Source organism: Bidens hawaiensis, unplaced genomic scaffold (assembly GCF_021521415.1).
Source record: "Bidens hawaiensis isolate Kalapana, Puna unplaced genomic scaffold, B.hawaiensis_p1.1 tig00009070_1, whole genome shotgun sequence".
Taxonomy (NCBI): Eukaryota; Viridiplantae; Streptophyta; class Magnoliopsida; order Asterales; family Asteraceae; genus Bidens; species Bidens hawaiensis.
Genome location: NW_027491665.1, coordinates 313,346 through 384,524, shown reverse-complemented (window position 1 = coordinate 384,524; position 71,179 = coordinate 313,346). Strand labels below are relative to the sequence as shown.

At 38.7% G+C, this 71,179-nt stretch overlaps 6 protein-coding genes and 1 pseudogene across 6 annotated transcripts in view; 3 read left to right on the top strand and 4 right to left on the bottom strand.

The window, feature by feature from the left end:
* LOC143531013 (uncharacterized) overlaps positions 1 to 1,997 on the top strand; it is a 2,836-nt gene extending 839 nt beyond the window's left edge. The window contains exons 2-7 of the mRNA XM_077026413.1: positions 568 to 795; positions 872 to 945; positions 1,061 to 1,220; positions 1,297 to 1,416; positions 1,496 to 1,604; positions 1,725 to 1,997. Coding sequence (XP_076882528.1) covers positions 568 to 795; positions 872 to 945; positions 1,061 to 1,220; positions 1,297 to 1,416; positions 1,496 to 1,604; positions 1,725 to 1,906 — 873 coding nt within the window. The 3' untranslated portion in view covers positions 1,907 to 1,997. The remainder of the gene's footprint in view (positions 1 to 567; positions 796 to 871; positions 946 to 1,060; positions 1,221 to 1,296; positions 1,417 to 1,495; positions 1,605 to 1,724) is intronic.
* Positions 1,998 to 5,120: 3,123 nt separating this feature from the next.
* LOC143531032 (uncharacterized) lies at positions 5,121 to 7,239 on the top strand. The gene is made up of 2 exons (XM_077026424.1): positions 5,121 to 6,147; positions 6,322 to 7,239. The coding sequence occupies exons 1-2, from the start codon at positions 5,122 to 5,124 to the stop codon at positions 7,237 to 7,239; spliced, it is 1,944 nt and encodes a 647-aa protein (XP_076882539.1). The 5' UTR covers position 5,121.
* A 676-nt stretch (positions 7,240 to 7,915) lies between these two features.
* Positions 7,916 to 9,677, bottom strand: LOC143530992 (uncharacterized). The gene is made up of 4 exons (XM_077026395.1): positions 9,277 to 9,677; positions 8,934 to 9,146; positions 8,322 to 8,347; positions 7,916 to 8,249 (listed from the first exon to the last, which is right to left on the bottom strand). The coding sequence occupies exons 1-4, from the start codon at positions 9,601 to 9,603 to the stop codon at positions 8,030 to 8,032; spliced, it is 786 nt and encodes a 261-aa protein (XP_076882510.1). The 5' UTR covers positions 9,604 to 9,677; the 3' UTR covers positions 7,916 to 8,029.
* Positions 9,678 to 13,569: 3,892 nt separating this feature from the next.
* LOC143530991 (E3 SUMO-protein ligase MMS21-like) lies at positions 13,570 to 15,775 on the bottom strand. Its single transcript, XM_077026394.1, has 7 exons — positions 15,673 to 15,775; positions 15,525 to 15,596; positions 14,829 to 14,939; positions 14,638 to 14,745; positions 14,296 to 14,435; positions 14,113 to 14,198; positions 13,570 to 14,031 (listed from the first exon to the last, which is right to left on the bottom strand). The coding sequence occupies exons 1-7, from the start codon at positions 15,766 to 15,768 to the stop codon at positions 13,880 to 13,882; spliced, it is 765 nt and encodes a 254-aa protein (XP_076882509.1). The 5' UTR covers positions 15,769 to 15,775; the 3' UTR covers positions 13,570 to 13,879.
* Positions 15,776 to 20,185: 4,410 nt separating this feature from the next.
* Positions 20,186 to 20,778, bottom strand: LOC143530990 (homeobox-leucine zipper protein ATHB-52 pseudogene; annotated as a pseudogene).
* A 19,029-nt stretch (positions 20,779 to 39,807) lies between these two features.
* LOC143530989 (uncharacterized protein At4g28440-like) lies at positions 39,808 to 41,377 on the top strand. The gene is made up of 2 exons (XM_077026393.1): positions 39,808 to 40,052; positions 41,115 to 41,377. The coding sequence occupies exons 1-2, from the start codon at positions 39,827 to 39,829 to the stop codon at positions 41,300 to 41,302; spliced, it is 414 nt and encodes a 137-aa protein (XP_076882508.1). The 5' UTR covers positions 39,808 to 39,826; the 3' UTR covers positions 41,303 to 41,377.
* Positions 41,378 to 41,644: 267 nt separating this feature from the next.
* On the bottom strand, positions 41,645 to 43,521 carry LOC143530988 (putative aminotransferase TAT2). Its single transcript, XM_077026392.1, has 7 exons — positions 43,283 to 43,521; positions 42,836 to 43,175; positions 42,540 to 42,758; positions 42,405 to 42,464; positions 42,153 to 42,308; positions 41,983 to 42,076; positions 41,645 to 41,901 (listed from the first exon to the last, which is right to left on the bottom strand). The coding sequence occupies exons 1-7, from the start codon at positions 43,519 to 43,521 to the stop codon at positions 41,771 to 41,773; spliced, it is 1,239 nt and encodes a 412-aa protein (XP_076882507.1). The 3' UTR covers positions 41,645 to 41,770.
* Positions 43,522 to 71,179: the final 27,658 nt, after the last annotated feature.

Genomic DNA, 71,179 nt, shown 5'->3' with positions numbered 1-71,179 from the left:
TTTGTGCGATAATTCATAGAACTACGAACATGCATATGGATTGCTGTGAATTTCGATTGATTTCACATGTGAAATTAGGTATTCTGCTCTGGATAGTTGTATAAGTTAGAGGCTTCTGTCAAGAGAGTTTAGTAGGTTAGTAAGGCTGCTTGTTAGATGATGACATTTAATAATAGTGTGGGGACTGGTATTGTAATATCGTACTCTACTTTAGCACATCATTGTAATTTGTAACACCAATCCTTACATTATCACTACAATCTAATTACAATTTACTCTGCTCAACTTAGAAACTGCTTAATTACTACATTTTACATGGTCTGTTTAATCCTTCGTCTCAGAATCCAAATCCTCTTCACAGAGTTTGAGTAACCATATAGTCATATAAGGTTTGTATATAAAGAAGTGTTTTGGTCCTGTACTATAACTATAACTAGAGAATGCAGTTCTTGGTGTAAATTATATCTGTTTGGGTTAGTTCTGTTATGTGTTTGACTTCATTTCTGTTGAGTATTTGCATTTGTATATGGTATTTTTAAGCTATACATATTTCAATATTTTTTTCAGATGCGAGCAGGCTATGGCCGATCTCTATTTGGGTCACTTCTTCCGTTAATATTGGGGCGTGATGTTAGTGGTGAAGTTGCAGCAGTTGGTGCGTCTGTGCAGACTTTTAAGATTGGACAGGAAGTTTTTGGTGCTCTTCATCCAACGGCTGTGAGAGGTACTTATGCTGATTATGCTATTCTTGCAGAAGATCAGCTTACACAAAAGCCAACAGCAATCTCACATGTGGTATGTGCTGTTGTTTTGGACATCATTATATGTATAAAAGTACATATAATTATGTGTAACTTTCTTGATACTGCAGGAAGCAAGTGCAATTCCTTTTGCAGCACTAACAGCATGGCGCGCTCTTAAGTCAACCGCCAGGATAACTAAGGGGTATGTTTATGACACTCATTTAGTTTCAAATAAATAATACTTATATAAATACTTGTTTCAAGTTACATTTTCCATTCAAAATATAATTTCTATTTTATATTTGCAATGTCAACAGGCAGAGGGTGCTAGTGGTGGGTGGAGGTGGAGCTGTAGGTTACTCTGCGGTTCAGCTAGCGGTTGCAGCTGGCTGTGTGGTTTCAGCTACATGTGAAAAGGAAAGCATAGACCGCCTTTTGGCAGCTGGTGCTGAACAGGCACTTGACTACACTTCTGAGGTATAAAATTGCATATTATGGTGGCTGTTTGGATGAGTGTTATAAAATTTATTATTTACTGGTTTATTATGTACAGGATCTTGAAGTAACCTTGAAAGGGCAATATAATGCTGTGTTAGACACGATTGGTATACAGCAGACGGAACGAATGGGAATTAATTTATTAAAAAGAGGTGGACATTATATGACACTGCAGGTACCGTACACCAGATTCTTGAAACTCTTTTTTATTATTGGATTTTAGGATTATGTTATGTGCTCGTTTCTTGATTTAGGGTGAGTCAGCATCTTTAGCTGATAGGTACGGTCTAGCCATTGGTCTTCCAACCGCCACAGCTGTTTTATTGAAGAAACAGTTGCAATATAGATCATCTCATGGAATAGGTAAATCTCATGGTGGTTATCTTATTATGATTATTTCACATCACATAATCACTTTGAAAACACAATGTCAAAACGCCCCTGAAAGTTTATTATTATAATTATTATTATTTATTTTTTCAGAGTATTGGTGGACCTACATGAGGATGGATGCTGAAGGCTTAGCTGAGATTCACAGGCTGACTGAGGTTGGAAAGCTGAAAGTACCTGTTCAAAAGACATTCCCGATAACACAAGTTTGTGAGGCACACGATGCTAAAGATAAGAGGATAATTCCCGGTAAAGTTGTTCTTGAGTTTGATTGATATACTTACGTTTTTGATCAATTTGTTATTTCGGTAATCAGATGCAAAGATGTTTTTGCTCTCTTGTTTTTTTTTTTCTTTTTTTCTAAATTAATGCAATAATATAAGCCTTTTGTTGTAAGAAACCTAGGGTTTGTACTTGTCCTAAGACATACATAGATAAATGCATGATGCTACATAGAGGCATATAGGTGGTCAATAGGTTTTTATGAAAATCACCTAATTAGCCATTTACCCAGATGTGTTATATGTGTATATGTTAGTAAAACCAGGTAAAATGTTGTCATTTCCACTTAAGATACCAAAAAAGCGGACGATATGCTAGTCCTTTTAGTGTATGTATTGAATTTTGTCAGCTAACTACCACGTAAAGGACGCTCGATTACGATACACGGATGAGGTGTTCGATAAGTGAGTGTCGTCCGCATAGCATTTAAGTCGTTATTAATAGTCAAAGTAGATGCATGCTTGTGGGCTCGTGTGTCACATGGCTATAGACATACTTGTAAAGGTACAACATACTGGGTTAAATGGCCATTTTGACAAGTTTCCCTTAGCATTTTGTTTTGTTGGGTTTCTTGTTTACATATGGATTTGTACATCTCACAATCTGGAGAAAAAGAACATAAAAAATTGTATACATTGGTTTCAGTCATCAATGAATTCAACGTAAGTCATTATGGTCACGTTGAGTGATACCGGCTTTATGAATGTACCGTCAATCTACTTGAAATTATTTTTAAAGTAAGAAGATATTTTTTTTGGTTATTATATATTCATAATGCTAGTTTGGTCCTAGCACAAGTAATTTATAAATATTAAAACTTTATGAGCTTCAGGTTTATCTTTATGTTGGTATTGATTTATTGAAGCCAACTTAACGCATGTGACGGGTTATTGTCTTCCTTTTTATTATTTTATGGGTAATTATCCTAGTGAAATCACTAGGGACCAGCGACCCAGACAATTTTTACTCATTATTTGTGAATGTTTCTTTTTCACCCATACCTGTAATCTATCGATACCCACACCCATAGGTAAAACCGCAGGTCAAGTTTTATATGAAAATGAAGTTCTGAACCACATTTGACGCGTGATTTTCTACTGTTGACCCACTCGACTTGCTAGCATGTATATAGTGTTGGTGCCGAAGATGCAAGTTTGAAGAGCGTGGAGGTAAAGACCATAAGCAATGCCCATCCTTGAAGATATGCCCGCTTATGTTGGCTTTTGTGCATGCATATGTTTCAAAATTTTAGAAAGGTGAAACGCGAAAACTTGTTCTAGTCAAGATCGTCCACTAGGAGTTTAGTTGCAAAGTTTCAAAATAGTGAAACAATACAAACAATGGAATAAAGTTCAGAACCTTATACCTTGTTCTTGGTTGATCTTGTGGATGATGTAACTTGAGGTAATCCGCAATGTTCTAATGATTGAAGGTGTTAGCCACATACACGAAACTTTAAGAACCCCTTTTGGTCCGTTTATGTGTGTTGATCGAAACCCACAACCAAGACATACGGTATTGTTGGGCAAATTCAGGGCATCAAATGAAACCCGAAGGACTAATGGGGTGTAGTTAAGTACTTGACTATTGGCCTATTGCTAACGGATTATAAGCATACTTTGTAGAAAAGAACATGAAAACCGAAGCATTGATTATCATTACATCAAGTCTTGAGTCGGGCAAAACAAAACCTTGTAAATGGATTATTTGTTATATAAAAATACATGAAATCTTAATATTGTATTTGGTTTTGTTTAAATCACGTTGGATACCAATGTTCATCTCATGTGACAAATGTTTTGCTTGCATATATTTTTGAGACCAAAAGTATGAAAAATATTTGAAATTTTTGGGTGGTACAAAGTATAATGGCTTACTCGAAAACAAGCTTGTGGATATGCTAATATTGCTTGAGATGATTAGATGTTTATAAATAGCTGTCAATCATTCGATTAGTCATGTGGCTTCTTGGATTCTATATGTTGTCCCCATTCCAAGACTGCCCATGTGACTTCAGCATCCATAGCTTTTGCCCTTTGCTACTCATCTAACAACGACAATGCCACTTAAAATATCACTTTCATATTCCCTTTTTGTCCCTCTTTTAAAAAGATCCTCTCTTTTTAACCCCCAAACTTATTTGTATGCAAAACATATAAAAGTGAAAAAGGTGCATGCAACCCATAACTTAATTAGTCTTAAGAATGATAATTTAATACATGACATGCAAATAAACTTAAAAAAGAAACTGACATTGTTTTGCTAAAACTCAGATTTGTCACATTTTATCATTTCAATTCACAAGTTATGTGTTATACTATTAGAGCATGTTTGGGATTGAATTTGAAAAATGCTTATTATCTTATTGGTTTTTTCAAAAAGCCATTTTGAAAAACTAGGATTTGAGGCTTTTGAAAAACTGTTTTTTAACCATTTTAAAAAACTAAAATAACAAAGATTTTTATTATAAATTGTTTATTGGATTACATCGAAACAGAAGGCAAGCGGACAACAAGCTGCGCCGCTACCCCTTTTTGAATCGCAAAACCCAATCTTTTAAAAACTATATTTGCTGATTTTGGAGTCATAACATTACTATGCATGACCCGCTGAACACGGGTAAGTAGCTCCACAGCTTCAGGCGCGAGGAAACCAAAAGTGTCAAATACATTTTAATTTATTGAATTTTTAAAAACACTAACAGACAATAAACATTTTCAAACTCAATTCCAAACATGCTCTTATCATAACATGAACTGACCGTGTTTCTTTGCACATATTTCATGTTTAATTGAATGATTTATTAAACATTTTTACCCTTAGGAATTAGGATAACAAAATTTTATAATATTACTAATGTCACATGATTAACAACTTACCAACAATTGATAAAACTTATTCACTTGTCCTTTTCTATGATTAACCCAATATTAACCCATGTTACCCACCCCTTTGACAATTATTTTGTCCGACGTGGATATTATATAAAAAGCCAGCTGGCATGAAAAACCACCAAGGGCAATATCGTCATTTCACACCGCCAAAAACACAACCTCCCAATACCAATACTCATCCACTTATGCTTCCCATTAACACCCACTACTCTCTGCAACCAACCCATTCCTCACCCCCCCCCCCCCCACCCAACAACAATGACCACCGGCTAACCACCACAGTTGCATTAAAAGTTCTAACTAAAACCAACCCAATGAAGATCTCATCCAAGTCAATCTTGAGCCCAGGTAGAGCTGGGGTCCGGGACCCACCAACCTCTCTCTCAACCTCACTCAGCCGGAGGCTCAAAAACAGTGGCAGCATCAAAGGCGGCGCGTCGCCGGCGATGTTCCCAACCGCCACCAAGAAAAGAGGAGCTTTTGAGAACCCAGAACCATCTTCACCTAAAGTCACCTGCATTGGTCAAGTTAGGGTTAGAGGCAAGAAGAAACAAGCCAAAAAGCTTCGAACTTTATCAAGAACATCAAGAACACATACCTCCGGTGAGGTTAGTTTCAGAAAACAAGACCACACCCTTAATGGGTTTTCTTCAAAAACTCAAAATGTTAAGGAAAGTTTGAATCTTGGGTCAAAGGGTGGTCAGAATTACAGTCAAAGTCAAAATCAAGATTGTTTGCCAGTGCAGAGGAGTTGGGTTCATTTTCCGGTGACTGTTTGTGAGGCTTTGAGAGCATTTGGATCTGAGTTCAGTTGTTTGATTCCTTGCCGGACTGGGAAAGAAGAGAAACAGGTGGTGGCTGAAGATGGTGACCGGCAAGGTTCTTGTGGGAAGTTGTTTACACGGTGGCTGGTGGCAGTGCAGGATGGAGATGGTGGTGGTGAGAGAGATATTGAGTTGGTTGTGGGGGATGAGGAAGATGAAGATTATGAAGAAGATGAGAGTGTTGTTAGGCAAACAAGGAGACATGTGTTTGAAGATTTGGAGATTATTAATGGGAGGATTGAAGGGCATGTAGATGAAGGAAGAGTGAGTATTTGTGTGCCACCAAAGAATGCTTTGTTGTTGATGAGGTGTAGATCTGACCCTGTGAAAAGTGAAGCTTTGTGTAATAGATCTTGGGAACCAAGTGGTGGGGGAAATGAAGAAGATGAAGAGTTTGTTGATTGCGAAAGTCGAATCGGAAAAGATTTGGAGGAGTGTGAAGCTACTGGTGAAGTTGTGCAGCAGGAAGTTATGGTTTTGGATAAAGATCAAGAAAATGTATCAGAACACAAGGATGTACAACAAGACGATGTCGATCAAGGTCAAGAACTTGATAATGAGCAACAAGATGAAGTCTTTGATAATATGCAACAAGATGAGGCTAATAAAGTTCAAGTCTTTGATAATTTGCCACAAGAGCAAGATGAGGCTAATAAAGTTCAAGTCTTTGATAATGTGAAACTAGATGAGGCTAATAAAGTTCAAGTCTTTGATAATGTGCCACAAGATGAAGCTGATCAAGTTCAAGTCTTTGATAATGTGCCACAAGAAGATGATCAAGAACTTGATATTGTGCAACAAGATGAAGCTGGTCAAGATCAAGAACACGATAATGTGCAACAATATGACGTGGGTCAAGTTCAAGAATTTAATAATGTGCTAAAAGATGAAGTGCAAGAACATGAACAAACAGAAGTAGAAGAAGAAAGTTTCTATCTTGTGTCATTATTTGAAGAAATTGTGGATCAAGATTATGAAATTCAAGAACAGGATGAGGTTCATGAAGAAGATGAAGTTGTAGAAACTGAAGCAGATGAGTCAACAATGGTAACCAAATTTGCTGAGATCTCTGAAACCCATGAAGAACTGGTTAATGAGGTTGAGGGACATAACGATCGAGTTTTTGACAGAGAAAGTGAGGTTAAAGAGAAAAGGGGAAGTGAAGTGTTGCCAGAGTGTTTGTTGATGATGATGCATGAGCCCAAGCTATCAATAAACATATCAAAGGAAACATGGGTTTGCAGTACAGACTTCATCAAACGCAAATCCAATAAGAGGAAACCACCGCCACTGCCGCCTCCGACCAAACCTATCAGTGAAGATGGGTCAAGTGTTGGTACTGCTGCGACTGTTAATGATGGATTTCCAGCAGTGTTGCCGCAACCAGCACGATCATCGTGTTCATTACCTATGGCACCATCAATGGCAACGGTGTTGGAGCAGAAGTTGGCAAGTGCGGTGGGCTATGAACCGTTTGTGCTGACTAGGTGCAAGTCAGAGCCAGTGAAGACGGCGGCATCTAAGCTGCTACTGCTACCGGAGAGTTGTGTTTTGGAAAACCGGAAGTTGGAAGGGCTGAGCCGGGTTACATTTGGGTTAGGATTTTGAGCTAGTGGTTTGCATGGTTTTGGTTGTACATTGTTTTCTGATTATTATTTAGCAGGCATTCTAGGTGGTATCGCACAACTTGTATTTTTCCTTGTTTGCAGTGATTCTTAATGTTAGAGATTTGCATAATTGCATGGATGGTATGGATCAGTTTTGGGCTCAAATTGAATCAAAATCAAAAATTTCGGTTTCAGCTGCTTAGTTTTGTGTATTATGTATTGCTTCGGTTTGGTTTGGTTTGTTTATGAATCGTTTTTCAGTTTTACATTTGAGCTTGATATGTTTTGGCCTAAAAAAATTATCTTCAAATAATGAATTTAAGCATTACACTTTTTACTTAAGTTTTTATTAAAAACTTGTTGATTTAATAGATTTGGGCATGAAATTAGACCAAAACTCCAATGACATACAAATAATTTCGGTTCCTGCGTTCAGTGAGGTTCAGTTTCGTTCAAGACTGGGAGCTAAACCTGGCTCTCTTTAATTTTTTTCATGCAACGAGTCGAAATCCAACTAACCAAAGTCCAGTTTTTGATTTAGTTATCTGGTTTTAATGATTTAGACCAAGTTATAAATATTGACCTAATCGGTTATAAGGTTGAATCGTCGATTTGTTAGAAACCTGGTGCATTACTACATTTGATGAAGCTGCACACAACATACAAATACTGATGCATAAGGACTTCTGCTGTTTCAAAAACCTTTTAGCCACCTTTAATAAAACATTGTATACAAAATTATGGTGTGCAAGTAACCTACAAACATGATTCACAACACAGAAACCTGGTTACTATTGACTGCTATTTGAATCTTGATCTTGATCTTCATCATTGATGTTAATATCAGATCCACTGGAGTTGAGTGGTGTTGTGTCTTGTTTCTGGATATTGTCACTTGAAGAATCTCCTGCTATTGAGTTAAGAGCAAGCTGACCCGAGTAGAGTATCAACCCAACAGAATTGATGCCAAAAACAAACGTTGCGAGGTAGCATAAGCCGTTTATAATAGTCCTGCATTTTAATAATCTTCAAAGTTAGTTCACAAAACTTCAGTAAGTAGCACGAGGAGATTAATAAGCATACCTTATTGTTATTGTTATCTGTCTCACCTGCAAACCACAAGATTTGTAAATATTTAGTTGTAAAAAGTTGAGCAAGATCAGATTTTTTTGTGTTAAATAGTATCTAATACTTGTTTTTGTGTGTTGTATACATATCTGACTGTCGAGTAACACCAATTCATATCATATTTTCAAAGAGTCACACCAGTAAAAATATCCTAGGTCCACCACAAATTACTAAAAACTAGTGGTCGCAATAGTGTCTATGGGCAAGTGATCAAGATTCTTTTTTTGACTTCAAAAACACAAACACGAGATTAAGGTGAACATCAACCAATACTCGAAGGAGACTTCAAGGTCACAGCTATGCAAACACCAGTGACACTATCCTGATGTGTCATATGGTCTGTGTATGACATATGAGTCATGTAAGTGGCAAACTATACGGCCCGAATGATGTTTTTTATTGACAAAGAATTGACTAATGTGGCCACTAACAAAGCCATACGACCCATGTGACGATTACGCCCGTATGATATTTAACACAAAGAGGCAATTGAGGAGCATTCAAATTTCTAGATTTTGTTCTTGCAAACTTAACAATAAACTATAAAACAATAAAGAATGGACATACCGAGAAATTGTCCGAAATGGTTTGACGGTTGAGAGCAGCTTCAATGGTGGTGGTGAACTTATACAGAATAAGCGCAATAACTCCGGCAGACAGCCCTCCCAGCAACGCCTGCACCGCGGACGGAGGCGCATTCTCCTCAACCGGCGTCATTGCCTTCAAACTCTCCAACGCCTCCTCTTTCAGCGTCTTCTTAACTCCGGTTGACCTAAATTTCTATCAAACAAACAACCAATTCAATCACAACCCATCAAATTAAAAAGGAAAATAAACAATACCCAATTCAATTTAAACTCAACAGATTGAAAATTCGAAATAAAAGAGATTAATAAATAATAAATGGAACCAGTTCTTTGGCGCGCTTAGCACGGCGGCGGAGGGAGCGGAAGAGGAAGACGGAGATGGCGCCGGTGAGGAGAACGCTGGTGGCGATTTGGAGAGTGGTGGGGTCGTCGTCGGTGGAGATGAAAGACGGTGGGGAGAATGGGAGTTCGACGGGACCGTCTTTCGGCAAGGGTGAATCGGTAATTTGAGCAAGCAATGGTGGAAGAGGTCTGATTGGATATCGCTTTGAAAGAGTAGTATAATAAGGTGGTTTTATTCTGACAGAATGGAAATGAGGGAGGAGAACGGAGGAAGAAGAGGATAGCAGGTGCGGTGGTGATTGCAACATTGGTGGTGGCTGCCGGTGGTGGAAGATTGGAGGGTGATAACTGAATTTGGATAAAAGAATTGGATTTTAAAAAATATCTTTCTAGTTTGAATATACTTATTTTATTTTAAAATTTTAAATAGATTGAGAAAATTCCGAAAATAAGTGTTATTGTTTATGAAAACAAATTTTAAATGTTAGCCGTCATTTGCAAGAATTTTCAGAAATAAGTATTATAAACTAGTCATGACGAATAGTTTGTAGAACCAATTAAAACTGGTCATGTGCCCTTAAACTAACTGTAACAAGTGGGTTCACTAATCATTTGCTCGTCACGACTAAATAAGTTTCATGTCTCGTAATCAACGCCCAGGGGTAATACTTAAGTCCTTTAGTCACGGCGACTATTTTACCCGGTTTACTGGTAGACCAAATATTTGAAGATCGAATTGCTTGGATTATGCTTAACGCCTGGGTTTGCTAGGCTCGTCTTGGACTTTATCGGGGCACGACCTTAATGAGAAACGAAGTGTACATGTCTAGTTATGTTTGCACGACAGTGACCTGTCGTCGCTCGTCTGATGATTCCAAGGCAGAACGAAACAAGTAGACCCTGATCATAAGAAGATAGTTTGGCTGGCCTTCGAGCGCACACAAATTCCAAGAGGATTGCTCCGTGACACTAACTTCGGCTCTAGCTCATGTAGTACCTTCAACGAGCCAAAGCGTGGCTCGAGCTCAATTTTGCAGTGTAAAATTAATTTTATATGGAAGTCCAAAAGACGAAAATTTAAAAAAGACACAAGACTTGTTAAGCCTCGACGAGCTTCTCATACAAGGCTCGAGCTCGTGCTAGATAACTAAACGAACTTTATTTGAGACTCGGGCTTGGCTCGTTTCGAGCTTTTTATTTGAGCTCGAGTAGCTCGCAGTGGCTCGGCCTGTTTGCACCTCTAGACGAGCCGAGTCAACTTGAACTTTAAACCGAGTTAAAAATTTGAGATCGAGTTAGGTTTGGCTTGTTTACAAATTGAATATCATGGTTTAACTATAATGCAAACACGGACATGTGTATCACATGACTTCTTGAAATTCCCTCATTTATCCATAAAATCAATGTAAAACTAAACAAGTCAATTTTCATGTTATGAAAGACCAACGTCATTCATAACACAATGTGCCTAATAGGAGTTGAACCTTGAAAAAGGTTTTTGTTTTTGTTTTGTTTTGTTTTTTAACTGAGAATTTATGCTTTCTGCATTTGTTTTCTCATCCATCAAAATGAAGTACTAAGTTCTTATTTCGTACGGCTAATCCCAACTGCAAATTGTCTAACCTAATTAGTTAGGTTAACTAGCCAACATTGATTTCGACTTAACAAACTATTATAAACACGTGGCAACTTCATTGCTTAAAGATATAAAGAGCCTTCAGTTAACAAAACCATGAGGCTGTGACATATACACATTGTCTCAGTCAAGTCACTGCACATGAACGCATACGACATCTACCTGCCTTATACCCAAATGTCAAGTTGGTCCCCGTCAGTGTAACCAACGAGGCCTTAATATTTAAAAGACTCGAAAAAAATCGTATAAAAAATTTGACTATTTGAGAAAATGAAATAAAGTTGTACAGTATAGTCCAGGGACCATTTTGTTGTAATTCATTCATACATTATGATTTATGAAAAGCAGAAGGGACAAAATGTATAGCCAGCCAATGTTGCAAGAATTAGAGATACAGTGAATCTAAACAAAGATTTTAACATGTTATTTCTGTCATGATCCAGATGTTTTATTTTATCAACTTCCATTCAAACAAACTTACTATCATGAACACTCTTGGCGCACGTTAGATGCCACCGCTCTAGCCCAAAACTTGATATGGGCCTTCATGTCTTCTGATGAACTCTTATCAACCCATCCTCTGGGAATTGCAGGTGCACCACCACCATTTTTGTTCTTTCCATTATTCTTTCTGTTTTGGCTTTGTTTTCTCTCGATCTTTCTCGCGTCAACAATCTTTTCTTGATCAAATTCAAGTTTCTTTCGTGTGTTTTCAATCGCTAATGCCTGCAAAACCGAATCGAATGATATAATTCTTGATTTTCTATATGATCTTTGCAAAACTACTAAACTAGATAAATGGATGTGTGATTGTGTACCTTAGATGTTTGTCGAGGTGGATTTGATGTATGTGAAGAGTTCATGGAAGCCTGCCTTATCAATCTCCCTAAAGTGAACTCGCTTTCTTGATCTTCTTCATCTTCTTGATCTATCACCCCTATAGAAGCTGACACGGATGGTGATCGGGCCAAATTCAGGCCGGGCTTTTTTGTGTGAAAAGATTGTGTTTCTATAGAATTTGAGAATGATGGTGTCTTGGTTGGACTTGAAAGAGCAACGGGCGGTTGCTTTCTTGAAGAAAGACTTAAGCTTTTTGGCTCTTTCTTGATGATGACATCGTTTTTATCATTTCCCACTAGTAAAGGTGTGTGATTTGGACTCGGGTCAAGTTTTTTTGTTACAAAAGATTGTGTTTCCATTGAATTTGGCAAAGATGGTGTTCGGGTTAGACTCGTAGGTGTAACGGGTAGTTGCTTTCTAGAAGAAAAGCTCGAGTCTTTTTGCTTATTTTTCGCTTTGTCTTCTTGAGCTGAACACAAAGATGGACAAGAACTAAAAGAAAGATCAGAGTAAGATCTAGAGATGGTTTTTGTTTTTGTGTTAAGCAAGTTTCCGAAGAACCAACTATCTTCCAAAAGATCTCCAGCTTCTTCCATACCTTAAACACCACACAAACTTGTCAACTTGATGATCTTATGGATGATGATCTTGAATGAAATTTATGTGGTGATGCTGGAAAAAGGCTTTCAAATGAAAATGGTTATGATTGGATGGTGAAGTGGGATTTACTCATGTGGATTTGAGATGGCTGCAAATTTAAAAACATAAAAAAATGAACATATGAACAAAAGTGACATGATTTTGGTTTACATGACAATGTGCATGTATGTATATATGGCAGTGAGATAGTTTATTAACTGATTGGAGGTTGGGAAGTGAATAAGAAAATGCCCATTGCCAGCAACTACCCATGTGCAGGTTCTTTGTTTATAGACTACTACAGTACACAAATCATATTAAAACAAAAGGGCTTTCCTCATTCTCATAATTTTTTTTCCAATGGCATTATTAAATGGTAGTATGGATACCTCAACATTTACATCACCTATAATCAGGACTCATTCATTACATTTACATCTGGATTGATTTAAAAATCCATACCCATACCGAGTTTCGTTCCACGCTGGTATCAAACCCATAATCATAATAATTCTTATTGTAAAGTAAACGCCATCTTTATGAGAGAATAGTGTGACATAAACATACATGGAGATTGATATTAAACATGAGTATCTGATTTTCGTTCCACTTGGTAACAAACCCATAATCGTAATGATCATCAGATTAAACGCTAGTTGTATATTGTGTGCATAATATGATCACCCAAAAGTTTAACAGGTAAGAGTTTGATGGTGCATATAATACCTTCTAGAGTTCTATTATGATAAAACAAACAAATTGTTGCTAGCAATATCGCCTCACAAAATAGGGTCTGAAAAAAATAAAAAGAGAATACATATTTCCACTATCTCATAAGATAAAAGAGACTACTTCTAATGAGAAGCTTAAACACGTCTATATTTTTCTTTTAAAGCATAAAAGTACAAATGACATAAAGTATATATAAGAAAAACAAACCATGCTACTGATAATGATGAGCTACCTATAGCAAATAGCGATAAAACTTATAATAATAGTAGAAGAGAAAAGAAAGAAGATGACACAAAAAGGATCACAACACACTTAGAAAGTAATTGTGGCCTAGAAATCCTATCACGCAACTGATTAACCGTGTTGTTTAAGCGAAAATTATTTAAAAAAAAAATAAAGAAAATATGTAGACATATCCATGTTTGGGACACCCTTAAGATTTTTAACATGTAGTTATATAGGTACAATGATAGAGGTTTCTTGGAACTTTCTTGCAACCCTCCAAGATTGACAATGTGACAAACATCAACTTCATGTTACAATGCCTTCTAATCTTCTGTAGTGCCACAAAAAGACCCAACAAAAGTACCCACCACCCAAACTTCAACACTACATTCTAAGCTTAATCACTTCAATAAAACAAGAAAAAAACACCCCAAAAGATCAATTCCATAAGTGTACATCCAAACAGCTGTAGTCAAGATTCGTTATCATCTGACTACAAATTATGCTGCTTTTCAACTCGAGCCTTCACTTTCAGAATCCATAGTGAAATCCTCTATGACATCAGGCTTGGAAGCTCGTTGGTTCATTGCTCGTGATTCCTGAATTTCAATGTGTAACAGCGCGTCACAGACCACTCGGTCTGCAATTATTATTTTAGGACACGCTGAAAATAAAAAAGAAAACATTAAGGAATGGAGTAACCGCCAGCTAGATCATATTTATGAACAAAATATCTTAAGCTTACCTGCCATTGGACATTTAGGTTGCCCATGCTTGGATCTTATGTACTGCAGGATAACCGATTTCTCATATATATGCTTGCAATCCATACTGTATGAACATACAAAAACAAGATCAAATGATCGATACAATGTTGTTCAGAACTTACAAAATTTCATTTTATTTTATTTAAGTGATAGAATTAAACCTGCGGACGGGTTCTGAGAGTTCAGTAACAGGTTTGCCACTTAAAGGACAAGTATTGTTTAAAAGGGTACTTTGTGTACTAGTCATTACAATATCTTCCTGTTCTTCACCAGGCATAGGTTGTCCAGAATTATGCACATTCTGCATAAAACAAAAACAGAACTTGCATAAAAAGAACTTCAGAAAAACATTATCTTGATACATAAAATCGGTTGATTCACACAGCATGATGCAACGTAAACAGGGACCGGTTACATGGATTAATAATAATAATAATAACTCAGTGAACAAAAACAAATAACACTTTTAATGTTTAAATGCTAAAAATGATATAGAAACATACCCATATAGCTTCTTTGAATTGGCGTAACAGCTGATTAAATTGAGGACTCAATGAACGGCGTTTTGTCTTTGCCATCTCATTATCTATCAGCTTCTTAAAATCAGTAGGCTGCAATTTAAAGTTATCAACAAAATAAGGGTTTAAAATTTAGGGTTTTTAGTTATTTCAATTTTCAAAAAACATATAAACACCTGTTCACCAGGCCGATACGAGTTCCCAACGGAATCAATTGCAGTGGAAATATTAGCACATTCTTCATAAGCTTTCAGTAATTCAATAAACTCAGTTTCAAGCTCCTTCACCTGTAACATTGCCAACTTAACAAAATTCAAACCAACTTTTTCAACATTGCCACCGCTCAGTTTCCGCATGGCTACTAGGGGTGAGCAATAACCAACCCGTTAACCGAAAATCAAATTAACTGGAAATCGGTTATCAGGTTCTTTTGTACTCTCAGTTAACCAAATTTAACCGAGCCAAACTATCCATAGTTTCATGTATTTCTAGCTTTTATACCTCCATTTCACGTATTTTATGTACTTATACCTCCATTTCATGTATTTCTGAGAAAAAATTTTATCCCGAGTTTGGTTTTGTTTATTAACCGAAAAAACTAACTGAACAACTGAACCGATTAACCAAAAAATGATTATTTAAAAAAAAATAGATTAACCGATGACTTAGGTTTTAGTTTCCACTAATAACTGAACCGAACCAAAACCCGACAAACTAACCTAATAAACCAAACCGAAAACCTTGGTTAATAAAATAGATTAACCAATAGACTTTGTTTTCGGTTTCGGCTAATAATGGAACCGAACCGAGCACACCCCTAATTATTCTGACGTGACGAATTAATATTTTAAAATGAAACCCTAGAAAATTACCATTTGGGTTTTGTTTTGTTTCTCGAGACTAACCCCAACTTCCTTCATTTTAACCATGGCTTTTCGAATATCCTGCAAGCATAAGATGGATTAAACATCAATTGAATGTATAATCAGATGATTTTGATAAGAGTATTTAGTTATTAACCGCAAGTAGGGTTTGGTTATCGCCGGAAAGCGTAGCGGCGGCGTCTTTCATCTTCGCTGCGGTTCGAGGAGCTGACGTGGATGCCATCTCTGCCATTGGATTTACCGATGGATCAGTTGGAACTATGCAGCAGAGACTTATCGGCTACGGCGGTGGTCTCTGGCGGGAATCAAGTAGAAATAAACCGGTTTAAGATCCGACCGGACCAGACCCAGTTTGAAAAAAACCGTTTTTTTTTTCCAAACTTTTTTATATCTCGGACTGAATCAATTTGATAGGTTAGAACAATTTTTCGCCTAATCTGTCTTATAGCCCGAACCGGTTTGGACTAGATTAGTTTTGACCAGCCATTGACTAAGCAGGTCTGGTTTATAATCCGAACAAATGTGGTCCTATTAACTAGTTTGAAAACATCTGCATCTACTGTTAGGCATGCATGCTAAATCAATTAAAAGTAACAAGCTTTTTATCCTCATTTAAAGAAGTGATGCTTCTTAGAGCTGCATTGTAACATGATCTCTACCATCTTAAAGAGAAGATTTTATTGAAAGACAAACTCACGATTGACTATCAAGGATTGAACATAAAAATGAATTTGTTAGCATTCGCGGGAATGATTATACGTCTAGTTTTGTTTTTCTTCCCTTATCTTTTTACATGCTTGCAAATCATACTTTTTTTAACAAATTAAAGTTGTTAAAAAATTAAAGAAGTTTGAAACTAACCTATTCCCTCTCCATGTACTTACATAAACAATATAAAAATATGTTTGAAATAAAGTAAGAATCAACGCGTTAATACGAAATTTGTACCAGTTCGATGATGTTAACTAAACCACCTTGCATCCATTCATTTGTATCCACTATGATGTTAACTAAACCACCTTACATCCATTCACTATGAACTTCTCACGAAACAAGGTAGTGGTCACCTCAACGATCTTTTCACTAATAAGGTAGTGCGTTTTAATAATACGGTAAATATAACGATCTCACTAAAAACGGTAGTGATCACCATTTACAAATTTTCCTAATATTATTAGGGATCGCTGTTCTTTATTATCACAAAATCGAATGAATAAAGATGATAAGGCTACATAGCAACAATTAAGCAACAAGATCGCTTTAATTTTACAAATATTTAGTTTGACATCATACATTAAACTAGGCATACTAAAAATGCTGCTTACCAAAGAAAAATGTTGACAATAAAATATTAAGAAAAATGTTGAAAGCCGACGATGGTCATGACCAATTGACCAATGACCAAGTTGGCCACTTGGCTTGCCAATCTTGACCCCACACCACTTTCAAGTTGCAACAATGCAACCAATTTCAGCCCCCCTAACAACAAATGCTATTTCGATCTAGAACATTTTAGTCCTTGGTAGTTTTAAATAACGTTAGATATTTGTAGGAATCGGACAATAACAAGAACGAGATATTCACTAACTTTTATAGTTTATATTATATATCATAATAGTTTTTTTGTATTTTACTATACGTGATAAATCACATGACTTATTGATCTTTCATTTAAAGTTTTGAACGGACATGGACTTGAATTGGCTTAATCACAAACTTGACGATTGACCAACCCGACTTTTCCTATAATCGAAAAACAAACTATTTGATGCTTAATACCCAAAATCAATCAATTATGAAAATTTTGAGACCAAAATGCCATATTTGGATTCGATTTACACTTATAAGTTAACTGAGCTTACAAATAGTAGACCACAATAGACTCTTTTTTTTGAACGGCAAATTTGTTTTATTTCCCTGGACTTAACTCGAGACTTTGATGTTTAAGAGATTTTGTCTTTATCACTACGTCTTCTACCCAACTAGTAGACCATAATAATGGGAATTTTCTAGAAACTGTTGATGGATGTGTATTTGTCAAAATGAGAAGAAATTAAAAACAATTAAACAAATAAGCTGTCAATTATCATATGGAAAGTCTTAAGATTTTTTAAGATATTTACCCTTTTTTATTGTTTGAAGACTGAAGTTTCATTGAAAATATATTTTAAAGTATCAAATTTGTAAAATGAATAACGGTTTGACTTTAATTTGATGGTTCGAGATGATAGTTATTACTTGGTGAAGAGGTAGGTCCCAGCAGAGCCCAGTTTGATCCGCAAGACTCACCTTCAACAGGGACGTCTGCGCAAAGGCTAAACTCGCAACTCACCTTGAAGAGACGTTTGCGCAGAAACCAACTGGATCCTCAGGACCCACCATGCTCAGAGACGTGACGTCCTTACGCGCAGTACGCAAGCTGTTCCCGCAGGGAAAGCTTCCCAATGGTGAAGTACCCCGCCTGTCCCCGCAGCTGCGGATACAAGCCATCAGGGAAGGCTACCTGCACTAATAGCAAGGCTACACGCACAAGGCACTAACTCAATAATTCAGTGTCACCTGAAGGAATGAGCAAGGCGGGAATACTTCCGCCCAAATGAGCCAGTCTGTATGCTTCTGGAAGATCTTTTGTTCTATACCTGCCAAGGTATGGACAAAATAGACAAGATCTGACCAAAGCAGACCATGAACCAATCACGGGGTGACAGCTCACCGACAAACAGTACGAGGAGCATGCTCTAGTACTGTTTGTCACTATTAGCCGCTGCCTACTCACCAACCCTTGTCGTGGCACGCACATGGCCTGCGGTTGGTGGAAAAGGAATAGTACACAGCCGGCCTGGTCACTGTTAGCCGCTGCCTACCCACCAACCAGCATGGCACGTGCGTAGCCCATAGTTGGTAGAACAGGAATATTCTACAGCTGGCTGTACCTGCTTGGAAACCTACATTCGGCTATAAATACTCCAACACCTTGGAACGGTAGGATCATCTGGTAATTTACCTTCACTAGCTATTTCTCTCAATATACACTTATATTCAGAGCAATCTAGTCTGATTCTCACGCCGGAGGGTGGTCACAAGGAGGAGCCCCCCCCCCCCCTTCTCAGTGACGAGCTCACGGTGTCTGTTTTGCATGTCATCAGAAGAACCATCTTTGCCGGACCTAAACCCTCGTGGGAAACATCTATTTAACCCCCAGATTATCCGTAATCTGCCGGGGTCGATTAGTGTTTCTTCACTTGGCCTTTAAATTTGTATCAACTACTAACAACTTTTAAAGTAGTTTAATTTACACGAAATATTTAAGAAAAACATAAGTATTATCTTTTAGCTGGAGAGAGATTTTATATAGCTTCTTGAATGATGTTTAAATAAATTTAGATTATATGATTTTATTGTTGGAAAAAGTAGTGACGTATTTTTCACTAACTATTTTTATATCGATAGCTAAACTTTCATGTTTGAAATGAAAAATATTGTCAATTCCACCATCGTTGTGCCTGTTACCACCGCCAAGTTTCCACATATACTACAGTAGCGAACACAGAAAATTTGAATGACGGTCAAAAATTTGTTATGTATTTGATTTAGACGATCGGAATTTTAGCAGGTGTACAACACCAACCTTTTGTTATTCATGGAGCCCTTGGTTAATACTTGTGGACACTAGTGAGAATAGAGCAGCTCCAGGCCTTCAGTCCAAGCAATTAAACAAAGTAAACTCGTTATTGAACGAATTAAATTGTATTAAAGACATGTGACAATAATTGTTGGATATATCTTTTAATATTAACTGTAATAATAAAACATTTATATATCACACCGGTTTAGTTCATGTATTTTTAACCAAACTTAATTTTCCCCAACTACTGTAATAAAGTGGCAAAGTCCATACAAAAATAGTTAAAAGTCATACGATGGTGCTCGAACATTGACTTTGTGAAGCATTTATTTATGATATATATTCATGTACACAGCCCACAGTGATCAATAAAAATATGTACATAACTTCACAATTATACTTGTAGGTTGTAACTAACAAATTTATGATTCTATAAACATAAATCTAGCATATGTTGAGTGTCAATATTATCTAGGACTTTATACAAACTCAATTTTTGCAAAACCTAGCTAGAAACTTCTTTTTACATCCAAATACAAGGCAGATCGACTGACAACAAGTAGTGCTGCTAGATCTTTTTAAATAACAAATACTAAAAAGAATTATGATACAAGATACTCAACGATGAATTAATTTCAATTTTGAGTTTTGGTTTTAACTTTAATTTCACTGGTAAACACTTGATTCCACTCTATCATAGTATCATAGGTGTCAAATTTGAATCTTGTCTCAACTAGTTTTCTACTATAACAGCTTGAAGGTTACATATGTTGCGGTTTATATGATCCCGTTGATGGCAGGGTATTCGTTGTCATGAACTCATGATCCAGTGAATTTTCTAATAACGTGTTCACTTGGTAGTTGGTTACCAAGAAAAAAAGCCAAGGCAACAAATATCATTTATAAAACTTGAAACTGTAAAAGAACTAACAAACACAAAACATACAACGATAGATTAATTCAACACGGATTTTATAAGACTGTTATAATAATGCAACGACTCCATGCATAACGCATTATATATCTAAAATGAGTTTCTTTTAGACCCGACAAGTCTAAGATCAGTACTCATCATACATGTTGCCGCATACATATCTTCTACTTCAAAAACTTGCTCACCTAAACAATATAAATTGTTCACATCGTTTTCCAAGCTCCTTGATGAACTCTCAACATCCTCACCACATACAAACACCGAATAATCCATAGGAGGTCGATTGTTGTTGTAATACTTTTGGTTTCGTGCTTGTTGGGCTTGTACTTTGTTGAGCTGTGCTCGGAGTTGCTGAACTTCTTTTTGAAGGCGTCTGGTCTCAACCAACATGGCCTCTAGTTGAAGTTGAAGCCTGGAGTAGTCATGCTCCAGGCTTTGATTCTTCCAACGAGCACGTTTGTTTTGATACCAGATGGCTATCTGTCTTGGAGGGATACCGAGTTGGTGTGAAAGTTGCTGCTTTCGCTCTGGCTCAAGTTTTTTGCTTGAGTCAAAATTTGACTCGAGCAATCTCACTTGATCCTCGGTTAGTCGTTTGGTGGTATGTTTATGTTGTTTTTGTGTGGGGGTTTTGTGGTTATGGAAAGAGGAGTGATTCATGATTGGGGTTTGATTGTATGATTGTTTTGCTTAATTGAGAGGGGTGGGGTGTGATGATGGATGTGAATATGAAGAGGCTTGTTTCTATTTATGGAATGAATTTTGGGTCCTACACGTGCCAAGTATTTGGTGGCTTTTGAAGCCATAGAAAAGTTTGCCAAAAGAAAGAAAAAAACAAGACAAAGTATGTGTTTCTTTTTTTGACGGTGAATTGCCAATTATTTAATTTGTGAGACAATCATCTAAAGTTATCATATCATGAAGCTAAAGTTGTGAAAATTTTCTAATGTGAAAACAACTTGGTTTCTTCATCTTTCTTGTTTTATCAGGTCTCGATTCGATTCTAGTTTGTAAATCCATCGTGAATTGAAACAATCATGAAACAACTCAATCACCCTACAAAGCTAACTTGCTCATAAAAAAGTACAAACTTACCATCAATTCCTGTCATTATATTACTATTTTTGCATAATCACCATGATGTTTACGACGGTGATCCCAAACCTACAAGTACAACAACACGTCACTTCTTTCTAGTTCTACTACTTTAGTCGTCACACATTCATTCATTTTATAATCCGTAACTTATTATTTTATTCATACGTGAACCTCTTAAATCTCATACTTTATTTTTGTTTTAAAAAACCATAGCAGCGTAGTAGTTGACTCTTTAAAGTTTTTATAATGTTTTAAAATAATCTTTTTATTCTATAAAGTTGGTAATAGGAGACAAGTTTCATACAAAGTCCATTGACTTTTCACTTGGCAAGTCACATGTAAAACAATATTTGCGACACCAAGGGATTACATTATTAGGGTAAATACAAAATCGGTGCCATAAGTTGTGTTGTCATGTTTATTGACCAAAGCTACAAGATTGACCATGAACTTCAAACTTAAATATAAAACAAAAGTCAACTCTGAATGTTAACATACCTGGTCCTATTTTTAAACCCAAAAGAAATTATGATCCATTTCTACCAAATGGATCATAATATAATAAAGTTAACCCAATATAAAACAATCATCATCAAACGTTTAACATGATAAATTTCTTTAGTGACAAAATTTCTTTTGCCGGTGTTGCAATTTTTCAGCATTCGCATTCGTATGTCTATCAATAGGAATCTTTTTGCCAGATTGAGCTGGGTTAGTGAATATTTTGGGATTTTGAATGCTAATATAGGGTTTTTCAGTATGATTTTCGTATGACATTTTGAAGGCGATTTCAGTTTGCTTTTTTTTATTTTTTTATTGTTTACCGCGGCTATAAAATTTGATAAGGAAAAACATATTATGTGAACACATTTAAATGATTGTTGACTACAAGCAAGTAGCTGCTAGCTTGGTTGTATCAAACGCTTCTACTTAATGCAAATTAAGTTTCATAAAATGAAAAGCAGGTCATTCATAAGGTGAAAATTTTGGTTTTCTGATTTTACGGTGAGAAAATCTATTTGGGGACCTTGGTTTAATACCGGTAAAATTGACAATGTTCTATTGTTCTATAAGAAGACGAGATAACCCTTAAAACCTATTTAGAGAGCGTGTATGAAATGGGAGTAAAACGGGGTTTTGGAGGGATACATGGTCTCAAAAGCATGTTCTTGAAATTATATGATCCGGGAATATCTAAAGATTGCTTAGTTTTTATAGCGTGTTGATACATAAGTAGATGTCACAGTTCTACGTGTGGAGTTGGAAGAAGAAAAGGCTCAATGAAGAGATCATGGCATATAGACAATGAATGAGGATAGGACAGAAGATCAATTGGGTTTCCGGTTCACAATGTGATGATCAAATTTGTATGATTCAAATGGATTCCTCTTAAAGTAACATGCATTGTCTAGAGACTAATGTAGAATTTAATTCCCTTAGTTGTTAACTTTGATCAGAGGCGTTTATTTGAAGTAAATGAGGTTTTCTTTTTGTTCCTTGAAAGCTGATCAAGAGCCTGACTATCTTTTAACTGTTCATATGCTAAAGATATATGGAATCAGGCGTTCATGTGGTGTGTCTAGGACAAACCAAGGATCTCATCTGCTCGATCAATAACTTTTCGGGGTGATTTTCGGTGTCTCAACATCAAAAATATGAAAAAAAATTCCTCATGGCTCTTGAAAATCCAGAATTTTGCAATCGAAAGTGATTGAGGGCATATCTCACGTGTTCTTGTGGATTAGTCATTGTCTAGAAGCAGAATTATCACAACTTGGTCCGGTTGGTGTGAGCCTCATGCTTCATGTTCTATAGGTCCCTGTCGAGAGATGATATGATAGGTTTGTTTTTCTTTTGTCTTGTACTTTTGTTTAGCACAACATTATGTTGACGTTTTGATCATTTCATTAATAAAATCGATGTTTTTTAAAAATCTACTTTAATGCAAATTATTTACAGGAGTTATTCCTTCAAAAAAATAACTACAACGCTATTTGATTTTAATAAATTAATAGTATACGATTACGTAACATGTAAAATTTGAAGACCACAACTCCTGATAACCACAGTTGAGTTTTATATAACTGCTACTAACATATAAAAATTAAACTTTCGACTACTTGAGCATGTTTATATTGTTAAAAAAATCATAGACGATTAAGCTTGGAGTTAGAGCATGGGTTTCACGTGGATAAGACCCTACACTTATATTTAGTTTATTTTAGTCACCAATCCTTATCCAATTACCAATCAATCTATGCTTAAAATATTATATCATAATAATAAACTTAAAACCGTAGTAATAATATTAAGAACTAACAGTTTCCCTTGTTTCACAATAAAAAAAGGTGATAGACCCACCATTTAGCCACTAACGTTCATAGCGTGTGTTGAATTAAAGAGACTTGTCAATTTGGAGGGGTGCAGCGTCCCCATGCTTAGCTAATCCCATATCTTTGTGCATGTATCTCAAAATTTGATTCTAAATTTCTAACTGAAAATGAATATTTAATTATAACAATTCCCATTTAGGCTTACCATACGGTCGGTAGGGCTGTCAGTTTTACCCGAAGCCCGACCCGAAAAAACTCGTGCCCGAACCCGAACTAACCCGATCCCGAACCGATGTAATCCGGGTTGGTTCTCGGGTTTGATTTATAAGTTTCGGGTCAACCCGAAAAACTTGAATAAACTTTTAGTTTTGAAATTAAATATAATTTTAGGTATAATAGGCTTAGTCTTAGTCACTAAAGTTATTTAAATCCGAGTCTAATCTACTATTGTCATTCCAACTATTATGAACCGATTGTTTATAGTTTATTTATGTTTTCCGTTTATTATTAATAGCAACCGTAATCGAACAACAAAATCACGTATGATTGAAGACAATTATGGTTCGAGCTAGGTACTTAGCTTTACTCTTCTTTTGAATTGTTTTATGACTTTATCAAGTTATGCTGGTTTGTTATTTGGTTATTTGCCTTACGAGCAAACAAGAATATGTTGTTTTAATTTTAGCATTGAAGGTTTTTAAAATTTTTTTGTTTTTTGTATCATTTTCTAAGATACTCGAAACCCGATTAACCCAACCCAAAAAAACCCGAACCCGACCCGTGAAAGATTTGGGTTGGGTTTCGGGTTAAGATTTAAAACTTAAAAACCCAAAGAACCCGACCCGAAAAACCCGAAACCTGAAAAACGAACCCGAAAAACACCCCTAACGGTCGGCTTAACATGTTTGGAGGCCTAAACCAAGATAAAAATTTGAGGCCCTTTTGAGTGACGAATTTTTACTTTCCATTTGGCATTTTTAACCTAAAAACTAAATCAAATTAGACATATAAATCTAACTGCATGTCATAAGTGTTAAACAAACAAAACTAAGTTGTTTAAATAAGAAGATGAAGGGATAATTCTGGCCCAGATGAGTATTCTTCACTTTCTTTTTCTTTTATAATATTATAAATCCTCAGATGTTTTTGATGGCCTGATGAATGTGAAGGCCCAGAGTAGCTGCCTAACTTGGTTGACCCTGGAGCCAGCAACTTGAAGAAACACTAATCGACCCCGGGCAGATTACGGATAATCTGGGGGTTAAATAGATGTTTCCCATGAGGGGTTAGGTCCGGCAAAGATGGTTCTTCTGATAACCTGCAAAACAGACACTGTGAGCTCGTCACTGAGAAGGGGGGGGGTACCTCCTTGTGACCACCCTCCGGCGTGAGAATCAGACTAGATTGCTCTTGAATATAAGTGTATATTAAGAGATTGCTAGAGCAGATATCAGGTATAAGATGTAAGATACAAGATAAGATGAGATGATCATACCATTTGGGGTATTTATAGCCGAAGGTAGGTTTCCAAGAGGGTATAGCCGGTTGAATAGTATTCCTGTTCTACCAACTGTGGCCTACGCACGTGCCATGCTGGTAGTTGGTGGGTAGGCAGCGGCTGACAGTGACCAGGCCTGCTGTGTACTATTCCTTTTCCACCAACTGCAGGCTATGCACGTGGTATGACAGGAGTTGGTGAGTAGGTAGCGGCTAATAGTGACATACAGTACAAGAGCATGCTGCTCGCCATACTGTTGTCAATGGGTTGTCGTATCTCTGGTCAGATCTTTTGCCCATACCTCGTCAGGTACAGTACAAAAGATCTTCCAGTATCGTACGGACTGGCTCATTTGGGCGGGAGTATTCCCCCTCCATCCTTTGTGCGGGATTGTTCCCGGCTTTGCTCATTCCTTCAGGTGACTACTGAATTATTGAGAGCTAAGTGCCTTGTGCGTGTAGCCTTGCTGCGCGGGTGGCCTTCCCTGATGGCTTGTATCCGCAGCTGCGGGAACAGGCGGAGTACTTCACCATTGGGAGGCATTTCCTGCGGGAACAGCTTGCGTACTGCGCGTAAGGACGTCACGTCTCTGAGCATGGTGGGTCCTGCGGATCCAGTTGGTTTCTGCGCAGACGTCTCTCTTCAAAGGTGAGTCCTATGAGTCCAACTGGGCTCTGCTGGGACCTACCTCTTCAAGTCCCCCCAGTCCAATGTTCTTCTCATGAGTGTTTAATAAGTGAGGTGAACTTTTGGACTTAAGCAAAGGGTTTTTGAAAAGGGTTTAGTTTTAAGGTTTTCCATGGGGATTCTTCCCGCGGAAGTCCTTATGTCACTTGCAGAAATTCCCGACTTTCCTGCTTGATCTTTGGGTATGATGCGGGTAGGTCTGTAACCTCCTCGCAAGTCAGGAGCGTTGAGTCACACTTGTGTGGATTCTCCATGAGGTTTTGGTAGTTTTGAACATAGTGATCAATTATGTTAAAACCACCAATTCCATCTTGAAGCTTCAAACAATGTAGTTCTCGACGTTCCCGCTATGCGGGGATGTTATTCCCGTTTCCGCAAGCATTTCCCAGAAGATCCTTCTTGGTTTCAATTCCCTGCGGAGCGCTAGGTATGTGAAGGGTTTTGCCTTGATACTGTACCCGCACTCGTCTTACGGTTACTTTACTTCCAAGGTATTCCTGGCGTCAATTCCCTGCGGGTGCTAAGTATGTGAAGGGTTTTGCCTTAACACTGTACCCGCACCTGTCTTATAGTTACTTGGTCGCCGAGGTATTCTTGGCTTCAATTCCCTGCAGGTGCTAAGTATGTGAAGGGTTTTGTCTTAACACTGTACTCGCACCTGTCTTACAGTTACTTGGTTGCCAAGGTAAGGGGTATTTTCCCGCTTACTTTTGAATCTTTTTGAAATTTTGAAATTCGAAGAGTTGGTGAAAGGATAAGAACAGTCCAAACTGTTGAAACGTCGTCCGACGGTTTCTTCTAACTGTGTCAGGACGTGCAGGAAGTTATGGTGACGTGACAGTACATGGTCATTCCAGACGCTTTTTCAGACGCGTGGGCGCGATTTTTCGGGCGCGTGACCGCGAAATTAATGGCACGCGTCCTTTCAACAGCTGTTGCCAGCTTGCACTTTGCCACGTGTCATAGTTTCATTGCACCTGCGATTTCTCTCTCTTCCGCATTAAATTCATCTCATTAATTGCGATGAGTATATAAAGGGGGAGAGGGTCTCTTGTAATTCACACTTTCACTCTTCTCTTCTTGTAAACGATTTCCGGTGAATAATTTCTGCCAAGCATTCTCCTGAAATCACTCTTCTTTACCTCCAAACCATGTCTTCTACCTACGATTTTGAAGCTGCTGCCGAAGAATCTGACGTGCACGTCGAGATCCCGACGTCTACGTCTGATAAAGACGATAAGAGCACTGCTGGCGAATGCCAGTGTGCTCTTCCGGCCGACCTCTATCGGTATGTCGTCCGGAAGTTCATGCTCGAGTCGTTCGAGCTTGAGTTTCCGGAGCCACACCAGACGGTGTACGATGCCCCCCAGGGCAAGATAGGGGTGTACGCTGCATTCTTCGTTTATGGGAATCTCAGGTTCCCATTGACGAAGTTTGTATACCGTGTCTTGGAGAGGCACGGCGTGCATCTGACGGAGGTACACCCGATGGCGATCGCCAAGATCCGCCACTTTGAGTAGGTGTGCCTCATTCTGGGCGTGGAGCCCCATCCTGACCGGTTGATGACCTTCTATTCTTGGAGGTGCATCCAGGGGTGGTACACCTTGGTCAATCGGATCAAGGGGTTGAAGATCTGCGCTACCGAGCGCAGTCTTCGGTCGTGGAAGCGTGAGTTTTTTTATATCTCCGCTCGCGTCATCCCCCTTGCGATGACCTTTAAGAATGGGAGAGCACTCCCCGCCCTTCACGCCCTCAACTACCAGGAGGCGGAGTGGTTCGCCAAGATCTCCCGGGTCCAGACTCCGGTCTACCGCTTTGCGGAGTCTGGGATGGTGATGCTTGGGATGAGCCGGGTGTGGAAGGAGGCGTCACAGGTTCCCATCGTCCTCGAATACGGTTTGAACTCTGTCCCTTACGGTATGCTCTGTCTTCTTTGTTTATATAGGTTTGTCTTCTAACTGTTTCTTTTATTTCAGAGGGGAACGACTTGTAGTCGCTCCTGCATCCGCGGGAGGCTGATAGTCCCGCTCGGATGGGTACCCGTGCTCTAGATGAGAACGAGTTGCCCATCCTTGAACAGACGGCGGATCGGTTCGTGAAGGTCTACCCGCCAGGCCACGAGATCCTGAGCGCCAGGCGGCCAGGTAAGGATTTATTCAACCCTCGACCCCTCAATGCTGAAACCTCTGCTGGAATTCCTCTAATCTTGTGTTCTGATGAGGAATCCGCAGATGGTCCTCCATTGGTGCGGAAGAAGAAGGCTGCCGGCGGGAAGGGGAAGGCGAAGGTTGCCTCCACTGCCGATCTGGTGCCTCGGTCTGATTCAGAGACTGAGAGCGAGGAGGTGGCGGGGAACCCTGGTGGTGATAAGACCACTGCTCCGGAGGCTGAGACGACCGTCACCTCCGAGCAGCCCAGGACAACGACGGTGAGCGGCGTGAAGAGGCCGGCTCCATCGGGTTCGTCCCCGCCTGTTCGCACTTTTAGGCTCAAGAAAACCCGTAAGTACAAACTTCCTTTACTTTTTAACTTCATATCTTACCGCCATTATACTTATATCTTCTTTGTGCAGGCGTGGATGCTACCGCATTCCAGGGTGGAGCGGGGAGGAGCACCTCCGGACCCATGACGGTAGGTTTGGTCAACCTACCTGAGGCGATGACCCAGGCGGCTGCGCCTGCTTCAGTTGTTGGTTCAGTTGCTCACCCAGTTGAGCCAACTGTTCCAACTGCGATGACATCTCCGCCGGCTGTCAGTGCCATATTTACTGAATCTGTTACTGAGCCGGCGGTGACTATTCCTGCGGGTACTTCCGCAGCGGCGACCACTATTGTGAGTTCACCTCCGGTGAGTTCACCTCCGTTGGTTTCTACCGCGGCGGCCTCCATGCCTCCTCCGACGTCGGCAGCTACGGCCGATCCTCCAGGTATGCTTGGGGCTTCTCGCCTACCTCTGCCTCCTTCCCATCTGCCTGACCTCTTGGATGGATTTCCCTTGGGTTCAGGTGATGGGTTTGGCGGCTATCGGCCTGTTGTCGACCCTACAGGTGCGTAGGGTTCTTTTGGCCTTTTTTTTATCATCTTTTCCTAACTGCTTTTTGTTTTTTGCAGTGTCGGATTCCAATGAAGTGTATGTTCCACGATGGAACATCCGCCGAGGAACAACCCTTCGCACACCTGTGGAGTGCATGGAGTGGGCTCGTCACGCAGCTCCCAGTGGTGCGTTGGGGGAAGCCATGGCTAGCTACCAGGAGGGTAGGCTAACCAATGAGCTTCGGGTTCTCCTGGCCCGGATGCAGCCGCGCGTCGAGCTGCTTTGTCGTGAAAACGACAAGTTAAAAGCAGCTCGCATCCAAGAAGTAGCTCAGGCGCGGGCTGTCCGGGAGGAGAATATGAGGCTTACCGCAGTGGCTGCGGAAAAGGAGAAGGCCTTCAAGGCCCTCGAGGTTGAAGTTCAGGCCCGGCTCGAGGCCCGTTCCAAGGCTGCCCAAGCTGTTAACGAACAGCTTCGGCTGGCTAAGGAAACTGCACGGAACGCAACCGAGAGGGCCACCAAGGCTGAAGCTGTTGCTGAGCCTTTACGCCTCGAGAATGAGGAACTTAAAGCCAAACTAGAGGCGCTCCAACAGGCTCATGATGCCTTGGCGATGGAAGACGCCAAGAAGCTCCAAGAGATCTTGGACCAGAGGGGGGTGCTTGACCATACTGAGCGGAAGCTAAAGGGCGTTGAAGAGGCTATGGCTAAAGAAGTGTTGCTTGCCAACCTTAACAAAAGTGAAGCCGAACGCGCCCGTAACCAAGCTCAAGCTGCCCTCCAGGAAGCTCTGGTTACCAAGGAATGGCTTCTTCGAGAAGCGTTGTCTCAGGTAAGCTTAGCTTCATAATGTCTTCACGCTTTTCTTTGTAAATAGAAAAGGTTTTGATACTTGTATATTTTTTTTGTAGGTTGTGCATCGAGTCTTCACGGACACATCATACGACGATGCCATGAGCGCAGCCCTCAACGCTTCTCATGAGGATGGGGAAAAGGCCGGCTTCCTGCTTGGTCTAGGGTTCGTTGAGAAAGGCATCCCGCCTTCCAACTTCCCTTTGTATGATGTGGATACTGAAGCTGTTTATGACCAAGCAGTGAATCAGTATGCCGCCTTCCCGCATCCGGTGGTGGAGAAGGTGAACGAAGTTGCTGCTGCTGATGATGGGCTAGCTATCCTTAAAGCTTTCATTGAACCGCCACGCTCTACTGATGGTGCTGGTCCAAGTGGAAGTGGTCCTGAAGCTTGATCCTGAAGATCCCTTCCCACTGTTAGGATAGGTTTAGCTTGTATAGATTTATATTCTTGTAGGCGGGTAGTTACCCGGCCATTCTTGTAATGAATATTATGAAATATAAATCTTTGTGCGGGTAAGACCGCTACTTTCACTGGATGACTTGCTTTATAAACGTTATATGACTTGCTCATGCATACTTTAGTTTAAATTAGCAATTTTCCAAGTGTTTAGAATAAGTTAACCTTTGAACGTGGTAGATAATAGGTTGAAGTTTTGCTTCCTCCTTCGTGATTGTGCGGGTAGGACCGTCACTTGCACTTAGTAGGATGGCTAAACTTTACCTATATCTGACCTGCGTGGAGGTTTTCCTCATCTTTTTAGAAATTTTTAAGTGTTTAGAATAAGTTAACCTTTGAACGTGGTAGATAATAGGTTGAAGTTTTGCTTCCTCTTTCGTGATTGTGCGGGTAGGACCGTCACTTGCACTTAGTAGGATGGCTAAACTTTACCTACATCTAACCTGCGTGGAGGTTTTCCTCATCCTTTTGTTAGAAATTTTCTAAAGTATTTTGAATAAGTTAACCGTTCGACGCACGGTTGTCAATAGGTTCGGTTTCCTCTCATGATTTGTGCGGTTAGGACCGGCACTTTCATTTAGTGGGATGACCAAAGTTTACCTATGACTGACCTGCGTGAAGGTTTGCCGTTTTTTTGGGTTTATGCGGGTTTTGCCGCCTTCCCCACGCAACGACTTTCCACGTAATTATGCGGTGAGTACCGGCATCAGTGTTGAATAAATTAACCGTTCGACGCGCGGTTGTTAATAGGTTAGTGTTCAGTTTCCTCTATCATGATTCGTGCGGATAGACCGGCACTTTCATTTAGTGGGATGACTGAACTTTACCTTTAACTGACCTGCGTGAAGGTTTGCCGTTTTTTGGGTTTATGCGGGTTTTGCCGCCTTCCCCACGCAACGACTTTCCATGTAATTATGCGGTGAAAACCGGCATATCAGTGTTGAATAAATTAACCGTTCGACGCGCGGTTGTTAATAGGTTAGTGTTCAGTTTCCTCTATCATGATTCGTGCGGATAGACCGGCACTTTCATTTAGTGGGATGACTGAACTTTACCTTTAACTGACATGCGTGAAGGTTTGCCGTTTTTTTGGGTTTATGCGGGTTTTGCCGCCTTCCCCACGCAACGACTTCTTTCACACTTATGTATGCGGTGAAGACCGGCATATCCGTGTGGAAAGTTCATAAGTATAAATGTAAAATCATCAGCGTCGATGTTCTAAGGAGAATCATTTCCATTAGAAGTGGCTCTGGGCCTTTTCTTTACAAATTTGGAATTGATCTACATGCAAACTGTGTAATTGAGCTCCCTTCCATGTTGTTGGGATGGGAGTGCCATCGAGCCGATATGCACCTGGTTCGGGATCTCGTTGTTTACGCAGTATGTAGTCTCCGGCATTGAAGCTGCAATTTTATTCGTGTTTTCCCCAGCTGGGGTTCTACACGCATCAGCCTGCTCAGTGTTCGTTACGCCACGAGGTGTGCGAGCGTCCCATCTCTGACAAATGCTTCGACGATGTCCTTTACGTCTGTGCATTCTTCAGTGTTGTGGCCTTTTGTCCTGTGAAAGTCACAGTATTTGCTCCGATCAGCATTGTGACAATGTCGGATTATTGGAGTCTTTGGCCATGGGAGCTCCTCAGTGGCGAATATCTCGGTGACGCTTTTGGTGAGTGGCGTCCATCTGGAGTTCTGGTTCGACTGTACGTTATCCCTTCCGCCTAACCGATGTTGCAAGCCGGATGAGGTGTCAAAGTTTACCCTTGACTGCCAAATGCCTAGCTTCCGCTTTTTGTTTAGTCGGGCGGTAAGGACGTTATCTTCTCTTGTTTTCTGGGTGTAGAGGTTTGTGCTCTGGGGGAGATCTCTACCCAGTTGCTTCTCCGTTTCCGCAAAGCGTTTAGCTGCTGTCATGATGGCATCCCATGTGGATGGCATGCCATCTTTATCCGTTAAGGTGCGGATGAGCTCTGGGTCGTTACCGCCCTGGATGAAAGCAGCGCGAACAAGATCTTCGCTAATATTACCCAGACTTAGCTTCTTTGAGTTGAAGCGAGTGATGAAGTCTGGCAAAGATTCATCTTCCTCTCGAATGCATTTGAGGATTGTCCATTGCTCTTCGGTATACTTTCTTTGTTGGCTGAAGTGTTGGCTAAATTTCTGCTGGAAGTCTTCCCAATCGTAGATGTGGTGGACCGGTAGACGATCGAACCACGCTCTAGCTGCCCCAACAAGCGTCATTTGGAACATGTAACACCACGTAGGTTCCGTCCAACTACTGACGGTTGCCCCCGCTATGAACCTGTTCAAATGATCGTCTGGATCAGATATACCATCGTAAGTGCCGATGTTGGACATCTGTTTGGCACTTTTCGGGACGATTGCTTCCGCAATGTCCCTTGCAAATTTGGACGTTCCCGCCTTTGCAGCAGTTGGTGTAAATGTTTTGGAGAAGTCACGTGGGTTTCCACCTGCGTTTTTTGGTTTGAAGGTTTCTCCAAAACGCCTTCTCGGTTGGGAGTCCGTTTCCTTACGCTTCCCTTTCGCCCTATGACGAGGGTTTGCGTCACTATCGGATTCCTCCGAATCATTGTCCCAGTACTCTCCGAATTCCTCAGGCTGTTGGAGTGAACGTAAGCGTTCATCCAACTCAGCTTGGAATTGTTTTTGACGTGCTTCCGCCCACGCTTTAACTTCATTGAGTGTTTGGCGGGGGAGCCTCGTTCGTTGTCTCTCTAACTGGGTATCGGTGAATCCCAGTGAGCGATTATTTACTGCACTTGCCCCAGCTTGGGTAACTGGGGTAGTGTTCGTAAAATTTACTGCACTTGCCCCGGCTTGGGTAACCGGGGTAGTGTTCGTAAAAACTGTGTAGTCGCCGGTATTCCCCTCAGTAGCTGGGGTTGTGGTTACCGGAGTTTCTTTAACCATCTTTCCAGAAGTTTGAAAAAACTGAAAAGAAATGAAGTTCTAGCTTTTATGTACGGATGGCGCCAATGAAGAAACACTAATCGACCCCGGGCAGATTACGGATAATCTGGGGGTTAAATAGATGTTTCCCACGAGGGGTTAGGTCCGGCAAAGATGGTTCTTCTGATAACCTGCAAAACAGACACCGTGAGCTCGTCACTGAGAAGGGGGGGGTACCTCCTTGTGACCACCCTCCGGCGTGAGAATCAGACTAGATTGCTCTTGAATATAAGTGTATATTAAGAGATTGCTAGAGCAGATATCAGGTATAAGATGTAAGATACAAGATAAGATGAGATGATCATACCATTTGGGGTATTTATAGCCGAAGGTAGGTTTCCAAGAGGGTAAAGCCGGTTGAATAGTATTCCTGTTCTGCCAACTGTGGCCTACGCACGTGCCATGCTGGTAGTTGGTGGGTAGGCAGCGGCTGACAGTGACCAGGCCTGCTGTGTACTATTCCTTTTCCACCAACTGCGGGCTATGCACGTGGTATGACAGGAGTTGGTGAGTAGGTAGCGGCTAATAGTGACATACAGTACAAGAGCATGCTGCTCGCCATACTGTTGTCAATGGGTTGTCGTATCTCTGGTCAGATCTTTTGCCCATACCTCGTCAGGTACAGTACAAAACATCTTCCGGTATCGTACGGACTGGCTCATTTGGGCGGGAGTATTCCCCCTCCCGCCTTTGTGCGGGATTGTTCCCGGCTTTGCTCATTCCTTCAGGTGACTACTGAATTATTGAGAGCTAAGTGCCTTGTGCGTGTAGCCTTGCTGCGCGGGTGGCCTTCCCTGATGGCTTGTATCCGCAGCTGCGGGAACAGGCGGAGTACTTCACCATTGGGAGGCATTTCCTGCGGGAACAGCTTGCGTACTGCGCGTAAGGACGTCACGTCTCTGAGCATGGTGGGTCCTGCGGATCCAGTTGGTTTCTGCGCAGACGTCTCTCTTCAAGGTGAGTCCTGTGGGTCCAACTGGGCTCTGCTGGGACCTACCTCTTCACAACTATACACGTTCATCCGATCGATTTTGTTGAAAGTTACTAATAATTGTTATTGACAGTGTTTGTTATGGTTATCAATTGCTATTACTTTCTCCATAACTTTGTAATTACTGCATCGACCATTGAACACCCTATATGTATATATCAATATATGTGTCTTGTTGTATGAAGAAAACATGCACACTACGAAAATAGTTAACTTTGTTATCCCATTTTATCGTCCTTTTATTCTCTATTATCTCATATATTAGATAGGCTATAATCTATATTGCACCTTTGTACGGACCAACTCTACATACAAGTTTATATTCATGTTAACTTATTAGTTAACTAACGTATTTACTACAAATCCGATTAGCAACAAATCAAATTTGAAGTTTACCAGGGTGTTCATCCATTCAGTTTTTGGGTTAATCGTTTAACGATTTTTCAATCGAAACAAAAAACAGACTGAATCAGATTCAGTTAGTTCAGAACCGGATTTAGTTTTTGGCTTTCACCGAGTAAACCAAATAACTTTCTTATTTTTTGTCTTTTATTTTTGTTAAGCCTTAAGATGCGTCTCATTCATATACTAAACAAAATAATCCAATTATAATACAGAGATGGGCAACAGGCAACAAGTTGCGCCGTCACACCCTTTTGAGTGGTAAAACCGATCCTACTAAAAACAAAGTTATAGTTTTTTGGCGTCGATAAGTTACAATGCATAACCCGCTGAACTATTTTCAAAAATGTAATAGCATCAGGGGCAAGGGACCCAAATATATCAAAAAAACAAAAGGAACGAAGACGTGTTGATTCTCGGCACATGTTTTCTCATACATAACAATTTTTCTTGATTCCGCATTCAACACGGTCTGCCTAACAACAAACTCGCCATCCCGAAGCCTGACAAGAGAGGATACTCCAGTAAGGTCTATACAAGCGTGCTTCCCCTTGCCCATCCAAACACAAGAATGTCTGTTGGCCGGAGAGTTAACCTCCTTTCTTAGAGCATTCTCATCCTATCCCCCAAAATGTTGTGAGGGGAGTTTGTAAATTTTAGAGTGTGGTTTTGAGTGGTTGTGAGTGTAAAGATAGTGATTTTTTTATGTATTTGGTGAAAATGTAGTGATTGTTTTGTAAATTATAGGGCAGAGAGATAAAACTGTAATAATAAAAGTATAAAAAAAATATTATTTAATTAAACAAGAGAGAGAAATGTAGTGTTTTTTTAGTGTAATTATAGAGATGGGGATGACGGATAAGTTGAGAATACTCTTATTTGTTTTTAATTTATTTTACCATTATTTATTATTAAATTGGGCTGAATTACATGTGTATTTTTTTTTCACGATCATCAAACAGAGAATTGTCTAGGCACTTCGTATGGTGTGACCCAATGGCGACCGCTAGTTGGCCCAACTGAGTCGTACGGAGCCCTTAAGTTCTTCCAAGTTATCTCCGATTCCTGGGAAAACCCACCTGCTCGAAGGCTTGGTAAAACCCAGACGCCCTCAAGATCGAACCGAACATAAAAATCGAGTTTATAATTCGGTTCAGCTAAGTATTTTATTTAATCGATTTCGAACCAAACAATGAACACAATTTTTTGCTAGAATAGGTGTGTTTGTAAAAAAAGAAAATGATTTTAGGTGGCTGACTCTATTTTAAATGATTTTAGGTAAGGTGCTATCTCATATAAAGATTAGTGTGACACCTCAGCAACTTTTCCAAATGGCGGTCCATATCAAGTGGTCGTCCATGTTATCGAAGGTGTGAGGTGACAGAACATGTAGAATTCTCTATCTTAAATAGAGGTTATGAATAAAACGAAAAATTTGTAAAATATACATGATACTATAAAAAAACCTACTATATAATAATAATAATAATAATAATAATAATAATTAAAAATCATAAATGTAATTATAATATTTGTAAGAACTGTAATAACAAAATTAGTAAGTTTGATAATATAATAATAATAAATATTCTAAGTAAAAATATTAAAACTAAACCTTAATAATAATTCAAATCTATTTATTTAAATATGTGTTATATATATTAAAATCAATAAATAATTTATGATTCACTTTTATAAAATACAGAATAAAAAAACTATAATATAATACAAAATTATACAAAACAATACAAAAAAATACAATATTAGCAAGTAGCCAACATATTATCTTAAAACTCCCTTGTCCCTTGAATTATTTTAAAATTTTTGACTTAGAAGGAAATGTGACATTATAATACATGTCACGAAAGATCTAAGTCAAAAATTTCAAAATAATTCATGTGGTTTTTCTGAGGTTATATCGTGGTCATCAGGTAATATTGTAATTTGTTGTATAGTTTATATTGTATTATATTTTTATTATCTTGTATTTTATAAAATTGAATCATAAATTATTAAATGGTTTTAACATATATGACACATATTACCTAAATAGACTGGGATTATGTCACACCCCGTTAAGCGATTTGCGGAAGCGTAAAACGGAAATGCAACAGATACAACTGGTATCAAATACATTGTTCATAAAGTAACATTATTAACTAATTTACAATATATTACATCGTTCTAATCTCTTTTACAAACTAGGTGATACAATCAAACCGGTTCTTCAATTACTTTACTTCTAACTGAAATGCCCACGACATCAATCATCAGTCAGACACGTAACGCACAGGAAATTACTTTTCATATCTGATTACCTGAAAAACATGTTAAAATAGGTCAACTACGAATAGTTGGTGAGTTTCATAAGTTTAACGAAATCAGTTCTGCGTACCACACAGTCATAGTTTGTATGTACGCGCGTATGTAAAAATATGTATTTACGTTTGTATAAATATGTACAGCCATATCCTTGTGTGTGCATATGCACACATGTAAGTTTATAATATAAATTCGAAATTTCGGTAAAATCGTGATTGTTTGTTCGTACTACCTGTTTCCAATTTCCGTGTTTAACCAACCACTGTGGACCCCCTTCCTCCCACAACGGTTCCACATAAACTCAACCACTGTGGCCCCCCTTCCGCCCACAACGGTTCCGCGTTAACACCAACCACTGTGGTCCCCCTTCCACCCACAATGATTCCACGTAAACTCAAACATTATATAGTGTACACGCAAATAATTAGTATATTCTACACATAGTATTTCCTACGGCTAATCACATAGCATGTATATAGACACATATACACATATAGTATTTATCACGTATCACCAAATACTGTGGCTCCCCATCCGCCCACAATACGCATAATAACATTATTTTCTTAACATTCATGTCATAATCAAGTTAGTTCGTTTAATAAGTTGCAGCAGAACTTGACTCATAGGCCATACTCAACTTTAGTTTAGTAAGTTGCAGCAGAACTTGGCTCATAGGCCATACTCAACTTTAGTTTATAAGTTGCAGCAGAACTTGGCTCATAGGCCATACTCAACTTTAGTTTATAAGTTGCAGCAGAACTTGGCTCATAGGCCATACTCAACTTTAGTTTATTAAGTTGCAACAGAACTTGGCTCATAGGCCATACTCAACTTTAGTTTATAAGTTGCAGCAGAACTTGGCTCATAGGCCATACTCAACTTTAGTTTATAAGTTGCAGCAGAACTTGTGTCCAGAATTCTCATGAAAAATATATCACAAAATATCTTAGAACTTGTTTAAATATGAAAAGGGTTTAAGGGGGGAAAAGTCTTCTTTGGCGGGCTGGGCTCGTTGGGTCCCCTTTTGGGCCCATTTGGCCCACTTTTCTCGATTTACGTGCCCGAACGTGAAATGCCGAGTCCAAATTTATTTCGGGTTCGGTTTCTGGCGCGAAAAACTTATCGGGTGCGTCAAACGGAGCGAAAACGAGGGTTTTTCGGCTATTTTTGTGTAAAATTATAAAAACATACTATATGTTTGTAAAAATCAAAAATATTTTCACGGATCGCTTAAAACATTTCAAATAAGTGTTTGGTAAGTCTTTTTCGGCTTAACGGATGATACAATGCTTGGTTTGTAACTATCTTTCGCGTTTAAGTCTATAGCGGGTAGTTAAACGAGCATGTTTTCGTTTAACTTGTTTGCTATCGAACTAAGGCCATATTACTAATATTTTAGCTTGCATAAATCGTATATCACTTATAGATGGCACCCTGGGATATCCGGACCATAACCAGACCCGTTAGGTTATTCGTTTGTTCGTTACGCAATAAGCGGTTAAACTTATTCGAGTTTGTAAGTACTAAGGTGTACTCGGTTTTGCCACGGATGTCACAGATTATTATTATTATTATTAGTAGTACAGTAGAAACTCTATAAAATAATACACTTGGGACCACCAAAATTTATTAATTAAAAGAGTTATTAATTAATCAATAAATTAATAATTATTAACTAATATTTTATTAATTTATCGTAGAATACTTAGTTTACAAACACCTTTCAAGCTTCCACTTAATTATTGTATACAATGCATGTATATCAAATGAACGGCCCAATTTGAAAGAAACCTTCAATCTCCCACCTTATTATGCTTATTGTGTTCAATGTATCACTTTATGGACATTAAAAATATTTTCTATATAAATACAAGATCAAAATAGGTTAACACAAACAAATCATACACACAACATGGCTTCCCATATTAAAGGTGTGAAAAAAACAATAATGACAGACGAGATTCAAAGAGCATTATGCAAGCACAACAAGGATAATCCAACTCTCACTCAAAAGCAATTGCAAGAATGGGTTCATAGTAACTATGGTTTGCAGGTGAGTCAAGCGACAATATCGAATACAGTTAAGCGGTCTTTAGAGTATCTCTCACTTGCTCCCGAAAGAGGCGATGTTAAGCGACACAAACCGGCAAAATTTCCTGACCTAGAAAAATCTCTCTATGAATGGATTCTTCAATATCAAGAACATGTGAACATGACTTTTAAGAACTCAGATGAAGGTGGTGAAAGCACTCAAGAACTCCAGAATTTGATCAAAGAGTTGGGTTATCCCAATGCAATGGATGTCGAAGATGTTCTGACTCACCCAGAAGAAAATGTAGTTGCACAGTTGTTGACTGATGAATAAATTATTGAAAGCGTTATTGGAATTAATAAAGATGATATCGATGAAGAAGATGATGAAAGTTCTACAATGGAGCCCTCTTCGCGAAACGAAGCTATTAAAACGGCAATCACATTGAACAATTTCTTGTTGAGCTATGAGAAAACAACACCAGAAGTTCTTACCATGTTAAGGAAAATTAGAGACGAGATTCAAGGAGAAATTGATTTCAACAAAAAACATAAGACAATTGAGTCATTTTTCAAGAAACTTTCATAAATCATTCATGTAATATGCTATATATAAGAAATTATGAATTTATATTTTATATGGGATCTAAAGAAATTATCAAAAATGTATTATCTTATAATTTTAGCGAATTATTAATTTAGCACCCTATCCTCGAGTTGGGACCGACAAAAAATATTATCTTAGAGAGTTTATTAAATATTAATTAATATATAAATTAATAATTATTAAGTTATCGATTAATTAATAACTCTTTTAATTAATAAATTTTGATGTTCCAAGTGTATTAGTTTATAGAGTTTGATGTTTTAAGTGTATTATTTTATAAAGTTTCTACTGTGACATGACAATTTTACTGAGTAAGATGTTACTTTATACGAAAATAGTATTCGCCTCTCAAATGTGCATTTCATCATCACTCAGACTCACACTCACACCACTGGCCCGATCAAATCCATCTTTCAATAATCAATTCACATCTTAATCATCACCGATGGCTACCAACAACTCACAGGCTCAAGGATCGGCCAAACCAGGGCTTCGAAAACCGGTTTTCATCAAGGTCGACGACCTTAAACCGGAAACTGCCGGTCTGACGCTTGTTGTGAAGGTCATTAGTTCGGAAACGGTGCTGCAGAAGGGACGTAACGTCCGCATTGCCGAATGCCTTATCGGTGATGAAACCGGCACTATTCTGTTTACTGCTCGTAATGATCAGGGTAAAATTAAAACGTTTTTTTTTTTTTTGTTTTTGAAACCCTAGAAAGTATAGTGTGATTGGATTGATGCCCAATGTGTATTATAATATTCATCAAACAAGTCACTAGGTGTGGGACACACCTGTTTGAGTTTATTATCATCTTTTGGATTAGGATTCTTGAACCTCGTTGGTTCTTAGGCTACTTGTTGTGGGGCTGCAACGCAGGCGCTGGCGTTAAAGGGGTCTGGGTACGGGGTAACACAATTACAAGCGCTAAAAGGGAGAAATGGTGGGGCCACCCTAAATAACCAATCACACCTTTTTCTTTTCTTTTTATTTAATGTTTAGTTAAACCATAACGTGGGAATTAACGAGTGGGTTAGACAAAGCCCCACTGCCTACATGGCATGACGTGACACTTTAATTAACCCAACCACAACAACCGGCCTTCGAGACAAAACCCCTAAGCAATGGGGGATCCAAGGGGCAGGGTCCCTGGCTGGGGTCTAGCCGTTAAATTTTGAATTTCATTAAAAATTCGTTACTAATTATAGTTTGTGAAATTCAGTGCCAAAATTGGGCGCGTTTCAATGCAATTTAAAATTTTAAAATCCGGCAGTGTTCGCCCCGAATACTGCTAATACAAATTCTTTGCTATTTGGTCATCTCTCTTGAACTCTCTGGGTCATGAAATTCACACAAACACACATACTTTTTCTTGTCAGATTTTGAGTTTAGTCCGATTGAAGGATTCGGGAGAACCAACGAATTATTTCGATTTGAAAGTGTGTCACGACTCGCAAATTATCCAAGCATTATGAAGTAGTACGAATCCCTAACAGTAAATTGTGTGTAGGAACTCATTTATTGAAGATTTTTTTTATTATGTTTCCATGAAGAGAACTGTGGTTTTGATGTCTTTAATTGCTTGTTACTACCTCAAATGCTTGACTTTTATGGGTCACATACTGCCTTTAGTTGAAAGTTTATAGATTATCTACATTAACCATATTACAACTATTAGATAGAAGGAATTGGGGATATGAAATAAAAACTGAAACCATGTAAACATCTTTTGCAGTTGATCTCATGAAACCTGGTACCACTGTTATCATTCGAAATGGAAAAATCGACATGTTTAAAGGCTCGATGAGGCTTGTGGTGGACAAGTGGGGTCGTATTGAGGTAACTGATTCTGCCGCATTTGAAGTCAAAGAGGACAACAATCTTTCTACTGTGGAATATGAGCTGGTAAAGATTGATGATTAGGTAATTTATTGTTCAGTTGGTGTTTATTATTGTTTAATTATGCTGGCAGCCTGATTTAGTATTGGATTAGAAATACGGGTCGAATTGCTTTTATATAAAAAAATTATGCTGGTTATTTTTGCACTTGGGAGAATGCTTTGGCTGTTTTGATTATATATTATATTTATATGATTACAATACCTTCATTGTTCTCATCTTTCTTTACTGCTTCTTGTTGTTTTGTTATTATGTTATTTCTGGTTTGAACTTTGAACTCAAAGACTTGAGTGATCAAATCATGGAATTGAACATGTCACGGGCCATATTTGATACCTTTTTGCACGCATAAAGCACACATTTAGAAGCCAGGAACACTTACATGCTTATAATCGATAGAATAACATGAATATTGTTACATCTGAATATGATTTATAGTTACATCTACCGGCTATATACTGAACAAAGGCGTGTCGTTTGAATTATAATGTATTAGTTTAAACCGTTTTGTTGACGGGAATGCCTTTGATAGAAATATTTAACTCTGTCAAGAGCTTCTTCAAGAGAAGATGGTTCTGCAGCAAAAGTGATACGAACCCAGTTTTTTAGACCCACTGTAAGACCTGCAAAACCAAAGAGATATGCATATATGTAAGCTGTCTTTAATGCAATCTTGAAAGAGTTTTAGTTTGTGTGCTTATCACCTGGAAGAAGAATTACAGTTTCTTCTTTGGCTAGCTTGAAACAGAAGTCAATATCATCAATAATATCTTTAAGTAAAGAAACATTCAGTTTCACCTACATAAAGAAACAACTTTTTAAAATGATTTCCCATTGAATTTAAAGATCTTAACCGAATCAGCCAAATTCTTACCATAACAGCCATAGCTCCCTGAGGTTTTTGTGGGCATGTAAAACAAGGAATCTCCTTAATTTTCTTGAAACAAATATCTGAAGTTTGCTTTAGTGTGCACAAAGTTCTTGTAAAGAACACCTCTTTTGTATCCTCCAAGATGCGAGGAACAGCCGCCTGAAACATCATTTTTTTTTAATATTTTTATTTTATGAATTGCCACCTTTTTGAAAATAGAAATTAGGTGACTATACAGAATTATGGAATTCGAACCTGTATAAAGGTAGCTGGACCGCCACATATATCAAAGTACTTCTTTAACCGCTCAACAGTCTATAAAACGATAAAAAGATAGTTGGAATTCAGTATATATGTTGCTAGTGTTTTGGGATTATCGAAAGTTTATACCTTTGCATTCTTGAAGATGCCATTAGGATCAGTAGTAACGAACCACCCGAGCCTCCAACCGGGCACTAACCATCTTTTTGACAATGAACCTAGTGTAAGAACCGGAACCATGGACCCAAAAACACCCATAGGCACAAACGGGTTTTCCCCAAACGCTAAATGCCCATAAACTTCATCTGCTACAACTAGAATCCTGTGCCTCTTTGCAGTTTCAGCAATCTAGTAATAAGAATAATAATCCCATAATTAGCACTTTATGCGTGTATGTTGCGTGTCTATGTGTGTATGTCTGTTACCTTCTTTAGATGTTGATAACTATATACATTGCCACAAGGATTCCCGGGGTTTATTACTACAATAGCAACAGTATTGTGATCGGTCAATGCATCAACGGCTGCAAGGTCAACCTCCCAGCCTTTATCAGGAAGAAGGTCATAATGTCGGATTTCCACATTTCTAAAAGCTGCACAAAGCTCGTAAATTGGAAACCCTGGTTTCGGAACTAATATGTTTGCGTTCGGTTTAGCTAGAATTGATATTGCAACTTCTATAGCTTGTGTGCATCCTGCTGTTATAAACACATCATCTTCTGATAATTTGTATGGAAGATTCATGGATAAATATTCAGCTATTGCCCTAATAACACCATTAACAAAGAACAAAACTAAGTCCCGGCTTATACGTTTCGTGTATACGTATACGGTTAGCTTGTTTGACCAAAAGTCAACAGGAAAAATACTTACTTTCTTGTTTGGGGGAGTCCAACAGTGGGTGAATAGCCATTGAATCTTTGGGATTCAAGAGTTTGAACCACAGAATCTTGAACAACAATATTGGTAGTGAAGCAAGAATAAGCAGTTGGGTCTCCCATCCCTAAAGAGATTAAGTTCTTCTTATCTTCATCAATACTTGCCATTAAAGTACCAAGAATACCCTTTATTGTCACATGTGTTGGTGTGCTCATGTTGTTTCCATTTTCCATTTTCACAGAGACTGGGGTGCACTTGTCTCTACAATTAAAGTATGTTATGTTATGTATGCATGGGTGAATGTGAACTATGAACATACAGAGGGCACATGAATATGCAGACCCATTGGGCCAGTTGGGCCTGAACAAGGAAGGAAGGTTGCCAATGGGACCCACATAGAGAGATGGTCTTTACTCTTTAGGGGGTGTTTGGTAGAGGGAATTGAGGGGTGAGAAATGGAATTGGAAAGAATTCTCTTGTTTGTTTATGAAAGAAAGAGGTGAGAAATGGAAATAAACCATTTCCATTTCTCTGATTTTGTTTCTCTAAAAAAAGCGGAGAATTGGATTTCTAGGGTTTCATTTCTCAGCCTCACTCTCTCACGCCTCTCCCTGCTGTTCGATCTACAGCAGCAAACTCACGCCTCTCCCTGCTGTTCGATCGACTTGCAGCCTCTAATCACCCACAAATCATCTCCAATCCAAGAACCGAGTTCGTATTCGCGATCCTTGCTTCGATTCCAACGATCCTAGGTATGAAACTTTCATTTTTTCGACTTTCTTATGCTCGACCAGACCTAAACCTCGATCCAAACTCAACTGCTGATGTCGATTGTTATCGTGGGATGTTTGTATGTTGTTGGTATTTATTTAGGTATGTTAGATTTCAATGGTTTATGTTTAATTCGACTCTTGATGAAATCTTTGATGTCTAGGTTGGGAATTGAACATTATATGGTACGAAATTGATGAGTTTGAATCATGAATTTTATGTTAGAATGATATTTAGATGCTAGGTTGAATGTTGGAACCGATAAATTGAATGTGCACATGAGTTGCTTGAATGCTGTTGCTGATGAAATCTGTAATGCTGTTTTGTTCAAACAATATTTTGATCATAACAGATGCAAATTGATCGTTTCTTGAGTCTAACATTAAGTTCAAAGAGTCTAGTTTCAAACCCCACTGGTTTCGTAATTTTTAGAGAAGTTTTGATTACCCAAACGTGAAAAAAAAACCGAAGGTCAAATCTGTTTTTGACTGACAGATTTTAGGTCCACTTCTAAAGAGCATAACTCTCTTGTTTTTGAAGTTTTAGACTTCATTCCTCTTTCTAATGAACATTTTAAGTGTCTAGAATATTTCCCAATTGGCCTTGTATGCAAATCCTGATTAGTCAATTTTTGAGAAATTTTGACATTTACAAACTCTGCACAGTAAGTTTTAGATACCTTTGATAATTAGCATTTTAGTTGAAAACCTTATGCATACTTTAAAAATTTGAGAAAAATATATAAACACCTAGAGATGTTGAAGTTTCTGTGAAAATATTTTCATAATTTATTTCAATTGTTTTGTTGATAAACAAATCTATATTTACAAACTCAAATCTGACCAAAAAACTCAGATTTCTACATATCAACAAATCATCACTTTTTACACCATTTTTATCTAGAAATTGACTTGTAACTCACATGGAAACCTTAGTGATCTTGTATAACATTGACTTGTAACTCACATGGAAACTTGGATGTTCAATTTCATCCAAAATAACATATATATTGATGTAAACATTGGCAATTAAACAACATTCAGCAAGTCAGTGAATAAAGTAGCCTGTAATCATTTTTCTTGCTTTCATGATCACTTTGTTGCTAATATTTGGATTATATTTTGGAGTTATTTGCTTTTCTTGAATTTTCTTATATTTTTATGTGTAGATGGCAAGATCACCTTCCAGACAAAGAATAGTTGCCATAGGTGCATTTTATGTCATTTATGTTACGATTCGTTGGTGGATGTTGTGTACTAATCATTTGCGTCGGTCGATTGAGTCAATGACTTTACGTACAAAATATTTAATGAGTTACCATAATAGGCTGAAAACATGGTGAGGATGGTTTATGAAAGTGATGTTACGAGTGTTGTTAACATAAGAATGAATATACATGCATTTACAACACTTTGTGATATGCTAGAAACTAGAGGGGGACTAAAGAATAGTTTTGTATGTGAATTGGTTTTAACTATGGTTGATGTTTTTTTGCTTAAAAACTATGTTTTGTATGTGAATTGGTTTGATCAATGCATATTTTGGTTGGAATTTATGCATCTTTTTATATGTTTTTTATTTTTTAATAAATATTTGTTATGAAAAAAATACTTGTGCTAATGATAAAGTTGATATAATTCTCTACTGAAATCTCTGTACTACCAAACAGAACAGTCAATTCTCATTCTCCAGACCAATTCCATTTCTCTATTCCATTTCTCTACAATTCCATTTCTCTACAATTCCATTCTCAATACCAAACACCCCCTTAGTATATTCTCTTGTGTGGTGTACACAATATTGGTTTATTAACATATGATTGTAATTCTATTTGTAGTTGATAATATGATACATAATATATGAGGTTTTCATGATCCTATGGATAGAAAAATGTTTAAATTGCATATATGTGGAGGATAAAGTAAAGGGTTTTATGTTATACACGTCAGTTGTATCAAATGGTAACAATAATATTAAATTATTAATAGTATCATCTCTAGGATTAATATTGTGTATTGTGCATTGATCGATTTAAATTGGTTTTGGGCTCAAACCGTACAAGAACCGAAATTCGGCTGACATAATTAATCCATATAACCAACCTCCTGTCGATTCTCAGGTTCGGTTCAGGATGGAACGAGGTACAACCGAAACTGGACCGCTATGGTTGATATCAATATCATTAGTAAGCTAAGGAAAAAGAAAGGGAACTTACAATATTGACGACTTTTGACCTGTCCGACTCGACTCGTCCAAATAAATAAAACGATGAATTAATGTGTGTATGGAACTACATTGGATTGTGTTTATATATAGAGAGAGAGATAGGGAGGTTTGATATAGTTGTAGAGGATAAAACCAAGACGGCATGGGATTTGGGAATGATTGGATAACGTTTGATCCCTCCAAATCGACCATGATGACTCACTGCACATGTTCTTCACGTCTCTACCTTGTTAATTTATCTCCTTTTTCTTGTTTCAACTTAAATAAATGGGAAAATCTCATACATATTTTTTATAATTTTATGTTACGAACATATTTTAAAAATACTTACTAGTTTAGGTTGAATTGCAATGCTTTCGTTGGTCCAAGTGGCAAGTTGTGGTTATGCCACGTATCTACGTAAGCTAAGTTTTTTTTTAATGAGCTGTCGAATAGTTTTTTTTAAACGCACCATTGTTATTTGAAAAATAAGGTTTTTTTTTAGTTTACTATACTGTTTTTAGGGTTTAGTGGCGATACAATGAAGTTAGCTGTTACCTACCGATTTCGCATTTTTCTTTAATCTTTTTATTTTTTGGCTTCTACTAACTTTTTCTTAGGGTATACCGCCGGTATCGTAACGAAGTTAAAGGATTCCAATCCAATTCGTGTTGCTTCGGTTTTGACTTTTGAGCATTTACAAATTTACTTTTTAAAATATCATTACGAACCATTATGAACTAGTTTTATACCCGTCCGGTGGACGGGTTGTTTAAAATGAAGATAGACGTTTACAAGTCAACCTGATTGGCCAGTTTCAAACTGGAAAAAGAAAATGTGAGTTTTTTCAATCTAAACCCGCTTTGAATTAAAAATACAAACTATAAACTGTCATAATGAAAAGATTTACCTCCATATCAACGACCGTTGCGACATTATCTTGTTCTTTTTTATCTTCATAAAACTTCAAGTTTTTTATTCAATTTATATTAAACTTTGTCTTAATTCAGAGAATAGTAGAATTTATTTTTCTTGAATCCCCATGAAATAGAATAACACCAAAAGGACCCATCTTTCCTTTTGTAAATCGCAAAAATAACAAATCAAATTTTAATTGTAATTTACATAGTTTACAGGTTCTGGATTTTTGAAAATATAAATTAATTGTCAAAAACCATCTTCAGTCACCGTTAGATTAAGTTCTTGACAAGATTTGGTGTAGAGAAACCCAGCCTTGGAATAACTCCACAGATATAAGGACTGTAGTTCAAGAGGCAAACAACATTACAATAAGAACGTATTAGAATATTATGTTACTTTATATTAATCAACAATTAGTACACAAGATATGAATTTGATTTAAGAATACTTACAGGAATTGTAATCAACCTATCATGAAATGTGAAATCAGGTATAAGAAACACATCAATTATTGAAGATCGTTTCACCTGATATTTACAACATAATACAAATACACTTACCAAAACAGACTTACAGATTTAATAAACAAATTTAAAATGCATTAATATCAGAAAGTCAGAATGCAACGGGTAAGAATGGGTTGGTATTATTTTTCAAACATGTAAGAATGTGTTGGTGTTATATTTCAAATTGGTCATAATGGGTTATTATTTTTTCAAACAGGTGAAAATGGTGTATTCCTTTCGGCCATAATCAATGAATAAGTTGAGATAAAGGACAAGAACTTCTGAACATATCCAATGTCATAACCCGGAGCCAGACGCAGAATCTGCGTCTTAGAACTCGGAAGCAAAACTGAAGAAATGTAAAATAATTATCAGAAAACTTTTTAAACCAGACTGTTTTGACCCAAAGCCATCACTGCGCAAACCAAAATAACCCCCTTGAATCAACATGTTGTGAACCATTATCCCGCCCAACCCATTGTTAGGCATAAATACATGGAATGAAAAACAAAATAATTCAAATGTAGTACCTTGTATGGTTGGCAAGAGCACAACAGGATAATTTGCAAGTGACTCTATCAACTTGAGCTTAAAGAGGTTCATATTTAAGAAACATACATGAACATTAAGCATCTTCGTTTTCATCATAAACATCCTTGAAAACTGCAATTATCATATTTACTATGATTTAAAAACGAAAAATAAATAAATTAATTGGATAAAGTTAACAGAAAAGTAATTTACTTCACCAACTGAAGGAACCATATAAGCTAAAAATTTGTCCGGTTTACTGAAAACCGAAGTGGCTGCCACAAAACTATCGCCTGCAAATTACAAAATAAATAAATAAACAAATAAAGAATTTTTAACTATACATAAGATTCTACCTGAGGTTCATGGGCATCACGAACCGACTTGTCCATCTTATTATATTATAGCTTTTAAATTAGCAGTTGGAGCACCGTCAAAAGTTGTAACAACAAATTGGTTACTCCATTGTCAAAATAAATCATAAATTAGGAAGGGTCAATAGTCAACGATAATCACAAGTCCTTACAGTTCAAAATCAAAATCATGGTATAATGGTATCATCTCCAAGGACTACGCATGGTTTTAGCAGTAGCACGAACCGGATGTAATTTACATGCCTCAAATGAGGCCTCAATATCCTGACTTTTTCTTTCCCTGTTACAAGTCATCACATGTTAGTTATAATTTGCAAAACAACACGCCTTCAATTTGTCTAAATATATATATATATATATATATATATAAATAATAATACCTGCTATCGATTCTTGAATTACATGTCATCAAGCTTTTATCGAACACATGGTGGGCATAAAAGAGGCATTTAGGAATTACACACCAAAACACTTGTTATCTGATGACACAAGCATAACATAGATGAAATCAAAACAAATTCATACAATCCCTAACCCCGTTGGAGATACGAGTAACAAAATTCACCAAGAAATTTGGTGTCGGCAATGATAACCGAGAATCGCAATCACCACTTCCGATGCCAATAGAGGTGCACAAACCGGTTTTTTTAAAAAAACCGGTTCGGTTATTAACCGGACCGGTTTTTTTTTGGCCCGGAAAAAAACCGGTTCGGTTAATAACCGGACCGGTTAATAACCGGTTTTTTTCTGTCAAAACCCTAACCGGTTTAGAAACCGGTTAGAACCGGTTTTTTTATTAACCGGTTTTTTAATAACCGGTTTTTAGGTTAACCGGTTTTTTTTTTTTTTTTTTTTTTTTTTAATAACCATTATTTTTTCACAGTATAAACAAACCGGTAACTACAAGGCAAAACGGACTGACCGAAGCCATTCTTTGCTTTCGTTGTTAGGGTTCTTTGCTTGGAAGATGAGTATGAGTGTGTGTTGGTGAATGTGTTTTCAACAAACCAAAGATTAAAAACACATAACTTTCTTTTATAGTTTTTACATTAAAAATACAAACATTAAATCGTTATCGCATATTCGTAACTCAAAAATACAAACATTAAATCATTAACACTGAAGAAATCTCTGCCAAGAACTGTTGTTCATGATTTAACTCAAAAATACAAACATTAAATCGTGAACTAGCAGATGCTCCTGTTGTTCCCAATCGCAGTTTGTTCATGATTTGCCTCCATGTTTGCTGTTTCTTTAACTAAATTAGAAAAATCCAAATCAACAAGTAAATAAGAGCACATATTAGGAAAAAGAATGCTTAGACACGATTACATGAACAACTTGCTGTTTCTTACTCATGATTTGCCTCCATGTTTGCTGTTTCTTTAACTAATTTTCTTCGCTACCCGATCCCGAGCTATTTCTTAGGTAATCGTCGTACGCGGCTTCTTCATCGGTCATTGGTTGAGTGTGTCCTTCATTGACCTCGTCTTCATACAAGCCCGCTTCATACTCCATTTCCCCCTCGAGTGAGCGTTGATGTTGTGCCCTATCTAAAGAGTCCAAGTAATCCTTGTAGCAAATCGACATCTCTATAGCTGGTGCAGTGAGTCGAGTCCTCCTAATCGATATAACCCTGCCAGAAACAGAAAAAGCAGACTCCGAAGCTACCGTGGAAGCTTGGACCGTTAGTAAATCTTTGGCCATGGCGGCGAGGATCGGAAACTCATCCTCCTTACCTCTCCACCAAGCCAGCAAATCAAGACTTCTAAATTCATCCGGAGTCATGTGTTTCACAAAGTTGGTACCACCATACCTTCCAAGTTCACTGCTTGGGGTGTTTACCTTTTGACGTTTACCGGCGTCTTCCCAAATCATGTAGTACATCCCCATTTCAAGGTCGGTTTGGGATTGGGATTGGGCAACAGCTCTTAACGAGTCATGAATTTGGGAAGACGACCCGTATTTTGTAAGGTAGACATCATACATGTTTGACAAGGTGGTGTTGAAAGCATTCTTTAAAGTTTGGCTATAATAGGGGTTTTGATCGTCGTTTAACCCTAGCTCATCACAAATTTTTTCTATTAAAGCTTCAACACCACCAACATTGATGCAAGGGTTTAACGCAGCAGCACATGTCAAAACAGCGGGTAGTTCTTGAAAATATTTTCTAAATGTATGAGTCGGGCGAACCATGAGGTACCGACCACACATCCGTTGTTAAGTTTACACCAGTTTGTAAGTTTGAAAAGTATGAAATTAGTTCGGATTTAGCGTTTTTCCATGCTTTAAGACAATCTCTTCTAAGGGTCGAACGACTTACGTGTTGGTAGCGTGGTTGAACATAGTTTTGCATCATCTCCGTGAATTGAGGGTTGTCGAAGTGGTTGAAAGGAAGTGTTTGTTGAATCACAAAGTTTGAAAACTGTTGACGTACCGCTTCAACGTCGTACGTAAACACCGCTCCTTGATTCGTCATCTCCGGCTGCGAACTACTTCCCGATTCGTCCTTCAAGGCCTTGCAAAAGGGCCTTTGTACATGCGCTTTTAAAGTGGAGTTTGCATCTTTGCCATAAAACTTCAAACAATGTTTGCATCGAGCTTTTTGGCTACCGTTAGACATTTCGCATAGGTCGAAATGTTGCCAAACATCATGGTTTCGTTTCGTGGGGATGACCCGAACGACCGTTTCTCCCGTGTTCGAGGCACCCATGTTGACGGATGAAGCAGCACTTTGGGAGGCCATGATAATCGACTACGAAATAAGAGTGGTATACTCGAGTATGAAATAAACGACTACGAAATAAGAGCGTATGGAGTGGTAATGTGGTATAATTGAGCGTGAGATAACAAAATAATCGCGTATGAAATAAACGTTTAGAGCGTTTGGAGTTGTATAATCGAGTGTGATCTAACCAATACCCAACCTAAACTATATATAGATGTTTGTGGGGGTAAAATGGTAAAAAAAAAACGGTCCAAAAAAAAACGGGCATATAGCCGTTATACAACGTTCAAAAACCGGTTTTTAACCGGTTAACCGGTTATGGAGAAACCGGTTAACCGGTTTTTCCACAACGGTCAAAAACCGGTTTTTTTATAAACCGGTTAACCGGTTTTTCCATAACCGGTTAATAAAAAAAACCGGTTTTTCCATTAACCGGTTCGTTAACCGGTTTTGGATCTAGAACTTGTAACCGAAAGACGAACCGGCGGTTTGTAAACCGGTCAAACGGGTTTTTAAAAAACCGGTTTTCGTAAAAACCGGTTTCCGGTTTAAACCGGTAAACCGGTTCCCCAACCGGTTTTTTTGACCATCTCTAGATGCCATATGCCAAAAGAAACGGGCTACAATTTTGTGGGAAGAGGATACAAATTGGAAAGCAAAAGTGTAAATGCGATTGATACTAAACCAAATATGAGCCCTAGAATCTCAATTTCGAATTAATGATTGGCATTGCCTGTCAGATTGAACCATGAGAGAAAAAGGTTGCGGTAGAGAGAAGGAAGGCAGATGAATGGTGATGATATTCAACTTGAAGCCAAATAAGGGAATTGTTGGAGACGACGTGGGGAGAAATCGGAGGAAACCAAAACCGTCCACAACCGCTGCTTCTATAAGGTTTTAGTGGACTTTGAATGGTCTAGATTTATCCTCAGACGGTGTGTATTAAACATTGTAGCAGTTATTCCCACCGAGAACAATATATTATATAATTTGGCTCAAATTCAAATTATATTTTAAAATTTCAAAAATGTTATGAATCCACCGACGAATTGTGCAAGTTGTATGACACCTTTTTTCACAATTGTCTAAATTATGGTCACATGAACACTCCAAGTAAAGATATAATAATTTGAGTTTGTCGGCAATTTCACATTTACGTAGTATAAATAATACTACAATGTAAATGAAATATCATCCCTAGTACATATTCTCATCTTTTCCTTTTATCCTCTTGTTTCTTTGTTCAAATATTACTTCAATAATATTGTTGTAATTAAGGCTAATATTATAACACGTTATCGGCACGAGTCCCTTATATCCTAACCAAGAAAGGTAATAGACACAAAGGTATCTACATAAGCATCATAAACACTTCTTTAATTATGTAGATTAGATATATATCTATGCATATACATATACATATACATATACTAACTAATATACTGAGTAATAGCAATAATGTGTATAAACATTGTTATTAAAATTTGATAACTATTTTAGAAGTTAGATTTATTTACACTAACAATTCTATTCTTATTATTGTGCATACTAATTATATATATTTTATAAAATAAACTGTATTTAATATCTTATTTATTATCTTACTTTAAAATAATTAATATTATATATTATATATATACACACACACAAACGGTAATGTTACCGTTATAAACGGTAATATAACCGTTGTAAAAGGTTATAAATTTTCACTATAAATAACCAATCATTAACCCCATTTCATTTACAACAAACATTCTTCTTATTAAATTTATCCAAGATAAAATTCTCAAAATGATTCACCCGGTTTTAATGTTGGTCACTATAATGCTTATACTACTTCTCATTCTAATTTTTAATCTCCCATTTGAAGATTTCGGCATTTTCTTTTTCTTTTATATGTTTATAGCTCTACCAATGTATTGTATCTCATTGCTGATTGATATATATGGATTCTAATATTTATCTTATTATTTGCTCTATTATGTTTAGCAACAAAATGTCAAATATAGCAAAACTCGAATTCCATGCACTCAACATTTCTGGAGAAAATTATATGTTTTGGACAGCAAATGTCAAAAGACATTTAAAATCTATGGATGTGTTAGACACAATCCAAGAACACAATGATTGCTCTGACCAGGATAAAGCAAGAGCTGATGCTTTCATCCATAAACATATTGATGAATTACTACAACATGAGTATTTTAATTATGATAACCCATATATGATATGGGAAGATTTGAAAAGCAGATTCGGTCATCTAAAGGAAGTTTTACTTCCTACTTCTAGAGATGAATGGAACAGTCTTAGGTTCCAAGATTTTAAGAGGGTAAATGATTACACCTCTGCTTTATACCGAATTTGTTCAAAGCTAGAATTTTGTGGGTATCCCGTAACAGAGGAAGAAAAGTTAGAGAAAACTTTCTCCACGTTTCATGCATCAAATATAAACTTGCAAACACATTATCGTTTGCAGAATTTTAGGAGATACTCTGATCTAAATGCATTACTCCTTGTAGCAGAGAAAAATAATGAATTATTGATGAAAAATCATCAATCTCGTCCCACGGGTTCATTAGCAATACCAGAAGCACATGTTGCTTACAAAAGTTCTCATAAAAATTCTGATCATAAATGGGAACAAAGTCGAGGACGAGGCCGTGGACGTGGACGTGGTCATTTTGACAAAAGGCATTTTAATGATCGTAAGCATCCAATCAAATGGAACAATAACTCTTACGGTCGTGGTCGTGGCCGTGGTCGTGGTCGTAACCAGAGAGCCAATAATTATCATGTCCCACACAATACCAATTCCAACCACCAAAATAAATGGAATGAAGCTGGTAGGTCCGAAAACAATGGCACTTCATGTTTTAGATGTGGAAGTACAAACCACTGGGCAAAGGCTTGTCGCACAGCTCCACATCTGTGTGAACTGTACCAAGCCTCTCTAAAAGGAAAAGAGAAAGAAGTGAACCATGTTGATAACTTTAATAATATCAATGCTGAGCTGAGCGTTGAAGACTTTGGGGTGGAACTTTGAAACAAAGTTGCTTGACTACTATAATTAGATGCAATTATTAAGTGTGTTCTCATTATCTTTAATTATGTAGTTTCTCTTTCATGTACTACTTGTGTTTCAATTAAATAAAGTTCTTATTAAAATATCATATGTCTTCGTTATACACTTATTTTTTTTCTTAATATTTTTCAAGATTTAAAATGAAAATCACCGGAGCACAAGATCAAACAAATGAAAAAGATATATGTATAGCGGATAGTGGAGCCACGCATACTATACTTAGATCTAAAAAATATTTTTATAAACTGAAACCAACAAAATGGATCATCAATACAATATCAGGTCCTACAAACTTGATAGAAGGAGTGGGAAAAGCTAATTTAGCATTACCAAATGGTACAAAGCTCAAAATAGAAAATGCTTTATTTTCCCCAAAATCAACAAGAAATTTGTTGAGTTTCAGAAACATATATCATAATGGATATGATACTCAGTCAAGGACTGTTAGTAATGAAAAATATTTGCATATCATAAGCAAAGATCAAATATTGGAAAAATTGTCAATGCTCCATTCTGGTTTGCATTATACATATATAAATGTGCCTCAAGCACATATGGCGGTCAAAGAAAATTGTTGCGATTCTGGTATCATAAACTTATGGCATGACAGATTAGGCCATCCAGGATCCACAATGATGAAAAGGATCATTGAAAATACACATGGGCATCCACTGAAAGGTCAAAAGATCCACAAAATAGATAAAATGCCTCAATGTACATCTTGTTCTCTTGGAAAATTAATTACAAGGCCTTCGCCATTAAAAGTCGATAAAGAAACACCAATGTTTCTTGAAAGAATTCAAGGTGACATATGTGGACCAATTCATCCACCATGTGGACCATTTAGATACTTCATGGTCTTAATAGACGCATCCAGCAGATGGTCTAATATCTCTTTATTATCGACTCGTAATGTTGCTTTTGCAAAATTTCTTGCTCAAATTATCAAATTACGTGCACATTTTCCGGATTATACCATTAAAAGAGTAAGGCTTGATAATGCGGGAGAATTTACATCACATGCTTTTGATGATTATTGCATGTCTGTGGGGATTGTTGTAGAACACCCTGTTGCTCATTTACACACACAAAATGGCTTAGCCGAGTCGCTGATCAAACGCCTACAGCTAATAGCTAGACCATTAATAATGAGGACAAAACTCCCTGTTTCTATTTGGGGTCATGCAATTATGCATGCTTGATCATTAATCCGCGTGAGACCAAGTGCAAATCATAAATACTCTCCCACACAACTTGTTTCTGGAAATGAGTCAAATATCTCTCATCTTAGAATTTTTGGTTGTGCTGTGTATGTTCCTATTGCACCACCACAACGCACAAAAATGGGTCCCCAAAGAAGGCTGGGAATATATGTTGGATATGAAACATCTTCCATCATAAGATACCTTGAACCTTTAACAGGTGATGTATTTACAGCACGTTTTGCTGATTGTCATTTTAACGAGACAATGTTCCCGACATTAGGGGGAGAAATGAAAAAGCAAGAAAGAGATATATCATGGTGTGTGCCATCATTGTTACACCTAGACCCAAGATCAAAACAAAGTGAGACAGAGGTTCAAAAAATAATACATCTACAAGAAATTGCAAATCAGTTACCTAATGCATTTACTGATATAAACAGGGTCACTAAATCTCATATACCAGCTGCTAATGCTCCAGCTCGAGTTGAGATTCCAAGCAAGCAAAGTCATAATAATGCACCTCATGAATCTCAAAAACGTTTAAAACGTGGAAGGCCAATCGGTTCAAAGGATAAAAATCCTCGAAAAAGAAAGGGTTCTGAGAAGGATACTGACCCTAAGGAAGGAATGATTGACAAAACCTTCCCTCAGGAAAGAATAAATGATATAACATTTCCTCAGGAAGAAATAAATGATTCCAATAAAGAATTGTCAATAAACTATGGTAAATCACATATAATGTGGGATCGAGATGAAATGGAAAATATTGATGATATATTTTCTTATTCTGTGGCAAGCGATATCATGGAAGAAAATGATGACCCTGAACCAAAATCTGTAGATGATTGTAAAAATCGACAAGATTGGAAAAATGGAAAGATGCTATGCAAGCTGAATTAAACTCACTAAACAATCGAAAGGTTTTTGGACCTATTGTCATTACACCAAAGTCAATGAAACCTGTAGGATATAAATGGGTTTTTGTGAGAAAACGAAATGAGAAAAATGAAGTTACAAGATATAAAGTAAGACTTGTAGCTCAAGGTTTTTCTCAGAGGCCAGGAATTGACTATGAAGAAACGTATTCTCCTGTCATGGATGCTATTACGTTTATATATTTAATCAGCTTAGCAGTCTCTAAAAATTTAGAGATGCGCCTTATGGATGTTGTCACAGCTTACTTGTATGGATCACTAGATAGTGACATCTATATGAAAATTCCCGAAGGATTTAAACTCCCCGATGCAATAAGCTCAAAGCCTAAGGAAATGTATTCCATCAAATTACAAAGATCCTTGTATGGACTGAAACAATCTGGAAGGATGTGGTACAATCGTTTGAGTGATTATTTGATAAGCAAAGGATACACAAATAATCTTATTTGTCCATGTGTCTTCATCAAGAAGACAACATCAGGATATGTGATCATAGCTGTGTATGTTGACGATCTAAATTTAATTGGGACACAAAAAGAAATTAATGACGCAATTGCTCTTTTAAAGAAAGAATTCGAAATGAAAGATCTTGGAAAAACCAAATATTGTCTTGGTTTACAAATTGAGCATATGCATAATGGGATACTTGTGCATCAGTCAACTTATACTGAGAAACTCTTAAAACGTTTCAATATGGACAAAGCAAATCCTTTAAGCACACCGATGGTTGTTAGATCACTCAATGTTGACAATGATCCATTTCGTCCTTGCGAAGATAATGAAGAGATTCTTGGTCCCGAAGTACCATACCTCAGTGCAATTGGAGCACTTATGTATCTTACTAACTGTACAAGACCTGACATTTCTTTTGCAGTTAATTTATTGGCAAGATTCAGTTCATCCCCTACTAAAAGACATTGGAATGACATTAAACATATTTTTCGGTATTTAAAAGGAACTGTTGATTTAGGTTTATTTTATCCTAACGATTCAAAAGAAGGGTTAGTTGGTTATGCAGATGCAGGTTATTTATCTGATCCCCATAAAGCAAAATCTCAAACTGGATACGTATTTAAGAATGGAGGAACTGCGATTTCATGGCGTTCTCAGAAACAAACACTCATTAAAACATCTTCAAATCATGCTGAAGTCATTGCATTGCATGAAACTTCAAGAGAATGTGTATGTGAAGAAACACTAATCGACCCCGGGCAGATTACGGATAATCTGGGGGTTAAATAGATGTTTCCCACGAGGGTTAGGTCCGGCAAAGATGGTTGTTCTTCTGATGACCTGCAAAACAGACACCGTGAGCTCGTCACTGAGAAGAGGGGGATACCTCCTTGTGACCACCCTTCGGCGTGAGAATCAGACTAGATTGCTCTTGAATATAAGTGTATATTAAGAGAAATGACTAGAGCAGATATCAGATAATATATGAAGATATAAGATGTGATAATAAGATATAAGATGATGATACCGTTCCAAGGTGTTGGAGTATTTATAGCCGAAGGTAGGTGTCCAAGAAGGTACAGCCGGCTGTATAATATTCCTTTTCTACCAACTGTGGGCTACGCACGTGCCGTGCTGGTGGTTGGTGGGTAGGCAGCGGCTGATAGTGACATGGCCGGCTGTGTACTATTCCTTTTCCACCAACTGCAGGCTATGTACGTGCCACGACAATGGTTGGTGAGTAGGCAGCGGCTGATAGTGACATTAAGTACTAGAGCGTGCTGCTCGTCGTACTATTGTCAGTGAGCTGTCGCAGCTTTGGTCAGATCTTTTGTCCATACCTTGGCAGGTATAGTACAAAAGGTCCTCCAGTAGCGTACGGACTGGCTCATTTGGGCGGGAGAATTTCCGGCTTTGGGCGGGAGAATTCCCGGCTTGCTCATTCCCTCTTCAAGTGACATTACTGAATTATTTGAGAGTTAGTGCCTTGTGCGTGTAGCCTTGCTGTTAGTTCGAGTAGCCTTCCCTGATGGCTAGTGTCCGCAGCTGCGGGAACAGGCGGAGTACGTCACCATTGGGAGGCTTTTCCTGCGGGAACAGCTTGCGTACTGCGCTTAAGGACGTCATCTCTCTGAGCATGGTTGGTCCTGCGGATCCAGTTGGTCTTTGCGTAGACGTCCCTCTTCGAGGTGAGTCTTGCGAGTCCAACTGCGCAGACGTCCCTGTTTAAGGTGAGTCTTGCGGGTCCAACCGCCCAGACGTCCCTGTTCAAGGTGAGTCTTGCGGGTCCAACTGGGCTCTGCTGGGACCTACCTCTTCAAGTCCCCCCAGTCCAATGTTCTTCTCAGGAATTGTTAATAAGTGAGGTGAACTTTTGGACTTAAGCAAGGGGTTTTGAAAAGGGTTTAGTTTTAAGGTTTTCCATGGGGATTTTTCCCGCGGAAGTCCTAATGTCACGTGCAGAAATTCCCGACTTTTCTGCTTGATCTTTGGGTATGATGCGGGTAGGTCTGTAACCTCCTCGCAAGTCAGGAGCGTTGAGTTCCACTTGTGTAGATTCTCCATGAGGTTTTGGTAGTTTTAAACATAGTGATCAATTATGTTAAACAACCAATTCCATCTTGGAGCTTCAATCTAGTTCTCAACGTTCCCGCTATGCGGGGATGTTATTTCCGTTTCCGCAAGCATGGCCCAGAAGATCCTTCTTGGTTTCAATTCCCTGCGAGTGCTAAGTATGTGAAGGGTTTTGCCTTGACACTGTACCCGCACTCGTCTTATAGTTACTTTACTTCCAAGGTATTGTTGGCTTCAATTCTCTGCAGGTGCTAAGTATGTGAAGGGTTTTGCCTTGACACTGTACCCGCACCTGTCTTATAGTTACTTGGTTGCCAAGGTAAGGGGGTATAGTCCCGCTTACTTTTGAATCTTTTTGACCTGCGTTATAAACGTTATATGACTTGCTCATTCATATTTTAGTTTAACTTAGCAATTTTCCCAGTATTTTGAATAAGTTAACCTTTCGACGCGCGGTTGTCAATAGGTTAATGTTCAGTTTCCTCTATCATGGTTGTGCGGGTAGGACCGTCACTTTCATTTAGTAGGATGACCAAACTTTACCTATGACTGACCTGCGTGAAGGTTTTCCTCATCTTTTCCTTAGATACTTTTGCCGTTTTTTGTGTTTATGCGGGTTTTGCCGCCGTCCACACGCAACGACTTCTTTCCATATTTATGCGGTGAATACCGGCATATCCGTCCGGAAAGTTCATAAGTATAAATGTAAAGCGATCAACAAAATGTGATAAAGGAGAATCATTTCCATTAGAAGTGGCTCCAGGCCGTTTCTTTATAAGCTTAGAATTGATCTACATGTAACATTTGCGTAATTGAGCTCCATTCCATGTTCTTGGGACGGGAGTGCCATCGAGCCTTTCGAGCCGGTATGCGCCCTTTCCCAAGACTTCTTTGATAATGTATGGACCTTCCCAGACCGGGGCAAGCTTTCCTGGGCGCTCTTGGTTCGAAGCCTCGTTGTTACGCAATATGTAGTCTCCTACATTGAAGTTGTAGAGTTTTACCCGCGTGTTGTAGTACTTTTGCATTTGTCGCTTGTAATTCTCTTCACGCGCTGCGGCTAAGTCTCTGCGTTCTTCGGTTAGCATGAGGTCTAACCGTCTTTCTGCATTATTGTCTTCTGGTTGAATCATGACCCTTGGTGAGGGTAGACCAATTTCGACCGGGACCATGGCTTCAGTGCCATAAGTGAGGCTGAATGGGGTTTCTCCCGTGCTTGCCTTTTTCATTGTTCTGTTTGCCCAAAGGACGTGTGGAACTTCGTCCACCCAGCCGGATCTGTGTTCCAGGAGTCTTTTCTTTATGCCGTCGACGATACTCTTATTTGCTCTTTCCACCTCACCATTACCCTGTGGGTGCGCCACTGAGGTAAAGGTGTGGGTGATTTGAAGTTCTTTCAGCCACTGTTGTAGCTTCTTGTCAGCAAAGTTGGTGCCGTTATCGCTCACCAAATTCTGGGGAATACCGGTGATCATCGCTACACCCTCAGCTGTTGGCCATCCCATCATGCCGTGGACTGAAGATACCACGGCGTTGAATCTGGCCATCCCGTCTCTCCCGAAGAGAATGTCGTATGTGTGGTGTGGCTTCCTCATTACGACAAAGTCCACGTCTTCTGTGCGGGAGTGTTTCCCGTCCGTGAGAATGACGGGGAAAGATAGGATACCCAGGGGGGTGTTTGTGCTGCCGTCGAACCCTTCCATCGAGGCGTAGACCGTTTCTAGGCGTTCCTTGTCTTCGTCGTCTAGCTTGTCGAAGAACTGCCTGTACATAACCGTTGACGAGGCGCCGTTGTCAACAAGAGTGCGGGAAGTGATGTAGTGCCCCAGCTGGCTTTTGATGACGATAGGGCCTTCTTTGCTGGGTCCTCCTGGCACTCGCGGGAAACGCACCTCAGCTTCCTTCCATGCGCATGATTCTGTCGTTCGTCTTTTTCTTCCTCTGATGTTACTATGGACCATGTGGATGTTGATGTCAACGGGCTTTCGTCCGTTGCTTTTGTATCGGTTATCATTCTTCCCTCCATTTTTGATTGATGCCACAAGGTGTGTAAGTTTTCCATCCTTGACGAATGTTTCAACAATATCCCTCAAGGATATACACTTCTCAGTGGTGTGACCCTTTGTCCCGTGGAAGTCACAAGATTTGCTCTGATCCGCGTCAGGTCGGTGCCGGACCGTTGGAGCTTTTGGCCATGGGAGTTTCTCAGTGGCAAATATCTCCGTGACGCTTTTGGTGAGCGGCGTCCACCGGGGGTATCGGCTTGATAGGTGCGTGTTATCCCTTCCGCCTACTAAAGAGCGAGAGCTGGATGAGGTGTCAAAGTTCCCCCTTGACTTCCAAATGCCTAGCTTCCTCTTTTTGTTTTGCCGGACGGTCCGGACGTTGTTTCCCCTAGTCCCTTGCGTGTAGAGGTTTGTACTTTGGGGGAGATCCCTACCCAGTTGCTTCTCCGTTTCGGCAAAGCGCTTGGCCGCCGCCATGATTGCATCCCATGTGGATGGCATGCCGTCTTTACCCGTCAACGTGCGGATAAGCTCTGGGTATTCGGCGCCCTGGATAAAAGCGGCGCGAACAAGATCTTCGCTTATGGTGCCCAGACTCAGCTTTTTCGAGTTAAAGCGAGTGATGAAGTCTAGTAAAGATTCATCCTCCTCTCTAACGCAGTTGAGGATCGTCCACTGCTCTTCAGTATATTTCCTCTGTTGACTGAAGTGTTGGCTAAACTTGTGTTGGAAGTCCGCCCAATCGTAGATGTGGTGGACCGGTAGACGGTCAAACCACGCTCTAGCCGCTCCAACCAGCGTCATCTGGAACATATAACACCACGTGGGTTCCGTCAAGTTGCTGACGGTTGCCCCCGCTATGAATCTGTTCAAGTGATCGTCTGGGTCGGATATACCGTCATAAGTGCCGATGTTGGGCATCTGCTTGGCACTCTTCGAGGCGATTGCTTCCGCAATGTCCCTTGCAAACTTGGATGTTCCCGCATTTGTAGCAGTTGGTCTAAAGGTTTTGGAGAAGTCACGTGGGTTTCCCCCCGCGTTCCTTTGTTTGAAGGTTTCTCCAAAATTCCTTCTCGGTTGGAAGTCCGTTTCGTTACGCTTCCCTTTCGCCCTATGGCGAGGGTTTGCGTCACTGTCGGATTCCTCCCGATCATCGTCCGAGGACTCGCACTCATTGCTCATGTTGAGCTGTTGTCGAGTGCTTCCGAATTCGTCAGCCTGTTGGAGTGAACGTAAGCGTTCGTCCAACTCAACTTGGAATTCCTTCTGACGTGCTTCCGCCCACGCTTTAACTTGATCAAGTGTTTGGCGGGGGAGCCTCGTCTGTTGTCTTTCCGCCTGGGTATTAATGAATCCCAGGGGATGATTGTTTACTGCACTTGCCCCGGCTTGGGTAACCGGGGTAGTGTTCGTAAAATTTACTGCACTTGCCCCGGCTTGAGTAACCGGGGTAGTGTTCGTAAAATTTGTGTACTCGCCGGTGTTCCTCCCAGTAGCTGGGGTTGTGATTACCGGGGTTTCTTGGTCACTCGCTGGCCTCGGGACCGGAGTAACGTTAACCATCTTTCCAGAAGTTTTGAAAAAACTGAAAAAGATAAGTTCTAGCTTTTATGCACGGATGGCGCCAATGAAGAAACACTAATCGACCCCGGGCAGATTACGGATAATCTGGGGGTTAAATAGATGTTTCCCACGAGGGTTAGGTCCGGCAAAGATGGTTGTTCTTCTGATGACCTGCAAAACAGACACCGTGAGCTCGTCACTGAGAAGGGGGGGTACCTCCTTGTGACCACCCTCCGGCATGAGAATCAGACTAGATTGCTCTTGAATATAAGTGTATATTAAGAGAAATGACTAGAGCAGATATCAGATAATATATGAAGATATAAGATGTGATAATAAGATATAAGATGATGATACCGTTCCAAGGTGTTGGAGTATTTATAGCCGAAGGTAGGTGTCCAAGAAGGTACAGCCGGCTGTATAATATTCCTTTTCTACCAACTGTGGGCTACGCACGTGCCGTGCTGGTGGTTGGTGGGTAGGCAGCGGCTGATAGTGACATGGCCGGCTGTGTACTATTCCTTTTCCACCAACTGCAGGCTATGTACGTGCCACGACAATGGTTGGTGAGTAGGCAGCGGCTGATAGTGACATTAAGTACTAGAGCGTGCTGCTCGTCGTACTGTTGTCAGTGAGCTGTCGCAGCTTTGATCAGATCTTTTGTCCATACCTTGGCAGGTATAGTACAAAAGGTCCTCCAGTAGCGTACGGACTGGCTCATTTGGGCGGGAGAATTCCCGGCTTTGGGCGGGAGTATTCCCGGCTTGCTCATTCCCTCTTCAGGTGACATTACTGAATTATTTGAGAGTTAGTGCCTTGTGCGTGTAGCCTTGCTGTTAGTGCGGGTAGCCTTCCCTGATGGCTAGTGTCCGCAGCTGCGGGAACAGGCGGAGTACGTCACCATTGGGAGGCTTTTCCTGCGGGAACAGCTTGCGTATTGCGCGTAAGGACGTCATCTCTCTAAGCATGGTTGGTCCTGCGGATCCAGTTGGTCTTTGCGCAGACGTCCCTCTTTAAGGTAAGTCTTGCGAGTTCAACTGCGCAGACGTCCCTATTCGAGGTGAGTCTTGCGGGTCCAACTGAGCAGACGTCCCTGTTTAAGGTGAGTCTTGCGGGTCCAACCGCGCAGACGTCCCTGTTCAAGGTGAGTCTTGCGGGTCCAACTGGGCTCTGTTGGGACCTACCTCTTCAGTATGGTTAAGATCTATGTCACGACACATATTGATTTCTTGTGGACTAGAGAAAGATCGAATTCCAACTCCTATCTATGAAGATAATGCAGCTTGTGTCTCGCAAATGAAGCAAGGATATATCAAAAGTGACAGAACAAAGCATATACCACCAAGATACTTTGAGTATACTCGAGACCTTATTAAAGACAATCAGGTTGAAATGAGATATTGTAAGGCCCGTTCCCGGTAGCCCTACTTTAGCATCGGATTTACTCATAAACACAGTTCTTGCAATCAGAGTTAATTAAAACTTTCGCGGAAACGTTTACTTGAAGCATTCATTACAAAACATTCAATCTCTTCTTTGAAACCATAAAACAAATCATTATATTTAAAACATCTTTTCTTCCATCTTCAGATGCCAGCCGTTCAATCCATGCCATGTGCCATCCTTATGCTAGTTCTTTGGTCTGATCACCTGCGTGCATACTAAAAGTCAGCTACGCTGAGTGAGTTCTAGTTAATCAAGCAACTTATCATACAACCTCTACATGCATCATATACGTATCCGCAGACACGTAGTCCACTATCTAACCTGCTTACCTTACCACTTAGCCTCTTATTTACACCTACCACCTTGCCACTTTGCCACTTTAATAACGTATAACGTTATACCACTTTGCCACTTTAATAACGTATAACGTTATGCCACTTTGCGACTTTAATAACGTAAAACGTTATGCCACTTTGCCACTTTAATAACGTATAACGTTATGCCACTTTGCCACTTCAATAACGTAAAACGTTATGCCACTTTGCCACTTTAATAACGAAGGCACGTATAGGCTTACCCTACCACGTACTATCGTTATGCCACTAACACTCTTACTAGACTCTTGCCACTTCTAACACGCTCTACCTCTACTTGTCTACAACACGCTTCATATCATTTACATAATAAGCAAGTCACATCAACAATCATACACACGTAATAACGATGGCACGTACAGGCTTTCCCTATCACGCGCTCACGTTATGCCACTAACACCCTTACTAGACTCTTGCCACTTCTAACACACTCTACCTCTACCTGCCTATATCACACTTCATATCAGTTCAGTATTTACGTAATAAACAAGTCACATCATAACATTCATACACACTATCAACCACTTGGAATTTACTATCCTTGGCGATACGTGCAATATCCGAAGATCGTTCACGTACCGACAAGCATTATAAAATATATACCTTGTATAACATCTATAGCGTACACTTACCATTTAAGGTAAATGTATTCACACTTCACATCGAGTATGCACACAGCCCCGAAAACATAACAAGGAAATGGGGCTAGAAACTCACCTGAATCCTGTTACGCTCTCCGTTAATCGTTATTCCCTTCTTGAGCTGTGCACGGCTAAATGTATAATATTTACACGTATCAATTAACTACTACTACTCATGTTGTATTTCTATCTTTATACAACCCACAACGAACGGGGGTCCGTGGGGGAACCCCTGGCAGCGGGGTCTAGGGGCGGCAGCCCCTAACAGGGTCCAAGGGGCAGAGCCCCTGGCTGGGGTCGAGCTGACCTTAACACATTTTTCATTAGGTTTTTAATTTATTTTCTAAGCGAACTTAGCTTTAGGCGAAGTTAAACCTTAGGCGAACTTAGCTTTAGGCGAAGTTAAACCTTAGGCGAACTTAGCTTTAGGCGAATTTAAACCTTAGGCGAACTTAGCTTTAGGCGAAGTTAAACCTTAGGCGAACTTAGCTTTAGGCGAAGTTAAACCTTAGGCGAACTTAGCTTTAGGCGAAGTTATCATCAGGCGAACTCAGCTTTGCAGGAGAAGTTCATCAGGCGAACTTAGCTTGCAGGCGAAGTTGTCGGCTGCAGCTACTGTTCGTCCTTAATCGTCTTCGTTTCTTAACCAAATAACTCGATTTAGGTATCCACATAATCGTCTAACCAGCGCCTACAAACCCCAACCATCAACTCGACCTAACATCGATGTTTAAAGGGTGCGATTTAGGCATATAGGTTACGGGTTCTTTTATCAATCGATTAACCCATCAAATCGTAACCATTTTCAGTAAGTTTGGCTTTGTTGGATTCGTTTTTACCATACAAACACAGATCTGTCATTTCTATACTAATCCAAACCTAAAGGAACAAGTTCTCGATATAAACGTACCGTAAATGAGTCGAACTACGAACACGAGCTGGTCTTGTTGCTTTGGTTCGTCACGACGATCTAGCACCAACGAGCTCGGGTCCTCGCCTTTGGATCTTGGTTCGGGTTGTGTGTGTTTTGGAGTGTGTAGAGATTAGGATGGATAAATGGATGGAATGGAAAGGATTGGGGTTTAAGGGGGTATTTATACTCCCTTAAGCCCATGGACCGAAGGCCCATATTTCCTTTTGGTCCATATCTAATCCCATCTAATTATCCTACTAAATCTTCATATTTTGCTATTATTATTATTGTTCCACTAACTCGTTTATTTCACCCGACAAAATAATATAATAAATATTACTTTAGAAATTTCGGGATGTTACAGATATGTCCAGTCCAGCAACAACTCAGCTGATCTTTTCACAAAAGCACTTCCCACAGCAACATTCAGGAAACATGTTCATGATATTGGCATGCGCCATGTAAGAACAATGTAACGACCTGCAATTTGAGGGGGAGCTATATACTGCACTCTTTTTCCCTTAGCTAAAGTTTTTTCCCATTGGGTTTTCCTTTAGCAAGGTTTTTAATGAGGCAGTACTTCAAGACCCCGAAGTTTTGAAAAGGTGTCATCCAAGGGGGGGTGTTATGAATCCACCGACGAATTGTGCAAGTTGTATGACACCTTTTTTCACAATTGTCTAAATTATGGTCACATGAACACTCCAAGTAAAGATATAATAATTTGAGTTTGTCGGCAATTTCACATTTACGTAGTATAAATAATACTACAATGTAAATGAAATATCATCCCTAGTACACATTCTCATCTTCTCCTTTTATCCTCTTTTTTTATTTGTTCAAATATTACTTCAATAATATTGTTGTAATTAAGGCTTATATTATAAAAAAAACAAATAATCTGACCATATGGACATGGACACCGCCGTCCACTGACAACCACAAAAATCATAATGTTAATATTGAATACTGCAAAAATAAATATTTATGAAGAAAAATGCATTAAAACTCTTAACGAACAGTTATCAAATCAATCACAACTAACTCTTCATTGTTTTTTGTTAACTTGGCATCACCATATTTTCATGATATCAATGACAAATCAATCTCTCCATCTGATTTTTAAAAAAGTTGCATCAAACCTTTCCATTTTCTACTTGCACGTTATAAGTACCTTTAATAATTGTTGCTCTATACAAACATTAGTGAAAATTACTATAATTATAAGCTAACTTTTTAGTGTTAGTTATAAATTAAAACTGATACCAACAAATAAGAACTTGCTAATTTATAATTTTGTATGAGGAACATAGATTATTATATATATTATATAAGAAGCGTGATTAATGTAAAAACGTTAGTAACGGTTCAGTGAGAAAAACTTAAGATTGGATCATGGTTTTCAAATTTCATTACTGAAAAGATTTGAAAGAAATTAGACCAAAAAAAAAAAAAAGAATACTCATTACATATTTATGAAGAATTAATGTGTTTTTCATCTTTATAAAATTAATACTGTATTCATCATATAAACACACATTTAGGATGAGATCGGTACCGTACTGGTACCGAAAACCCGATAACGAAAATCGTAAATTCTTGGTACCGGTATCGAAATTTTCAGTTCGGTACAGTGTCGTACCAATACCGAAACTCAAAAGTTTGATACCAATTACTAATACCGAATTTACTCATCCCTACCCACATTAACACATATATACGCGTGTGGGTCTTTTTTCTTTCCTACTTCCTATTTTCCTAAACAACTCTTCTTATACGGTCTTTTCTAAATGTTTTTGGACGGTTTGGTGAGCCCTTGGGCCCGTTTTCATTTGTCGGATCCGAAATCATATTAGCTCAGGAACAAAAAAATAAAAATAAAATGGTCATGATTTTACAAATGGTATTGTAGAAACACTTTTTATACAAACGATGAATTTGTATATCATGTTAACACTTAACGTTATGCCACTTTGCCACTTTAATAACGTATAACGTTATGCCACTTTGCCATTTTAATAACGTATAACGTTATGCCACTTTGCCACTTCAATAACGTAAAACGTTATGCCACTTTGCCACTTTAATAACGAAGGCACGTATAGGCTTACCCTACCACGTACTATCGTTATGCCACTAACACTCTTACTAGACTCTTGCCACTTCTAACACGCTCTACCTCTACTTGTCTACAACACGCTTCATATCATTTACATAATAAGCAAGTCACATCAACAATCATACACACGTAATAACGATGGCACGTACAGGCTTTCCCTATCACGCGCTCACGTTATGCCACTAACACCCTTACTAGACTCTTGCCACTTCTAACACACTCTACCTCTACCTGCCTATATCACACTTCATATCAGTTCAATATTTACGTAATAAACAAGTCACATCATAACATTCATACACACTATCAACCACTTGGAATTTACTATCCTTGGCGATACGTGCAATATCCGAAGATCGTTCACGTACCGACAAGCATTATAAAATATATACCTCGTATAACATCTATAGCATACACTTACCACTTAAGGTAAGTGTATTCACACTTCACATCGAGTATGCACACAGCCCCGAAAACATAACAAGGAAATGGGGCTAGAAACTCACCTGAATCCTGTTACGCTCTCCGTTAATCGTTATTCCCTTCTTGAGCTGTGCACGGCTAACTGTATAATATATACACGTATCAATTAACTACTACTACTCATGTTGTATTTCTATTTTTATACAACCCACAACGAACGGGGGTCCGGGGGCAGCGCCCCTGGCAGCGGGGTCTAGGGGCGGCAGCCCCTAGCAGGGTCCAAGGGGCAGAGCCCCTGGCTGGGGTCGAGCTGACCTTAACACATTTTTCATTAGGTTTTTAATTTATTTTCTAAGCGAACTTAACTTTAGGCGAAGTTAAACCTTAGGCGAACTTAGCTTTAGGCGAAGTTAAACCTTAGGCGAACTTAGCTTTAGGCGAAGTTAAACCTTAGGCGAACTTAGCTTTAGGCGAAGTTAAACCTTAGGCGAACTTAGCTTTAGGCGAAGTTAAACCTTAGGCGAACTTAGCTTTAGACGAAGTTAAACCTTAGGCGAACTTAGCTTTAGGCGAAGTTGTCATCAGGCGAACTTAGCTTTGCAGGCGAAGTTCATCAGGCGAACTTAGCTTGCAGGCGAAGTTGTCGGCTGCAGCTACTGTTCGTCCTTAATCGTCTTCGTTTCTTAACCAAATAACTCGATTTAGGTATCCACAGAATCGTCTAACCAGCGCCTACAAACCCCAACCATCAACTCGACCTAACATCGATGTTTAAAGGGTGCGATTTAGGCATATAGGTTACGGGTTCTTTTATCAATCGATTAACCCATCAAATATTAACCATTTTCAGTAAGTTTAGCTTTGTTGGATTCGTTTTTACCATACAAACACAGATATGTCATTTCTATACTAATCCAAACCTAAACGAACAAGTTCTCGATATAAACGTACCGTAAATGAGTCGAACTACGAACACGAGCTGGTCTTGTTGCTTTGGTTCGTCACGACGATCTAGCACCAACGAGCTCGGGTCCTCGCCTTTGGATCTTGGTTCGGGTTGTGTGTGTTTTGGAGTGTGTAGAGATTAGTATGGATAAATGGATGGAATGGAAAGGATTGGGGTTTAAGGGGGTATTTATACTCCCTTAAGCCCATGGACCGAAGGCCCATATTTCCTTTTGGTCCATATCTAATCCCATCTAATTATCCTACTAAATCTTCATATTTTGCTATTATTATTATCGTTCCACTAACTCGTTTGTTTCACCCGACAAAATAATATAATAAATATTACTTTAGAAATTTCGGGATGTTACAGATATGTCCAGTCCAGCAACAACTCAGCTGATCTTTTCACAAAAGCACTTCCCACAGTAACATTCAGGAAACATGTTCATGATATTGGCATGCGCCATGTACGAACAATGTAACGACCTGCAATTTGAGGGGGAGCTATATACTGCACTCTTTTTCCCTTAGCTAAAGTTTTTTCCCATTGGGTTTTCCTTTAGCAAGGTTTTTAATGAGGCAGTACTTCAAGACCCCGAAGTTTTGAAAAGGTGTCATCCAAGGGGGAGTGTTATGAATCCACCGACGAATTGTGCAAGTTGTATGACACCTTTTTTCACAATTGTCTAAATTATGGTCACATGAACACTCCAAGTAAAGATATAATAATTTGAGTTTGTCGGCAATTTCACATTTACGTAGTATAAATAATACTACAATGTAAATGAAATATCATCCCTAGTACACATTCTCATCTTTTCCTTTTATCCTCTTGTTTCTTTGTTCAAATATTACTTCAATAATATTGTTGTAATTAAGGCTAATAGTATAAAAAAAAAACAAATAATCTGACCATATGAACATGGACACCGCCGTCCACTGACAACCACAAAAATCATAATGTTAATATTGAATACTGCAAAAATAAATATTTATGAAGAAAAATGCATTAAAACTCTTAACAAACAGTTATCAAATCAATCACAACTAACTCTTCATTGTTTTTTGTTAACTTGGCATCACCATATTTTCATGATATCAATGACAAATCAATCTCTCCATCTGATTTTTAAAAAAGTTGCATCAAACCTTTCCATTTTCTACTTGCACGTTATAAGTACCTTTAATAATTGTTGCTCTATACAAACATTAGTGAAAATTACTATAATTATAAGCTAACTTTTTAGTGTTAGTTATAAATTAAAACTGATACCAACAAATAAGAACTTGCTAATTTATAATTTTGTATGAGGAACATAGATTATTATATATATTATATAAGAAGCGTGATTAATGTAAAAACGTTAGTAACGGTTCAGTGAGAAAAACTTAAGATTGGATCATGGTTTTCAAATTTCATTACTGAAAAGATTTGAAAGAAATTAGACCAAAAAAAAAAAAAAAGAATACTCATTACATATTTATGAAGAATTAATGTGTTTTTCATCTTTATAAAATTAATACTGTATTCATCATATAAACACACATTTAGGATGAGATCGGTACAGTACTGGTACCGAAAACCCGATCACGAAAATCGTAAATTCTTGGTACCGGTATCGAAATTTTCAGTTCGGTACAGTGCCGTACCAATACCGAAACTCAAAAGTTTGA

Excerpts from the sequence above, each read along its gene's own strand:
- LOC143531032 (XM_077026424.1), top strand. The coding sequence starts at position 5,122 with ATGAAGATCTCATCCAAGTCAATCTTGAGCCCAGGTAGAGCTGGGGTC. Across the intron at positions 6,148-6,321 it reads ATGTATCAGAACACAAGGAT|GCTAATAAAGTTCAAGTCTT; the intron begins GTACAACAAGAC and ends AAACTAGATGAG.
- LOC143530992 (XM_077026395.1), bottom strand. The coding sequence starts at position 9,603 with ATGTTGCAATCACCACCGCACCTGCTATCCTCTTCTTCCTCCGTTCTC. Across the intron at positions 9,147-9,276 it reads CTAAGCGCGCCAAAGAACTG|AAATTTAGGTCAACCGGAGT; the intron begins GTTCCATTTATT and ends TTTGTTTGATAG. Across the intron at positions 8,250-8,321 it reads CAGATAACAATAACAATAAG|GACTATTATAAACGGCTTAT; the intron begins GTATGCTTATTA and ends ATTAAAATGCAG.
- LOC143530991 (XM_077026394.1), bottom strand. The coding sequence starts at position 15,768 with ATGGCAGAGATGGCATCCACGTCAGCTCCTCGAACCGCAGCGAAGATG. Across the intron at positions 14,436-14,637 it reads AATTCAAAGAAGCTATATGG|AATGTGCATAATTCTGGACA; the intron begins GTATGTTTCTAT and ends TGTTTTATGCAG. Across the intron at positions 14,032-14,112 it reads ACCTAAATGTCCAATGGCAG|CGTGTCCTAAAATAATAATT; the intron begins GTAAGCTTAAGA and ends TTTTATTTTCAG.
- LOC143530989 (XM_077026393.1), top strand. The coding sequence starts at position 39,827 with ATGGCTACCAACAACTCACAGGCTCAAGGATCGGCCAAACCAGGGCTT. Across the intron at positions 40,053-41,114 it reads TACTGCTCGTAATGATCAGG|TTGATCTCATGAAACCTGGT; the intron begins GTAAAATTAAAA and ends CATCTTTTGCAG.
- LOC143530988 (XM_077026392.1), bottom strand. The coding sequence starts at position 43,521 with ATGGAAAATGGAAACAACATGAGCACACCAACACATGTGACAATAAAG. Across the intron at positions 43,176-43,282 it reads GGACTCCCCCAAACAAGAAA|GGCAATAGCTGAATATTTAT; the intron begins GTAAGTATTTTT and ends TGGTGTTATTAG. Across the intron at positions 42,077-42,152 it reads AGGGAGCTATGGCTGTTATG|GTGAAACTGAATGTTTCTTT; the intron begins GTAAGAATTTGG and ends TTCTTTATGTAG.